Raw genomic sequence first — 72089 nt, 5'->3', positions numbered from 1 at the left:
AAGGATGGGTAGGAATTTCATGTGGAATCAGTTGTTCTTTGTGCAGACTTGACATATGCTCTTGACATGCCTTGCACTTCTTGACAATGACTTCAATGTCATTGTTCATATCCAGCCAAAAGGATGTCTCTCTTGTGAGTTTTCTTATTTGATCTATGCCCATGTGTGAATGATGAAGTTGTTGAAGAAAATAAGGTCACAAAGACTCTGATATGATGACCTGCCTGCCTTTGAAAATGACGCCCTGGGAGATGCCAAGTTCGTCTCAGTAAGGCCAGAATGGTCTCATGTGTTCATGGACATGTTGAATTGAATCAAGTCATTCATCAATGATGGTTTTCCACAGTTTCTACACAGTAGTGTAGAATCTTTTGCCATTTCTTCCTGTAGCTGCTGGCATTTGCGTTGCACAAAATATACCAGATCAATTGTCAGACTTGCATTCTCCTGCAAATGTAATGCTGCAGCTCCTCAGAAACTGCCAATTTTGTCGAAACATTCTGGTATTTCAATGCTAGGTCATGAACTGAGGTGATAGGAGTCATTTTTGAGGTTAATCTGTCGTGTGATGTCCGACTAATTCCATGGATTATTACTAGTGTGAGGTCACGGCATGCCGGTAGACCTACAATCGCTGGGCCTTTAGTTTCCATGATGTAGAATATTGTGACCCCAGGAGGATTGATTGATTGTACTTGCACTCCAGGACTATAGATCCTGCACATGGAATTAGTGAACCGTTGTACAATGAAAGTTGCGCATGAGTAAGTTTTGCCATGGCCTTCCATGTCTGTGCATACATGTCTTTTAGAATTCACAGAGGTAGTATCTTGGCACTCCCCCCTGTGTCAATCTTAGCCAATAATGAGTAATAACCAACTTTCATAGGGCAGATAATTCTAATCTTGACAAACACTTTGGACGGTGTGACGGCGTCTATGTTTTCCACAAGATTGACAGTGTGAATCATGTGTTCCCTGCTCTTCGTCTTGTCGTCCACATCATCATCATGTTTTGGTTTGTCAGTCTCCTCATGTATATGTTTCTGACGGGAAACCAGGTGGTCATTCTTATTGCTTGAAGGTACCCATTGTGTACGGCCTGTTTAGATTAGTACACGGCTCTTTGTAGCTGCATCAGCCTTTGCAATCCAGTGCAGCAAGAGGATGAATGATTCCATCTGTTCCGCCAGGGTAAGTCAACCACCTCATCACTCTCAACACACACTCACAAACCCATCACACATCCACAGGCATCTCACACCTCAAAGAACAACACTACTAACTCTCACACATACCCTCACATCGCCATCAGGCTCAAATCCTCTCGAGCTCGTGTCCTCATCCCGTTCATGACTCCACTCACCACACAATTCCATGCAATGCCATGTGACCTGCTCACACTCTCTCCATCTGTTTTCATGCAGAGAAGCTGGCTCAACAGCAGGGAGAGGTCCCAGACCGGGAGTGGAGTGGTCCACATAAGGCCCCTCACTCACTTTGAGGAGCGTGCCATTGGGCTGACTGGTGAGGATGTGGACTGTGCCCGCAGTGACAGTGAGGTCAGCAATGAACACTCAAATAAGGATCCTGCATCACATCATCCCTCTCTCAATGCAAATGTGAGTGCTCTCTCTCTCTCCTGCTTTTTGACTTTACTGCCATGCACTAATTATCTCTACTTCACAGGGAGCTCTGCTAAATGACCGATACCATTAGCCAGCCAGTCCCTCACCTCCATCCACGTCTTCACCTCCAGCCATGAGGACACGATGTGCCAAAGGGCCTGTTTCTGTATAACTCTGCTGTATAACTCTATGACTCTATGGCACTCCCTCCATTGAAGAGCTGGAATTAAGCAGCCTGAAAGACCCATCACACCCTGCACCAACTCAGAGACACACACCTCAGTGAAACCTAGATCTAGAGCAGGCTCAGGTTCACATTCTGGTGGTCAACGCACGGACATGTGTCCAAAGCAGGAGGAGACAGGTTCAGTTAAGCTCCCCGGCACTTGGAGGACTGCTTGGAAAGAGGCATCTGTGAGATCTGAGTCAGGTGACGAGCCTCTGGATTCGGCCTTCCAACTCATCGTGGAGAGTCAGCAGAAGGTGGGGAACATCACGCAGAGCTGTTGGAAGCGCTCAACAGAGTAGCATGTGAGTCAGAGGAGTGCATCCATCTGCTCTCTGATGAAGTGGTGCCCACATGTGCACACAGTAAGGTCTCCATGGGAAGAAAGGTAGACACCATAGAGACCCTGGTCCAGTAGAACGCAGAGATGCACGCAGACTTGCGCTTCATCATGGTAGCCATGGGTGAGTTCCTGCGGTGGCAACGTGAGAGGGAAGCGGGGCACCTCGATATCCCTCCAGACCTTGGATGTCCCAAGGATGCATGCTGAAGTCATCAGAGGCAACAGGGCCAACCATTGCACAGGCTATTCCCACCCCTGCTGTGGATGTCAGGGCAGCACCTAGAAAAAGTGGCAGACCTAGAAAAGTTAAGAAATTCTGATCACACGTGGTTGTACCGGTGAACACATTTTGTCACTTTATAATCTGAAAATATATTAACTTTCAGTGAATAATGTGTAATGTTGTCTTTCAGCTTCATTGACAGGCTTTGTGAGTCCTCCCACTGCATCCCCCCCAATAACAGTTCAGCTGCACTTAGCCAGAACATGAGTGATTCTGCAGTAAGAATGTGTGTGGGGCAGGGCCTTTCGGAGCCTCATGCAAGCATTCTCCCACACACATGGAGCCTTCATCCATCTATCTCACTAATCTCACTGTCCAGGACATTTTCACTGCTGCTTGCTGGGGTTCTCTTTCAGTTGTCCATCTGAAATGACCTGAATCTCCACCCACCCACTGATCGTACTCCCATGCAGCAGCTGTGCCTGTGCAACACGAGGCTCCGCCCACTTTTGATTTTGACAACCATGGTAGTAGTGAAGTGTACTGTTAGCCCCCCTGTCCTTTTTCTTCCCCCAGTCACCCATGTCCTTTCCCCCATCACTGTCTGCACCCTGGCTTCACCTTCCATCTCCGCCCCATCAGAACTCCCTCCTCCCCACCAGACACCTTCCCCTCACTGAACTTCCTCCCTTACACCCTCCTCCCCCTTACACCTACCTCCCCACTTGCTGCATTCTGCCTCATTACACCCTCCTCCCCCCCATACTCCCTCCTCTCCCCTCCCAATCTCACCCCCCTGACACTTTCGTTTTCCCCCACCCCCAACCTCACCCCACCCCACCGGTACGCCTTCCTCTCCCATTTACAGCTAGACCTCCTCTCCTCCTCCCCTCACTGATCATTTGTAGCAGCCCATGGCCAAGACCATGATATTCCAAAGCATAACCGAAGCATCATGGAGACGCCCCCACCATCCGAGAGCTGCTTCACAGTGGAGCCATTTCAATGAGAATCCACCCAGCTTGCAATACATATGTTCTTCCAGGGTCCGGTAGCTGTAGGGCTCCAACATCTAGTTCTCCTCGTATGTCCACAATCTGAGCAAGGTCCTAATGGTAAGTCGTGACTTCTGCATGTCACACTTGTCCAGACATATTCTGGGCTGAGATGTTTTCCTGCCGGCATAATGGAAATCAGGCATGGGGGTGCGATTCCAGTTGGTTCTTACTTTGCATCCCATTACTGGGATGCAAATTGGGTCCACGCTGGCCTTTATTGGGATTCATGATTCGCCATGGTGGACACCATCGGATGATCCTGCTGTGCTTCCATGCTGGCATGAATTCTGCTCCTCAAGCCGAATTGACACCCCCACTACCTGCCATGACACCCGATGCCAACAGGACCGGACAATTCCACAGTAAGTACATTTTCTCTGCATCTGCTGACAAAGTGGTCTATGGATTCTTTTAGCTGTTGTCTAAAGGACATGAACGTCAGTTGATGAATACGGAAGTTTAACCTGATTCTGAACTGATCTTCCAATGTTGTCCATGGGCTGAATTTAATGCCAGCAGGATTTAACATTCCCGCTGAAGTTAATGGAGTTTAGAATGGCTCACTGCATTTTACAGCCCAGTCCACATCGCGACGAGGCCGTAAAATTCCGGTCCATATCTTCTGGGGATCGCTTAGCTCTGTTAATCCTGATATGTTCCGCCTTTATAGACCTTCATTCCAAATTGCTAGGTGAATTTTTATGACTTGCTTGACCTGAATCAAGAAACTATAGCTCTGTACGCTGTTTAAACATTTTGAATTCAGACAGTAGGTCAGCTGCACCTGGTTCAAGCTGGGGAATTTTGACAATATTCCTTTGATATTCCTTCTCATTTGTACCTGGGATGAGTGTTGCTTTAGCTGCTTTCGTGTGCTTTTCCGAAGCTATGGCTATTATAATTGCAACATTCTCTGGCCTGATTTTTATGACGGTTTTATTTTTTTTACCCACACCCATTTTTTTTACCTCACCCACAATCGATCCAGCCCACATCCTGGTCACATGCTAACTGAGCTAACCTGGTGCTAGTCCTCTCAATGCACTGTTCCACTTACTAAACTGACAGCCTATGCATTTCAATCTCACCACAAAGAATCCATCTGCTTATCAGCTCTTTACTTGAGCACTATCTCTGCACTATATCTTCAAAGCTTTCCTGCACAGTCAGCCGCTGCATTCTCACTCTCTCTGACACTGTGCCTCCATTGAAGTCTGACCAAAATGTCAAGGGTTGCCTCATGCCATACAGCGTGATCTAAGGCTGTTCACCATGTCGTACCTGTACTTAATCGTGCTGCCATGCTGTTTGACCACAGCTGAGCACCAAGCCATGTTGTTATAATGACATAAAGGCACCAATAACTCATAAGGGATTGTGGGTTCATTTATTTAGACTAGGCACGTGGAAAAATTTATTCATAGGTAGAAAGCTTGAAGATATCAGTAGCAGAGCTGTGTGTGTGTGTGTATCTGCTCAAAAGCAAAAGTGAACTGAAGACTGGATTACATGACACATTTCCCTTCCAGTGATGTCATGCTGCTATCCTTTAAAGACATATTACAAAACCTTCAACATAAAAAAACATCCCAAAGCATTTCACAGAAACATTATGAAACAAAATATGGCATTGAGTCACATATTTCGTTAGATGAGCAAAAGCTTGGCCAAAGGGGCAGGTTTTAAGGAGTGTCTTAAAGGATAGAGAGGTAGAGAGGCAGAATAGTGCAGGAAGGGAATTCCAGTGTTTAGAGTCTAGGCAACTGAAGGCATGGCCACCAATAATGAAGCAATTAAAATCAGTGATGCACAGAATTTGATGAGTGTAGGTACATAAGATCATACAATCATAAGAAGTAGGAACATGAGTAGGCCATTTGGGCTATCAAGCTCACTCCACCATCCAATAAGATCATGACTGATCTGATTGTGGCCCAATCCCACTTTCCTGTTTGCCCCCCCATAACTCTTGACTCCCTAGTCAATTGAAGATCAGTCTAACTCAAATATGACTTGAATATATTCAATGCTCTCTGTGGAAGGGAATCCCAAAGATTAATGATTCTTCTAAGAGAAGTTCCTCCTCATCTCCACCTTAAATGGGAGACCCTCTATTTTGAAGCTGTGCTCCCTAGCTCTAGATTCCCCAATGAGTGGAAACATCCTCCCAGCATCTGCCCTGTCAAGCCCCCTCAGAATTTTATATCTCTAGAATATCAATTCTCTTCACAGCTGTGATTGTTTGTTTAACCAATATTTCAAACCTCCTCCTCTTTTATACCCCTCGCTAATCCCTTTGATAACCCTGTAACTAGGAATGTTAAGCTGTGATTCCTGCCCTTGGTTAAGCTATGTTTCAGTAATAGCTATAATATACTCCCACATGTCAATCTGTGCCCTCAGCTCATCTGCCTTATTCACTGGACAAAAACATCACTAATCACTGAGCAACCCCCCACTATCTATTTTCTTTGTCTCTTTCTTTCAGGTGCAAAGGAATGCAAGCTCCAATAACTCATTGATACCAACACCCATTCAGGACCCTCCACCCCTACCTGTCCCTCCGTCCCCATCCCGTCTTCCAGTCCCAGCCCCGGCCGTGTATTCACCATACCCCCTAATCTTCCCCTCTCAGATGCTGAACATTCAGTGCTCAGCAAAGGACTTAGTTTCACACGCTTGCGCCCTCATCTCAATGAATTTCGGGCTCGGCACAATGTTGAACTCTTCTTCCGCCGCCTTCGTCTCCGTGCTCACTTCTTTGGGCAGGAGTCCTCTCCCCGTTCAACGGACCCTTTTACCCGCCTCCAATATTCTCCCTCCACCTGGACCCCTCCCTTTGGATTCTTACCTTCTCTTGATCTTTTCATTGAGAACTGTCGGTGTAACATTAGTCGTCCCACTTTCTGTGCTCCTCTCACCCACTCTAACCTGTCTCTCTCTGAACTTGCTGCACTCCGTTCTCTCAGGTCCAATCCTGTCATTGTCATCAAACCTGCTGACAAGGGTGGTGCTGTTGTTGTCTGGTGCACTGACCTCTACCTCGCAGAGGCTGAGCGTCAACTTGCAGACACTTCCTCCTACCTCTCCCTGGACCATAACCCCACCACTGAACATCAAGCCATTGTTTCCAGGACTGTTACTGACCTCATCTCCTCTGGAGATCTTCCTCCCTCAGCTTCCAACCTCATAGTCTCCCAACCTCGGACGGCCCGCTTCTACCTCCTACCCAAAATCCACAAACAGGACTCTCCTGGCAGACTGATCGTGTCAGCCTGTTCCTGCCCAACGGAACTCATTTCTTGCTATCTTGACTCCATTCTCTCTCCCCTTGTCCAGTACCTTTCCCACCTACATCCGTGATTCCTCTGACACCCTACATCATATCAACAATTTCCAGTTCCCTGGCCCCAACCGCCTCCTCTTCACCATGGACGTCCAATCCCTCTACACCTCCATCCCCCACCAGGATGGTCTGAGGGCTCTCAGCTTCTTCCTCGAACAGAGCCCCCAACAATCCCCATCCACCACTACTCTCCTCCATCTGGCTGAACTTGTTCTCATACTGAACAATTTCTCCTTAAACTCCTCTCACTTCCTCCAAATAAAAGGTGTGGCTATGGGTACCCGCATGGGCCCCAGTTATGCCTGTCTCTTTATGGGGTATGTGGAACATTCCTTGTTCCAGTCCTACTCCGGCCCCCTCCCACAACTCTTTCTCCGGTACATTGATGATTGCTTCGGTGCTGCTTCATGCTCTCATCTGGACCTGGAAAAATTTATTAATTTTGCTTCCAATTTCCACCCCTCCATCATTTTCACATGGTCCATCTCTGACACTTCCCTTCCCTTCCTTGACCTCTCTGTCTCAATTTCTGGTGATAAACTGTCCACCAATATTCATTACAAGCCTACCGACTGCCACAGCTACCTCAACTACAGCTCCTCACACCCTATTTCCTGTAAGGACTCCATCCCATTCTCTCAGTTCCTTCACCTCCGTCGCATCTGTTCTGATGATGCCACTTTCAAAAACAGTTCCTCTGACATGTCTTCCTTCTTCCTTAACCGAGGTTTTCCACCCACGGTCGTTGACAAGACCTTCAACCGTGTCCGTCCCATCTCCTGTTTGTTGATGCCCTCAACAATACGGTATCTGATACAACTAACCCCAAAAGCGTGCATGAGCACCACAGATACGATTTTGGAGGTCTAAGTTCACTGACAGTACCAAAAAAAACAAGTGCAAGCAATCCCAATTTCACATCCCAGATATTTAAACCACTGAGTGTGCCTATGCTTATGCAGTGATAAGAGCCCCATATAAATGAAGAACAATATCCTACACACAAAAATGTAAGATCTATCTACAGAAAATATTGGGCCTCAATGTTATCCCTTTCACCATTTTGAACCTCTGAAACCTGATAAGTTAGAAGCTGCAGCTCTTTAAAATTCCCAAGCATGGTGGGCTCTAAAAGCTATTCCCTAACTGGTCAAAATCCATCAAACAGGGAGCAGCTTTTTCTAGCTCCCCCAGACCCAGGGACTGAAAGCTGAAAACAGCATTGTCCATGGAATTAATAGGAGCTTTTCAGGTCAGATCAAAGGAGCTTGTGGGCCAAGTTGACCCACAGGCCACATCTTGAACACTTTTGGCCGTTTGCGACTGTATCTAACATTGACAGACAACAGGAAAGGCTTTTCTGACAAACACAGAATAATGCCAAATGTGAATGTGATACTGATTTCCAGCTTTGTCAGCAGGAAGACCAAACTTTTCTTTTTAAATGGTTTGTATGGAGAGCAGAGCTGATTACCATAATATAGTGTTGTAATAGTTGTGTATAATTTAGGTTTGAGATTTAGCCAAGTGAGGGATGGTGGAGCATGTGAATGAATATCAGGCCTAAGTATAGTCTGGCTTTTGTTCCTCCTTGAACTGTCTTTCTCAGTAAAATTTTTTACTTTATCTCCTGCAAAGCTTCCTGTTAAACACAAAAAAATGTATGGATAAGAAGCGGTCCTTTAGCCCACTGAAGCTTATTGCTGTCACACACTAACATTGCTATCACAGAATCTAACTGCAATTTGAAGAAGCCCAGGATTTTTGACTCTGTTTTATTGCTAGTTAGATTATTCTCAGTCATTTATCATTCTTCCCATTAAGGTGTTTTTCTTAACCGCTCCTCTAAAACTCCTTTTCATTAGTTTTGATTTATGTTCTCTGCTTCTCTTGGCTCATTTGACATATTTGATGTAATCATTTTGACTTACCATAAGTATACAAAAATATATATTTCCTTTTTCATTCAAGTAAAGTTACAAACAACAATAAATCACTGTTTACAAAGTGAGGTAAATTGCCTCCTGTAAGACTAAATAGGTTGTAAATCTATCAATGAATAAACTGCAAAAACAACCAATGAAGAAGAAGCAGGCATGAAGAATTTACCTATTAACAACTTGCAATCATTAAGAAAATAGTTCAATTCCTTAAAACATTTCCCAAACTGGTTTCAGCAGCAATCCAATGAATCTAGAGTATTTTAGATTTTGGTCTTCACCCGTGGACAGCAAGCCCATGGAGTGGATCATCCAATCTATGGGTGGAATCTTGCTGAGGTGTCAGGGGTCTTGCCTGCTGGCTTGGAACTTGCAGAGAGTATGCTGTTACCTGGCAGGGGAGACACCATGATCCTGCCAAGGCAAGGTCGGGAAGCAAAGGCTATAACCAATCGAAATCCATACCATGGGTTATCTAACACCGTCCGAGTCACGGTGAAGGACAGTGAAGGAGGATCACCTATGGATCGGGTCTTCTTCGCCAGGAGGATCCTGTTGAAGGCGTGCAGCTTTGAAGCTCCGGAGATCTTATCCCTGCAGGACTTCCCCAAAGCTGGTTTTTTCGACGTAACGTTCAAGCGGGTGGCAGACTGCGTCCAGCTCCTGAGGGTGTTCGAGGAGAAGAGAGACCTGCCGGAGATGAAGATCCTGACGGCGGAGCCGCTCTTTTCTCTGCCGTTGCAACGGGAACGTGTGGTGATGTTGCATCTGTACAACCCCTTCGTCCCTGTCGCCGACGTGGTCACCTTCCTCACCAGGTACTTCGATAAGGTGGGGAGCGGCACCGAGATTCGTGACGAGTTGGGGATCTGGACAGGCAAACGCCAGTTTAAGGTCACGCTAAAGACCGACGGTAAGGGAGCCATTTTCCACCCTCCTTCCAGATTCGCTATCGGGGGAAACCGTGGCTACCTGGTCTACGCTGGGCAACCCAAGCATTGTCGCTCATGCGGCAAGGCTGGTCATGTGGCAGCCAACTGCAGCGCCTCCCTCTGCAAGATCTGCAAACAGGGAGGGCACCAGACAAAAGACTGCAAACAGGCCAAGTGCTGCAACCTGTGTGGCGAGGCAGGTCACCTCTACAGGACCTGCCCCAAACGCTGCCGTACTTACGCACAGGCAGCCAAAGCCAACGAGGGGGAAGCAGAAGAAATGCTTCGTGTCACTCCAACCACCAAGGCCCCCAGGGAGCTCAACGGGACAAAGGAGGACACAGAGAGAGACAAGGTGGAGGAAGAGATTGAGGCAACAGATAGCCAATCAGCAGCACTACCCACTGAACCTCCCAGTCCTCAGGACAGCGAATCAATGGAGGAGGAGGCAGCAATGGGAAAGCAGCAGGGGGAGTGGCGGACGGTGAAGAACGCCAAAAGGAAGAAGGAGCGAAGAAGAAGCAAAGCCACTTCCCAGACAAGCGGCAAGAGGCGTCTCCCATCCGACATGGATGACAAAGGCAGCAGCTCTTCTAATGAAGAAGTGCCAGGGCGGCACCGACAGAAGAGGCGGCAAAGCTCCAGGGCATTGGAGGACGAGACACCCGAGCTCCAGAACATTGGAGACAACAAGGAGACCAGCGCCCCCCAACTTTGCCTGCAACCTGAGGAGGCCAGTGCACCACAGCCCCTGGAATCTGGGAGCAGTGAGGTAATCATCGCACCCCAGCTCCAGGAAGCCGGGAACATCAACACCCCAGAGGGGGTGAGTTTTGGAGAAGCTTCTCCAGCAAAGGTCATCTCAAAACCCGCTCTCTACGTGAACCTACAGATGCCACCTGAGCAGAACACTGCCAAGGAGAACTACCTCAGCCCATCCAAAGTGAAGGAATTTGAGCTCACTACGGGTATGAAGGAGCAGACTAAAGGTCTGGGACTCTCAGAGACAATGGGTTTGGTAGGAGAATAAATGCTTTAAAATGGGTTTAAAGATTGTATCCATAAATGTGCGTAGCATTAAATCTACTACGCGATGCGTTGCGACCTTGGACTACCTTGCCAAGGTCAAAGCTGACCTGTTGTTTCTGCAGGAGTGTGCGATACCGCACCTCAGCTCCTACAGGCAATGGTCACAATGGTGGTCCCATGGGCCATCGATCTGGTCGGTCGGAAACGACTCTCGTTCCTCCGGCCTGGGTATTCTGCTGCGGGGAGGCAACTTCACCGTCTCCGAGGTTAAGGAGGTGGTGGGCGGGCGCCTCGTCGTAGCAGACGTAATGTACAAGAACGCTCCACTCCGGTTAATTAACGTGTATGGCCCGTCACAAGGGGCTGAGCGGCTGGAGGTTTTTCAGCAGCTCCCACTGCTGCTGGCGACCTCCAGGCCGGTCATTCTGGGCGGTGACTTCAACTGCATCATCGATGCAGCTGGACGATCCAGCAGGGCCGACAGCAGATTGGACGCTACGTCCAGATCCCTGATGGAAACAGTTAAGGATGCCAAGCTGCACGACGTCTTCAGCAACCCTGCAGACGGAGCGCAGCGTAGATACACCTGGTCGCGGCCAGACGGGTCCATTCGTTCCAGGATAGACTTCCTGTTTGTGTCCCGTGCATTCACAGTCAGATCCACCGAGGTCAAGCCGGTGTTCTTCTCTGACCACTGCCTCCTACTGGCGGACTGCCACTTGGAGAAGGACCTGAGGGTGGGCAGGGGGGCATGGAAGCTAAATGTGCAACTGCTGACCCCAGAGAACATTGAGGAGCTCAAGAGGGATTACAAAGGTTGGAGAACCGTGAAACCCCTCTTTGAGTCCCTGACACACTGGTGGGAAGCGATCAAGGGAAACATCAAGAGGTTTTTCATCCTCAAAGGCACCCAGAAAGCTAGAAAGGAACAGAGGGAAATGTCCCGACTCCAGAAAAACATGCAGATTCTGCTCCGGCTGCAGTCGATGGGGGTCGATGTCAAGGAGGAACTCCAAGAGGTGAAGAGCCAGCAAGCCTTGCACTTTGCCTCGGAGGCCTCCAAGATCATCTTCCGTTCCAGAGTCCGCTCCGTGGAGCAGGATGAGACGTGCTCACGTTTCTTCTTCCAAAAGGTACACAGAGAGAGCTCTGTGATCAGCAGCCTGAAGGAAGAAGACGGCTCAGTAAAGTCATCACGGTCCGACATTTTGAGGATCAGCAAATCCTTTTATGCCGGATTGTATGACGTGAAGCCCTCGGACAGCACAGCCTCCCAGTCCTTCCAGTCCTCTATCACGGAGGTCTTAGATGACAGTACGTGGGAGAGCCTGGACAAACCGCTAACTCCTGATGAACTGACTAAGGCCCTTGAGTCCTTCGAGAAGAGTAAAACTCCCGGAAGCGACGGCTTGCCGGCGGAGTTGTATTCGGCTCTGTGGGACTTGATCGGCCCAGACCTGCTAGAAGTGTACGAGAGTGTGCTCCTGGCCGGCAGCATGTCAGAATCCATGAGGAAAGGCATTATCACCCTCATCTACAAGCACAAGGGGGGAAGGGAGGAAATTAGAAATTGGCGACCCATTTCACTGTTGAATGTGGACTATAAGATTCTGTCCAAGGTCATCGCCAATCGGGTCAAATCCGTTCTGGAATTGGTGATTCACCCTGACCAGACCTGCACTGTGCCGAGCAGGAAGATCTCTGACAGCCTCGCGCTGCTCAGGGATACGATTGCCTATGTACAGGACAGGGGTGTGGATACCTGCCTCATCAGCTTGGATCAGGAGAAGGCCTTTGACAGAATATCGCACACCTACATGGTGGATGTGCTCTCCAAAATGGGGTTTGGGGAGGGAATTCGAAATTGGATCCAACTGCTCTATACTAACATCAGTAGCGCAGTCTCAATCAATGGGTGGGAAACAGATAGCTTTCCGATTAAATCTGGAGTCAGGCAGGGCTGTCCTCTCTCGCCTGTTCTTTTCGTGTGTTGCATAGAACCCTTTGCCGAGTCCATCAGGAAGGATCCGGGCATAAGAGGAGTGACGATCCCAGGCAGTGGAGGCACTCAGGTAAAAGCCTCCCTGTACATGGACGATGTCGCCGTCTTCTGCTCGGATCCGCTGTCAGTGCGCAGACTGATCCACATCTGCGACCAGTTCGAACTGGCCTCGGGAGCCAAGGTAAATCGTGGGAAGAGCAAGGCCATGTTCTTTGGGAACTGGGCTGACCGATCCTTTGTCCCCTTCACTGTCAGGGCTGACGGCCTGAAAGTGCTGGGGATATGGTTTGGAGGGACCAGGGCATGCGTTAGAAACTGGAAGGAGCGAGTGTCTATGATGAAAAGGAAACTGGGCATGTGGGAGCGACGCTCACTCTCCATTGCGGGTAAGAACCTGGTCATCAGGTGTGAGGCACTCTCGCTGTTGCTGTACGTGGCGCAGGTCTGGCCCATTCCACACTCCTGCGTGGTGGCGATCACTCGAGCCATCTTCCGCTTTATCTGGAGGTCAAAAATGGATCGTGTCCGCAGGGACGCGATGTACAAGCCTCTAGATAAAGGGGGAAAAAACGTGCCCAACATCGCCCTCATACTGATGGCCACCTTTGTGTGTGGCTGCATCAAGCGGTGCATAGACCCTCAGTACGCAAACACCAAGTGTCACTATGTGCTGAGGTTCTACCTGTCCCCGGTGTTGCGAAGGATGGGTCTGGCCACGCTGCCGCGGAACGCTCCAAGTAGTTGGACCGTGCCGTACCACCTGTCCCTCGTGGAAAGATTTATGCAGAAAAACACCTTTGACCACAAATCCATCAGGCAGTGGTCAGCACGTAACGTCCTAGAGGCCCTGAGGGAAAAGGAGAGGGTGGACCCTGTGGGATGGTTCCCCGAGCAGACTGTCAAAGTCATTTGGCAGAATGCCTCATCGCCAGAACTTTCCAACAAGCACCAAGACGTGGCTTGGCTGGTGGTGAGAAAGGCCCTCCCCATCAGATCCTTCCTACACGCCAGGAGTCTCACCCCCTCTGCACGTTGCCCTCGAGGTGGCTGTGGTGGGGAAGAGACCGTTGTTCACCTCCTTGTGGATTGTGCCTTTGCAAAGAAAGTCTGGAGAGAGATGCTGTGGTTGCTATCGAGGTTCATCCCGAGCAGTTCTGTGACACAGGACTCTGTGCTCTACGGGCTGTTCCCAGGGACACACACTGAGACAAAAATCAACTGCAGCTGGAGGATCATCAACTCGGTGAAAGACGCGCTTTGGTCTGCCCGAAACTTGTTGGTCTTCCAGCACAAAGAGTTGTCCCCGACCGAGTGTTGCGGACTGGCACAATCCAAAGTCCAGGACTACGTGCTGAGGGACGCACTAAAGCTTGGGGCAGCTGCCGCAAAGGCGCAATGGGGAAGGGTCGCTGTCTAAGACCTTTCTGCCACAGTGCACCGAGGGACTGGGAACTGTTTAAATCCCCTCGGGCTGTACAGCTCAAAATGAAAGGCTGTAAACGATTGTAATATTGTTTGTACTGATGCACCTGGTGATACATTTTGTAAAAGTTGAACCGGATTGTACCCTTGAAATGGTGTTTTTGGAATGGTTTGGAATGTGGTTGAAGATATTTTATGAATAAAGTATATTTTTGCAAAAAAAAAGCCTCTTTTTGAGAAGGCCCACCAAACCACATACCAATCAGGCGATAGCGAGGCCAGCAGCCAGTCTTCCCCTGGAATCAGGACCCTGGGGGCGGAAATCTCACCCATCAAAAGCTGTCGACCAATCAGAGGCTGGCAGCTCTTGTGCTCAGCATCGCCACTGGGGAGGCTGTGGCTGCTGCTGGAAGTACAGGCACCAGAATCCCAGGTCACAGGGTGAGGGAAGGGGTTTCGCAGAGTGCAAGTCGCAGAGAAATGGGTGCAGGGGTTTGGCAGAAAGGCCAGGGTGTGGCTCTTAGAGGGCTCCCCCCTTCCTGATCAGGCACTGAATGCCTTTGATCGAGGGATGCCCCACCAGGAGGTGCCAAGCTGGCAGCACGGATTTTAGTTGCTGTGCACGCCACATGGCAACAGGTGCTCCTGCCACTTGGCTAATACCAGTGACGGCAGGATAAGGTGGTCCTTAATTAACCACTTAAGGGCGTCAATAGTCAGTGGGGTGGGGTGGGAAGGTCGACCATGGGCCTTCCCGTCCAGAACTTGATTCTGGTGGAGGGGAAAGGCGAGAGGTTCCTGGTACACCACCATTCCACCTAAGGACCGCCTCCAAGCTCCGTACCATTGAAAGTAGGAGATTCCGCTTTCTTTAACTCCAACCCTCACAATTTTCACTTCCACTGAATTAACAAAAAGCAGCCCGGTCCTATAAAGCGAAGCCAATTTACTTCACCAGATAATCACTCAGATGCTGAAAATGAAAATCTAGTCTATACTGCTTCTTTATCAAACTCACATCTTCGATCTCACTTGCCTGGTTCTAATAACATATTCTCCAATTTCCACTCTAGTTTTAAAAACCTGACAACACAAAAACTCAGAAAAGATATGATTGATGCAGATGAATGTTTTGGAAGTGGCTGCCCTTTTATTTGCTATAGGAACAACAAAATTTATTCAAGCACTAATTATGATGTTAAGTATCCAAAAGGGGCTGAAGATCACTTTCTGCAGACACAGGCAGACAATACAAATCTGGGTGACAGCAAAAGGAATCATGGGCAACAGAGTGTGATATTAGCAAGAGAAAGATAATGTTAATTGACATAAGCAATGGGCATTGAAAGTTGTAATTCACAAGCTAGCCCTAGTCCCCAGCATTACCCCACTCCCAAACATCACTTCTCAACATCATTTACAGGTCCTAATATTTGAAATATTCCCAGCCTACACCTGTTTCTAAACCCCACTACTGTGTGCAAAATCTTCCAAGTGCAGCACTGCTCCTCAGATTTTTATCCTCAAGCTCTGGTCCTGACTACCATAAATCTAAAATACTCCTGGGTCCAGTCTTCACCTTCCCTGCCTAAATACACTATAAAATAATTTTACAATATTTCCATCCAGCCACACCTCCAGCTTAAAAAAAAACCTTTGAAAAGTATTCCTGACCCAGTCATGGCGCATCCATAATTAGTATTTGCTCATTTTATTTCATTTTTATATTTTGCACACCTATCATCAACTCAATTGTAGTCTCTCAGTCAGAAGATCAACTTCCAGTCCAGAGGTGTGAGCACATAACCTAGGCTGACACCTTAATGCAGTACTGAAGGAGTGCTGCACTGCTGGAGGTGCCATTTTGCAGATGAGAGATTATACTGAGTCTCCCCTCATAGGTGGCCTAAAAAATCAAAAGGATTTATTTGAAGAGCAGCAGGGCAGTTCTTCCAGTGGCCTGGTCAACATTTTTCCTCAACCAGAGTTACAAAAACAGGTGATCAAGTCACTCACTTCAATTCTGTTTGTGGGACCTCACTCTTGGTAAATTGGCTGCTCCCTACATTATAATTGGCGCTGTATGTCAAAAGTATTTCATTGGCTTTGAAGCACTTTTAAACATCCCGTGGTCGGGAAAGGCACAATATAAATGTAGGTTCCTTCTGTTGAGAGATATTTAAGAACTGTCTTACGTGACTCACCCTCTGAGTCTCTCTATACTTCAGTAGGGAAAATCCTATCCTTTGCTTCAAACTCTCACCCACTCTGGAAATTTTGTGAAGCCAGGAACTTACCATTTGAGCCAATAGGGCATGACATCCACATTTGTCCAGCTTGTGATGAAGGCTATTGGTACAACAAGGCCCCTAGCCAAGCTGTTCCAGTACAGCTACAACACTGGCTGCAACTACCCGGCTATGTGGAAAATAGCGCAGGTATGTTCTATCCACAAAAAGCAGGATAAGTCCAACCCAGCCAATTACCGCCCCACCAGTCCACTCTCGATCATCAGTAAAGTAATGGAAGGGGTCATCAACAGTGCTATCAAACGGCACTTGCTTAGCAATAACCTGCTCACTGATGGGTTCCGCCAGGGCCACTCAGCTCCTGACCTCGTTACAGCCTTTGTTCAAATATGGACAAAAGAGCTGAACTCCCAAGGTGAGGTGAGAGTGACTGCCCTTGACATCAAGGCAGCATTTGACCGAGTGTGGCATCAAGGAGCCCTATCAAAACTGGAGTCTATGGGAATCAGGGGGAAAACATTCCTGGCTTCACAAAATTTTCAGCGTGGGTGAGAGTTAGAAGCAAAGGATAGGATTGTCCCTACTGAAGTAAAGACAGACTCAGAGTGTGGCTCACGTAAGACAGTTCTTAAATATCTCTCAACAGAAGGAACTTACATTTATATTGTGCCTTTCCCGACCACGGGATGTTTAAAAGTACTTCAAAGCCAATGAGTCATACCTAGCACAAAGGAAGATGGTTGTGGTTGTTGAAGGTCAGTCATCTCAGCTCCAGGACATCACTGCAGGAGTTCCTCAGGGTAGTGTTCTAGGCCCAACCATCTTCAGCTGTTTCATCAATGACCTTCCTTCCATCATAAGATCAGAAATGGGGATGTTCGCTGATGATTGCACAGTGTTCAGCACCATTCGTGACTCCTCAGATATTGCAGCAGTCCATGTCCAAATACAGCAAGACCTGGACAATATCCAGGCTTGGGCTGACAAGTGGCAAGTAATATTCGCACCACACAAGTGTCAGGCAATGACCATCTCCAACAAGAGAGAATCCAACCATCGCCCTTTGATGTTCAATGGTATTGTCATCACTGAAACCCCCACTATCAACATCCTGGGGGTTACCATTGACCAGAAACTGAACTGGACTAGCAATATAAATACTGTGGCTACAAGAGCAGGTCAGAGGCTAGGAATTGTGCGACGAATAACTCGTCTCCTGACTCCCCAAAGCCTGTTCACCATCCACAAGTCAGGAGTGTTATGGAATACTCCCACTTGCCTGGATGAGTGCAGCTCCTACAACACTGAAGAAGCTGGACACCGTCCAAGACAAAGCATTCCCATTTGATTGGCACCACATCCACAAACGTTCACTGCCTCCACCATCGACGTACAGTAGGAGCAGTGTGTACCATGTACAAGATGCATTGCAGGACTTCACCAAGGCTCCTTAGACAGCACCTTCCAAACCCATGACCACTACACCTAGAAGGACAATGGCAGCAGATAGATGGGGACATCACCATCTTGAAGATCCCCTCCAAGTCACTCACCATCCTGACTTGGAAATATATCACCATTCCTTCACTGTCGCTGGGTCAAAATCCTGGAACTCCCTCCCTAACAGCACTGTGGGTGTACCTACACCACATGGAATGCAGCGGTTCAAGAAGGCAGCTCACCATCACCTTCTCAAAGGAAACTAGGGATGGGCAATAAATGCTGGGCCAGCCAGTGAAGCCCACATCCCGTGAATGAATAATAAAAAGCAAGGTTCCATACAACAAGATCATCCTTGATTTACTAGTTCTTTTTTACTCTTAGTAAAGAACTGTTGCTCTGGCACTCAAATTGGACCTCATTATTGACTGCCAAATTAAATAACTGAAGAGAGGAAGAGATTTTGTTTTACAACAAGGTTCTAAAATAATTGGACATTAACATTTTGACTTTTTTGGAATGATTATGTTCAAAGCTAAGTAAATAAGGAAAGCTGGGAAGCTGTTCCAGAAGCACTCATCCTCACAATAAGCAGTTCAAAGTTGATGCTCTTAATGGGTAAATTATTTAAACTAAAGCGATACCTCAAAAGTAAAGAAATAAAATTGTTGGATTTTATTCAAATTTGATTTTCATAAATTGACATGCAGCATATTGGCTTACTAAAGGGCTGTGCCAAAAAAATAGTTTGACACAAAGGGCAGTGCAACAAAGTAGTTTGACACAATGAAATATATCTGCCTGACAGATGGTATTCTTTGAGCAGGGAATTCCAATCTTGGCTGGACCTGCAGAGGGAGGAAGAGAAAAATGAAGGGTGAGTCAACCCATGGTTCTGTGCTTCATGTTCTAGTCACACAGCAGATTAGCAGAGTCTGGTGTGTGCCATGAGGAGAAACTAATGGAGGATGGGAAAAGGTTTCAATTGGGTAGAAAAGTAATAATATTCAAAAAAAGTGTCCCATAAAGCATACATTCTAAAATCAGTCATTGAAGCGATTGAAATAGCAGTTGCTATCACAGAAAGCTGGCCTTCTTAAGCTGGAAGGCCTGAGTTCAAATCGCAGTGTTGATTAGCGTTTACAATTAGACTTGCTAAAGAGAACAAGCTTGACTGGTCTCAGCATGACGTCTCCATATTAAGAGTAAACCAGTGAGGGAGAGTCCTGCACCACTCAAACATACCTCCCAGCTGGTTGACCTGACAGCAGTGCAAATCATTGCAGACAAAATCTTCTCCCTCTCTTGAGCATAATAACAGTACAATTTCATTTAACTAAGTACAAGTCCTTTCTTTATAAGTAAGCTAGAGTTAACCTGAAAAAAGTCCATGGGGAAATGAAGGGAGAAAATCATCAAAATCACTGTTAAGTCTCTTTGAAAATCTTAAATGTTTATTTATATATTTGAGAGCACAAAATTAACCAGTTACAGAAAAAGTTAGTTAATATAAAGCCAGCTCCTGATTTTGAAACTTTTAACCCTGAAGTATTGGCTGTTCTTTAGTGCTTCCAAGCTACACAAAATGCTGATGTACATTAGGAACTATGGTGATGGAGAAAATCCAGTCTCTGTCCTTTGCATTCTTCCTTTCTAAGTGGAACCATTTGCAACGCCGTTGTATTGTTATGGTAGTGCAGAAATTCTGCTGCAGTCCCCAAAGTCCCCAGACAGTGGCAGCTACCCAGAATCTGTGTAAAACCACTGCAATCTAACATAAAGGCTTGCAGTTCGAGTCACTTCAGTTAAAGGGTGCCCTGGCATCTCCAATATCTACCTCCAATAGATTTAATACTGTTAAAAGAATATTTTAGCAGTAAGTTCCTGTCACAGTTGCATCTTTTTTATTGTATTAAATTTAAAAGCCAAATATAGAATGGTATGAAAGACTGATGATGCTGGGGACCTAGTTTCACATCTAAGGTGGTATATACTTTCGTCAATGCAGTATTTTCTGTTGGAATTTATTTTTCTCTAATATTGATTACTGTTGATTTAATGGCATACTACTCAGAAATAGCATGTTTAAATATGTTTAATCTACTTTTTATTTGCAACCATTTTTTGACTTTGTGGAATAAGAATTCTAATATGTAGCTTAACTAAGGTAGAGCAGCACACAGGCCTTTTTTATATCAATGTTCAAGGAGCAAGATGGCATTAATTCTATGTTTTTTAACCTCGTATACATTTTCATACATGTCCCCATTTACTACAGTCTTTGTCACGCAATAAATCATGTGGTACAGTTTACTTTACACTAAATCAAAATTTTTGAAATGATAAGTTGAACGGTACATTGTGCACTTGGTCTAATAAGGGGTCCACATGAATTTTCAAAACTAAATTCAGGCTTTAAAGGAATATAAGTACTGAAACCTCCTCTTCAAATGTAAATTTTACCGGGCACCAATTGAGTCATTAAATGTATTTTTATCCCTGTCTAAATTATATGGATATGTTGTTTTTATGATTTCTGTAATAGTCCATGTTTCCTTCAAACCAGTTTGTTTCTTTACCTTCTCATCCTTGTGCTGTTCTCTTAATTACATCCCTAAAATTAACACATTTTAAAAATTAAATAAGAATTAGCAAAACTAATAGAGCATTCTGGAAATGCACAGCCGGGCTGTCAGTATTAATAGAGGGAAAGGACAGGTTAACAGTTTGAATCTAGGTCCCTCATCAGAATAGAAATAAAAGAGTCTCCACATGGACCATTAGCCTATTTTTCTTTTTTCAGATTCTGAGAAATTGCCATGTATTTGCAGAATATTTTATTCATATCACATTTCAAATGTCCAGCATTCACAATTTTTCCGTTGGAAATTCAAAGTTGACCGGATCTCTAAATGTTTACTTTTTACTTTTCCAAAGGCAGCCTTTAATCTTAGCTGACAAAGGCAGCGTAATGTCATGTTAATTTTCATCAGACAGCGTCTAGAAAAACTCCCAAAGAAAATAAAAATTCCAAGATTAAATTTGGTGGAAAGCAGCTGTACAGGAAACCAGGCAGTCCAAGGGTTAATGACTTCCCCCTTCAAACATGCAGGAAATCCGGCACTACGAGGGTTAATGACTTCCATCTCAAACTTGGCAGTATCCCAACCCTCACAAAGTGTTTGTTTGACTGTTTTGTTATAATAACCTCTGGTTTATCATAGAGGACAGACTGGTAGTTTTACAATTTTACAGCTCACAGTGTGGGTGGAGGGGAAGCTAGCCCCTCCTGTACGACCTACGGAGTGCTGAGGTATTAGACGTGAGCCACATGATCAGCTGAGCTCTTATCCATTTAAGACAGAGCTTCCCACAAAGACTCCCAGCTACTGAGAACTGAACAGCCATTCAGTGAGCACTGAGGCACACACACGCCTCCTCTCACAGCGACTGATCACTCTATAGCAACTGCAAGTTCACACTGAAGGCACAGCGCAAAGAATATGAACGTCAAGTTCCACACACTCGTCCTCTTGGTCCTCTTTGTCTCTCTGACTCTTGTGGCTGGAGGTAAGTCATTTATTGAATGTTTCAGTAATCTTTTCTGCAGAAAGCTGAAATAAAGTTAATCAGTGACATATTTTATCAATAAAGGGAATTAATGAAGAACACCTGTTAGTAATTATATGCACAGGATAAATATAAACATTTGATAAAGTTAATTGCAAATAGAAATTATTAGGTATAATTGGGACTCAGTAATTAATGCATAACATTTAAATCTAGATTGTTTTTGACGCATACAAACTCTACGCAAGTCCGAAGCTTACCATGCATGTCAAAATTATTTTGTGGATATGACAGTTATTGGACTACATGAAAACTTGAGAGATTTATACAAATATTGAGTATAGTTATTTTTATTATTATTTTATTATTGAATATAGTTATTTAAACTATGTTGTTTGATTTGGGTCACATTCAAATCATGGACTTCACTGAGCTGATTTTCTGCATCATGCTGTGGAACCTGTCCTGTGGGAGAATAGTGACTTCAATTTGATTTTAAAAATGTAGTCTGTTTTGTATAATTCATAACTGAGAAAATATGTTGTTTTAACTGGGTTCTTTACAAGTAGCACCTTATCTAATATTCAGCTTTGTCACTGGCAGTTTTGTTTTCTAAGATTAAGCCTGATTTTTTTTAAAAATCCAATGTTCAGCCTGCAATAGAAATCTAATGATTTTTGGTTTCACTTGGTAAATCCTGATATTCGCTGGCTGGGGATCTCAAATGGCTGTCAATCATGCGAATGTTGTTTTTGCAGGATGTGCCAATATTGCCCCAATGCTGTATTGGATCTGATAAAAACAAAATATACAAAAACAACTAATACACCAGAGTTGTATCAAGACAAAAGCAGACCAAGATCTTTATCTGAATGTTAATTATTCATTAGTGTATGAGCAGGGAAATAGAATAAAAGCAGATAGCTTCATCGTGGAGCTAATACCAGTACTGACACAATGGGACAAATACCTTCTTCTATGCTGAAGTTTGAATGGCTCAATGAAGCATGATAAAACACAGTAGCAGTGCTTGAGTGCTGGAGTATTATTCAGGGCAGAATCTTAACCCCTTTAAACATAATCAAGGAATGGGAGCACTTCTATTGTTGTCAGCATGCCCACCTGAGAGATCTTCCTGGAGGCAACCAATTAAGGAGCCGCCTGTGGGTTTGCAATCAAATTAAGGTTAGCCAGTGGGCTCCTGAGTCTGCAGGCCCAATCAAAGGGCCTGCAATGTTGGAAGGATGGCAGCATCACTTTAGGGGTGGACGCTATCTCTGCAGAATGGGAACTGAAAGGGCTTCTTTCTGAAGAGGTTTGAAATTTTTTAAAATAAACTCTGGCTACAGCTACCAGGCCACCCCTATGATGAGGAAACCCCTCCACAGGATGGCCAGTGGCCACAACTGGAGCCGACTGATCAATGCTGCTTCAGAGGCAGGTAAGAGCAGGAGGCATTGTGGGCTCACCTGGCCAACTACTGGCAAGTGCCCTTGAGGCATCTCAGTGCGTGTAGTGGGTGGGATGGTCATCTGCCACTGGGAAGATTATGATGGCATCCCCAATTAGCCCACAAATGTACAGTAAATTATTCATATTGCTACCTGCTGCTGCCAGGTGAGTAGTCTCTGTCAGTGGTGATCCATCTTTAGGGAAGAGTGCCCACTGGTCGGAAGCCAGGATATCTGAATATCCTCCTAGATCCACATTCAAGCTCAGCTCCACAGGACCAGAAGGATTCTGTTCTCAGAACATCAACTCCAAACCCAGCCTTGGCCAAGACTTATTGACTGGCCTCTGTGGTTGTTCTAGTTTTTCACAGCTGTGCTGCTAGATGAAACATTTTCATTGGCATAGAGGAGCAAAAGATACATTTCTTTCACACTAAAGTAGGTTTCTTGTTGTGATTAGTATTGGAAGGGGTTAGATGTTACCACTGAGTAGTGAGCATAAATTAATAGTACTTAATTTTTAGAGTGAATCACATTGGGGATAAATTTAACTTTGGATTCTGATTAATGATATTTATCAAGAACTTCAAGGAATGTCTGTAATTACATTTACCCATGAGGAGCAGAGAAGGAGTTTGAAGTCAATATTCATCAAAATTGAGCCAATTTTATTTTGCAAAATTATTTTTGGAAATAATTATATTAAGTTTTTTGTAAATTGAATTTCTTCTGAATACCCTTATTCATGAAGTGGACATTGGGTACAGCAATTACTGAGGAAAATGTCAAACCTGAAGTTCAGTGATGCTATGACGATCCTCCTCCTTATACATTACCCCAAGACAGGATTGGTAACTATGGACTTCCATTAGATTGGTCCATGATTATGCTTGGTAAAGTACTGCAGTGGTTTGCCATTGCCCTCTGCAGAATGACTGACTGGGAAACTCTCCTCCTCTTACTGCCTGTCATCAGGTCTATTGGAAGGATTTACAGGCTGATAATCAACCTGTTTGGCCATGTTATGAACACATTTTCCATGGTCATCAAGCCCCAGAATGGGACTTGAACCTAAAGCTGCTGGACCAGAGGTCGGGACACTATATCACTGTGTCATAAGATCCCCCCGGTTGCCATGAAGATATTATGTTCAAATGTAAATGTAAGGTTATGCCAGTACAAAATATGAGAAACCAAGAATTAACTGAATCAATCAAGTACTGCCTTTTTCATGAGATTGATTCACAAAATTTGGCACTTATGTGTCACATCATGAATCAATGTTTTACAAGTCTGGACGCTTCACTTGCTCTATGAAGCTCTTGGCATCACTATATCCTAGTGCCTGAACTTGCTTTGCATTCTAACATCAAGTAACGTTAACTTCTTTGGTTCTGTAAACTAATGTAAATTCTTGTAAAATAATCTGAAATTAAAATGCAATTAGATAAGGAGAGAGGAAGAACACTCGAGTTAGGAGCAAGGGATGCTAGTTCAATCACAGTGCAGTAGGACAATATGCACCATTTATGCAGAGTGCTATGGTGTGGTGAGGTTTAATTTAACCCATTAAGGCCTTGCTGCGGCCTGTTCAGTCACTCCCACATAGGCAATACTGAATGAACCCATTGGTTGCTCATAGTATCTGTGCAATATGTCTCAGGGTAACTCTTGAATGAATTGGGAACTCAGTGATGATTTTTTAATTTTTGCACATTTTTGATATAATGTTTCCTAAAAGTCTCCCTTTTTTTCCCGGCCTTTACTAATTCTTGCTAAGAGGTGGTACACACTGGAAATCTTCCTGGACCTCACCCAAATGACAATTTTTCATGCGCCAGCCCAGAGTGTCCCAGAGACCATTCAAACATTGAGGCATTACAGTAGAGTCTGATCTTGTTCACAACTAATATTCATACCTGCACACTTCCCAGGAGGAGTCAGGAATAGGAAGCCTGTGTAATGCGTTTCACTTATCTAGATCTGACATACCAAAGCCAATACAGCTCCAACTTCCAATTCATATGAGGTCAGCATAGTTTTGAAATAAAGTCTGCGACCTTAATTGTCTGTCTGGCTCAATACCACACTACATTGTGAATGCAATTACTGAACAATTGTGGGAATTGCATTTTTTACGTTCTGATATCATAATGGAGCAAAGTCCATCTTTGTTTCAATTAAAGATTCTGGTATTTATTTCTTCATCTATTCTTTAGTTTTCTAATACGGGCAAATAACTTTTGTCGACTGACCAGTGTTAAAATAAAAATTATGGCCAGAATTTTCCCGTTGGCGATTTGGGGGCGGGACCTGCTCGCCGATGGGAAAATGACGGAGGATGACATCGGGAGGAACCCCTGATGTCATCCCGGTCACTTTAAATTTTTAAGGCCATTGACAGGCTAATTAAGATAATTAAAGACCTGCCCGTCCAACCTTAAGGCTGGCGGGCAGGCCAGGAGCCCCAGCAGGCTTCTGATAATACATGAAACCTCATCCACTGGCGGGATGAGGTTTCATGTCCGTTTTTATAAACTTTAATAAAGGTTATGTCCTTTTTATTAACATTTCCCATCTCATGTGACATTGTCACATGAGGGGGACATGTTAATAATATTTTTATTTTTATATTTTTTAAGTTTTGTGCACTGTCACTAATCTACCTGAGACACCACTTAGTCTCAGGGAGCAGTGTGCTCTTTGACAGCTGGGGATTCCATCCCACCCCCCCACCGACCCCCGCACAGGAAGCCCATTGCGCTTTCTGTCGGGCAACCCACAGGGCGGGCCTTAATTGGCCCACCCACTCAAAATGGTGGCGGGCCCCGTTTCGCTGGTGGGGGTCAGCTGTCCGCCAAGGGCAAAATTCTGCCCTATGTATTTCTCAAGACCACCAGGTGAGAACAAATGCCTGTTGCTATGGGACTGCAGGCCAGATTATTTGGTCTGGTAGTTGATCAAATAAGAAGGTGCTACTATGAGAGGGGCAGACACACATGAGTTGAGAGTTAAACTGCTGGGCAGAAAACCAAGCAGAGGCACTGCTCCTCTTACCTAGGAATTCCTATATGAGGCCCAGTCGATTTTAATGGCCACCAGCCAGCGGCCTTGTCCAGAACAGCCGTAAAGAGCGCGCCAGTTTATATCTCAAGAGAGTAGGCGGCCCAGAGACTACCCACCAGTACTCAGCAAAATTGCAAGGTGGGGTTCAAGAAGGTTTTGCAGGTTAGAGGTTGGGGGAGTGAGATTGCGCATAGACAAACTTTCCATTTGACCAGCATTCCTGGACCAACTGATACCACAAAGGTAGATTTTGCACCTATCTTTAGGGCCTTCCACTTCTGCTCCAGTAGGTTTTAATGGTCAGGGTGGATACTCCCCAATTGGCTGTTAAAATCATCCCTCAATCTTACCTGAGGTCAGAACCCTGATTTGCATTTATTTATGGGGGGGAAGCTGGCAATTAAGACATTCGCAGGATGGTATCTGAGCAGCAAAATGTATCGCATGCTTTTAACGCCCATTCCACCCAGTTTCTGCCATTATTATACCCATCGTCTGTTTCTTCAGTTTTTGGTTGACACCTGGAAGTTCCCCTCCAAGCCACTCATCATCCTGACTTGGAAATATATCACCGTTCCTTCACTGTCACTGGGTCAAAATCCTGGAACTCACTTCCTGACTGCACTATGGGTGCACCTACACCACATGGACTGCAGCGATTCAAGATGGCAGCTCACCATCACGTTCTCAAGGGCAATTAGGGAGTGGCAATAAATTTTGGCCTAGCCAGTGACGCCCACATTCCATAAATGAATTTTAAAAAACGTTTGATAACTAGAAACTCCTTGAACCCACGAATAAATATGACAGCTTCTGACAACTGCTTAAGTTTGTGCAACTCAACTGTTGCAGCAGTGAACCCATATGCTTGGAGCCTGAAAATTGCTTACGTGATTAAAAGAACACTGATGAATGGAGGCTTAAAATCTCAAAATTATTAATTGAACTGGATGTTATGACCCTCCCACTCCCGGCTAGCCGTGTTTTCGATGGTGGGGGGGTTCATAAAATATTTTGGGTAGCTAGCCCAGTGCATTTCCTGCCCACCCCCCCGACCCGATCCCCATAATACACGGGGTGGGTAAGGCATCCACTAACACACCCACCCTTAAACCTATTGAAGCACTTATGTGGCCAATTATTGCTCACTTAAGGCCCTCAATCTACCTCTGCCACCATAATACACTAACCAGCAGAAGGAAGGCAGACTAGAGTGGGCAGACCGTTTTTTCACCATCTTTGGTGAAAGGGTGGGAAGGAAGGAGGTTACCTCCTATGAGGTGGGGGGGGGTGGTGCTTTGTGTGCAATGGGGAGGGTGGCACACCCCTACAATCTTACCCCCCATTTTGTACCTTAATGTCTGGCCTTCAAATTCCAACTGTCGCATCCATCCCTAGGCTCCCTGATCCCTCCCTGTCCAAAACCCCGGACTTACATGAGTCTGGAGGCCATGTCCTTTTCATCACAAGGCCTCCTTGGAGTCCCAGCAGCACCTACTACTAGGTTCCAGTGCTGCTGGGACTACAAGGGCAGTTCTTGAGGGTCAGAATTCCTCCCACTGAGGGGTGGATGTCCAACCCTCGCCTCATTCATGCCACCTGGAGTGCATTATGGCTGCAGGACAGCCTTCTTTAAAATCAGTTAATTGGGGATTGCCTTTTCTTCTAGGGGCGGGGGTCAAGCAGTGCACCCCCCTTAAAATTCAGCCCATTGTGTGTAAGATTCACAGGACAGATTCACATCTTTGGAAAAGTTAAACGAAGTGCTACTTATTTGGTCTGTTGATCTACTTGTGCTTCCGTATACTCTAATTGCTTAATAAACCCAATTAATAGTTTAATTTGAGTTATACAGATTGTCAGAATGGTATTTTCCTGTCCATTCCATAAAACTCAGAAGATTAGGAGATATTCTACAGAATACCTGATGCAATTATATAAGAGTGCAGCCCCTGGCCTCCTGTCCCAGATATTTGTTGATATGCTCATGTTTCAGTAAAGAGGAGACACAGGTTTACCTGCAGAAACTGACTTTTCAGGGAATGTGAGTAAAGAACATTGAGAAGTATCCTTAACTGTAACAATACATGCATACTGTAAATTTCAGTGTGTAAGTCAACCCAGCGTATAAAATTTTTCCTGCCCCAAAAATTATATTTTTGCATATACTCGGCAAATAAGTTGATCCCCTCCCATCCCCAACCTTTTCAGCCACGATATGCTATACTCCCATTGTGTAGTCAGCCTCAATTTTTATCGCCACAAGTGTATGTTTTACTTACCAGTACCTTACAACTGGACATAAGGGATCAAGCAGGTAATATGGGGTAACTTGTGAAATTGCGCAGGAGTTTAAGGTATGCCCACTCAGAGACAGATGGCATTTCAAAATAGCAACCATCCACACCCACACTTACACTTCATTTTTATGCTCGGTGTATAAGTCAACACCCATTTTTGGATGAATTTTTCAAGGCGTCAAAGGTCGACTTATATGTTGACATCTACGATAGTTATATTTTTATGTATATGTGTGTGCATATGTGTGTGTATGTATATATGTGTATATATATATATATATATATATATACTCTTTATACTGTTCAGTACAGGGTAATATATTCTATATTTAGATTTTGTGTTTCACCTTAAATCTGAGGCTACTTTGACCTGCAATTTCCTCAGAGGATGGTGCTAAGTGTGATTCATATCCCTTTACAACCTTTCACTAATTATAGGAAGCACTTCATTAGGTCTGAACATTGACACTGTGGTTTTGGTTTAGTACCACACATGCACAGTGAGGACCAGTCATTAATTTTTCACAGAATTAGTTTTAAACAAAGGATGCATGCAGTACATGATAAGAGATTTGTTACAAGGGCTATGATCCTTGCGGTTACATTTGCATTGAGTTTATCAACCTGATGCCAACCAAAGCAATCTGATTGGAATTTTTAAATGAGAATTTGAATGTCAGAAGCATTATTTATGGGAATTTGGAGAGCAGTTGACTCATTATTACACCAGATCAGTGGCTCCCCCAGAGGCTCAGCATTTTGATCAATGAATAACAGAACTGTATAGCTAGGGAGATCCTTATGTGGCCTTCTTGGTCTGAGCTGTTTTAATTGATATTAATCCAGCTGCAGACTAAATGGTGCTAGCACAGACTGGGGAGATTGTTGGGAGGATGGGATTGAGCTCAGCTGTTATGCCCTTTGCAGTCAAATAACAAAGAATGTTTAGGGTTAATTGGACTGAAATCTATCCAACCCCCTGGGAAGATATTCCTCAATTACAAATACTTACTACAGCCAGTGTTTTATTCCAGGTAACCAATTGCAAATGCACAGAAAGAATCCTAACAGAATTAACAATCCTTCTGTATCCCATCAGTATGCTGGTGGTGGTGAAATAGTTAGTGACAGTGAAATAGTGTAACACGTCACAGGAAGGGGTGAGCCAGGAGTCATAACTCAAGGCAGGAATTGGGTGGGTGGAGGTTGTATTGGGTACCAAATCCCCCTGAGCCTGGCAACATGATGCCTGGGCAATATTAAGTCCTAGCACTCATCGGCCTGTCCCCCGTCCGTGGCTCACTGGAAATGGGTAGGAAATGGGAGCTTAATGGGCAGGAAAGGATTTTCGGACAGCAGGAAGCAGCAACCCAGACCAAAAGAATGATCACCAACAGTCAGATAAGTCAAGGCGAGGAGGCTTCACAAGCATCTTGCATTTGAGAAAGAAGAGCCTGGAGCAGGGGTGGTCTACTTTCAATGTGAGCACAAAGCATTGATCACCAAACCACACAAGGAAAGTAAAATAAACTTAACAGGTCTTCTAGCTCTGGATCCTCTTCCCACCTTTAATGCTGGGAAAGTGAGAACACCTTCCCCAATCAGATGAGGTGTCAGCTGTGGCTCAGTTCATAGCACCCTCGCCTTTGAATCAGAGGGTTGTGGGTTCATTTCCCACTCCCGGAAACCAAGAACTGTGATTGTACTCGAAAGAGTTGCAATCTGTGACTGTTGATAACTCAAAAGAGTTTCCCTAATCAGATCACCAGTTAAAATAGCAGCCGGTGCCCAATGACATCATCAGACCCTGATCTTCATATTTAAAGAAGGACCTGCCCAGCTCCAAGTGGCCATCTTTGCTGCCTGCTTAGGAAAGCAGATTAAAATAGAAAACAGTGAAAATGGAGAGGGATGTGAAACAGTTAAGGCTCTGGAACAATTTTAATTGTCCACCTGGCCAGTTTCTGCCAGGCAGGTAAGATTGAAATTACTCCTAATGTATTTTGGATTTAGGTCCACTTAACTTTCAAGTTAGTAAGCCATTCAAACCAGAGAGCAGAATGTACAAGTCACAGAGAATGAAAGAGGGTCAAAAGTCAGTCACTGAGACTCAGCAGGGCTGACCCAGAGCTGTCACATGTTGTCCAAACCAGATGGAGTGAGGCATTCAAAATTAATGAGTGCACACTTGAACTGAGTTCATGATTGAATGCAAGGCAGGTTTGCTTAAATTGTTGCATACTGCTTTTCTTTAATGTGACAAACAAAAGGCAGATTTTCAATTTATGATTTTTGATTGTCAAAATGATCAGATGGTCATCTCCTGCTTTCAAACTTGGACCATCTGGTTCAAAGCTGGATAGGTGGCCATATTAAACTGCACAGTGACTTAGGGAAGGGACTTTACTCTTTTACAGCTCTTTCATGAGCACTATGCAGATCATAGTCCAGTATCAATCGATATTATTATGATATGATTCTACTATTTCACAATGTGAAGAGAACCATAGACTCTGTGTGTGTTCCTTTTGAAAGAAGGTGAGTGTTACAGCTCTTGAGTACTGAGTGTCATTTGCAGCTTTCAGATGAAATTTTTGCCGGGTTACAGTTAAACAGAGATCTTCTAAAATGTTTTATTGATGAATATTCTGAATTATAATTCGAGAAATGAACAGAACTGAAATGGCTATAAATAATTATTAATTTATAAGCTAACTCTTATGCATAAATATTCCTGCAGTCCTCCAAGGATTATGCAAATATTTGAAGCATTTTCTGTATCCAGCTAGTTATTTTTACAGATTGTTTAAAAATATTTGCAACTGGTGGACTAAGAGAATGCAACTTTGTCATTTTTGCAGAATAGGCATGGCTTGAATTTTTTTCATTCAAATACCTGTTAAACTTCAAAAGGAAGAATTCAGTAGTAATTGGGCTGAGTGGGTCTGTTGTTTTGTCAGACTGCCAAATCGACTGATCTTGATTTTTCTTAGTGTATCCTGAGGAAGTATGTTTGGTTTAAGTATCATAAAAGTCTCTGGAGCAGAGGAGCTTTTCTTGAGAAGGAATTGGTCAGAGTCCACGGCAGTGGAGTGATAAATTGGATTGTAAACTCAGAATGTAGCTGTCCAAGAGACCATACAGTTCAGGACAGAGGGATAGAGAAAAAGAAAGAACATCTGCAGGGCCACGAGGAGGAGATAGGACTCAGAGGTGTAGGGAACCTTTAATTACTGGAACCACCTAATTGATAGATAATGATGCTTAGTCACTCAAAGCATAGTGGTCCTGAATGACATTGTAGAAGTGTGGAACCTAGATTATCCAGGAAAGTGAGCAGCAAGTAGATTACAAGATAGGAGAGGCATGGTAGTGATGAGAGATTCAACAGTCATGGAAATGGCCTTTTTTGCAGTCAAGACTGGGAATCCCAAATAGTAGGATACTTTTCTAGTAGTAGAATGAAAGATATCAAGGAATGGATGAACAACCTCTGGGAAGAGGAGGTGAACAGTCAAAAGTCTTTTTGTTGAAATCAATGGCATCGATCAACCTATGTTTTTGGCCATGCAGGGGGATTTAAGAAGTTAGGCATTAGATTGAGAAGAAAACCTCAAGGGTGGTGATTTTCAAATTGTTTCCTGTGCCAGGCAATGAACAGTATAAGGAGAGGAAGGTTAGGAAGGCCAACATGTGGCTACAGAGCTGGTGCAAGGAGGAAGGGTTCACATTCTCAAGGCATTGGAGTGATTCTGGAAAATTTGCCAGAATGAGATTCTTAGAGCCCTGCATTTAAGATGAGAAGGGGAAAGAAGAAAATTAAAAGTGTTGGAGTTCAAGCAAAAATTTTAACTGAAATTGTGAGAAAATATTATCAGTAAAGAAAGAGAAATAAAATGATATAAACGAGAAAAGGACAAGAGACAATGTCTTAAAACAATTGGGGGTCAGAATTGAATGGTACAAATGTGAACACACAAAGGATTCTACACACAGTTCCGCACATTGGACCACAGAAGAAGATTCTCACAAAGGAAGATGGCTGTGGTTGCTGGAGGTCAGTCATCCCAGTCCTGGGATATCACTGCAGGAGTTCCTCAGGGTAGTGTCCTAGGCCCAACCACCTTCAGCTGCTTCATCAATGGCCTTCCCTCCATCATTTTTTTTATTTGTTCATGGGATGTGGGCATTGCTACCCCTAATTGCCCTTGTTCAGAGGGCATTTAAGAGTCAACCACATTGCTGTGGGCCTGGAGTAACATGTGGCCAGATCAGGTTAGGACAGCAGATTTCCTCCCCTAAAGGACATTAAGGTCAGAATTGGGGATGTTCACTGATGATTGCACAATTATCAGCACCATTTGTGACTCCTCAGATACTGAAGCAGTCCATGTCCATATGCAGCAAGACCTGGACAATTTCCAGGCTTGGAATGAGAAGTAGCAAGTAACATTCGCACCACACAAGTGCCAGGCAATGACCATCTTCAACAAGAGAGAACCTAACCATCACTCCTTGACATTCAATGGGATTACAATCACTGAATCCCCCTATGTCAACATCCTCGGGGTTACCATTGACCAGAAACTTAACTGGACCAGCTATATAAATACTGTGGCTACAAGAGCAAGTCAGAGGCTGGAAATTCTGCGTCAAGTAACTCACCTCCTGATTCCCCAAAGCCTGTCCACCATCTACAAGGCACAAGTTAGGAGTGTGATGGGGTACTCTCCGTACCTGGATGAGTGCAGCTCCAATAAAGCTCAAGAAGATTGACACCATCCAGGACAAAGTAGCTTGCCTTATTGGCACCTCATCCACCACCTTAAACATTGATTCCCTCTACCACCAATACACTTTGGCAGCAGTGTGTACCATCTACAAGAAGCACTGCAGCAACTCACTGAGGCTCCATTGACAGCACCTTCTAAACATGCGACCTCTACCATCTAGAAGGACAAGGGCAGCAGATACATGGGAACACCACCACCTGCAAGTTCCCCTCCAAGCCACACACCATCTGGACTTGGAACTATATCGCCGTTCCTTGACTGTCACTGGGGCCCTGGAACTCCCTTCCTAACAGCACTGTGGGTGTACCTACACCACATGGACTGCAGCATTTCAAGAAGCCAGCTCTCTGCCACCTTCTCAAGGGCAATTAGGGTGATGTCCACATCCTGTGAAAGAATAGCTAAAAAAAATCTTCCGATCAGTGGCAATGCCACTGATGACAAAGGTAATTATGGCTTTACCTTTATCTGTACTTGTAGCTGGTTCTTCTTCTTGCAGCAGCGATCCCTCAGTGCAGCTATCCACAGAGGGCAATAGCAAAGAGGAGCAGTGGATAGGCCATGCCCCCTTTTTAATGACACCAACTGCCACGTTCAGGTACATGTTATAATATCTTTAGGGTTATTATGGGGTTATTGGGTGAGTGGATCGGCGGGTGGGTGAGTCTGGGGGCAGGTGAGGGTGTGGATAGTTGAGTTAGGAGGGTGGGTACTTGGATTGGGGAGGTTGGGTAGTCGAGGGGGTGTGGGAGTTGGTGATGTGGGCTCAGCTGTTAATCATTCACTTACATCAGAAACTAACAGCAGGACAATACTAGGGTAAGTGTCCAGGTAAGTATTGCGCCACAGGCTCGAGTCTCAGGCACTAAGGTCAGTGTCAGAGCCATTCTTGGAGGGCCATGGGCAGTGCAAATCTGCCCATTGGAAGTTTAAACTTGCTGGGTAATTATTGCATATGTAGTCAGAACTTCCAAAGAGTTCCAATGTGCACAGTGCCGAATGTCTCAACACTCATCGCAATTGGCATCGAAGGATCTGGCCCTATATGATTTCATAGCTATAACAGAAACATGTCTCAGGATTGAATAGAATTGAAATTCTACAATATAATAATATCTCTAGTTACAACATTTCCAGGAGAGTTAGGGATAATAATAAAGGGGATAAGATGACAGTGTTCAATTACAGTTCAAGTGTGTCCTGGGGTTGTGTTAAGAAGTAAGAAGGGAAATAATGCATTTTTATGTGTGCATTACAGGCCAACTAATGATGGAGATGGGATAGTGGGGGAGATCTGCATGTAGTTCAGAGATATGCAAGAACAGCAGGGCAATAATATCTGATAACTCTAATTATTCCAATTTGGACAGAAACAAAGATAATGCATGTGATCAATGTCTGGAATCATTTTAGAAAGCAGGATTGCTTCCGAGAAAAATATGTCTCTACTCTATTAAGGAAAGCAGCAGTGCTTGATGTATTCTGGGAAATGAAGCAAGTAACTGTTGAGTGTAGGAGAATAATTGGAAAATAGGGTGGAATCAGCCCAGAATTGCACTAAGGATGATATCAGGCATGAAAAACGATGTATTACCCGCCGGCCGCAATGGCGGGTTTTCGCGCCTTATCGTCCACTTCCCGTCTCATTAATTATGCAGCCACAGGAAACACACTGTCTCGCTGGCGGGCGGCCTCTGAATTGCCCGCCACGCCATTACCTCACCAATTCCTCACTCTGGGTGCCATATCTAAACAGCAACCACGTACACAGTTCTCAATGCTTGCAGCCCAGGACTGCTCCAGTGAAGACATGGCCCTGAAAGCAAAGAAGAGTTTAGCGACCCATCACTGGAATTCCTTTTGGAGGCCCACCATGATGTCCTCCACCTTCTCTCTGGCCGCAAGAGGTCCAGCAATCTCACCACTCCAGCTTGAGAGGCGGTGGCATGGTGGTCAGTGCCAACGCTGCACAGAAGATGTTGGCCACCCAATGCAGAAAGAGGATGAATGATCTCATCCGTGCTGCCAGGGCAAGGCAACCACCTCATCATTCTAAACTCTCACGCTCACAAGGCCATCACACATTCACTGTCACCTCAAGGGACATCACCACTCACTCTCTCACACACTCACATCTCCATCTGGCATCATCTCCTCTGGAGACTGCCTCCTCAGCCTCCACCATCTTGAGGCCACTTGCGCAGATCAACATGTGCCCCCACACACACCCTGGGATACCCCCTTTCCCTAGTCCAGCTCCTGCCCAGCAGCCTCTTCTCTTGTCTGAAGCCACCTCTCCCCCCTCCCCAAGCAAGCCCTAGCTCTGCAGCCGTTGAAAAGCCACCTCCGCCTTACGGCTGGTCTAGTTGATAGAGACCTGCCTGTGAGCCCCCCTAAAAGTGGTGTGGGGCTGTCTGCGAAGCCTGGCGCTGATGACCACGAGTGCTGCCCGAAGCAAGGTAGGTAAACAAACCTAGAAGTCCCGAGTGAAGTGTGGCTTGCAGGTACATGTCGCTTATGTACAGTTGTGAGACATATTGGCGTGATGCCCGGAGATCCAGCATGGGGGGATGATTCTGGTGAGCGGGGCCAATAAAGTTTTGAAATTAGGTTCCCGACGGCAGGTAACACAGCCTGCCAGTGGCTGGTGGAGCGGACGATCGCAAACTTGTTTTACAATAACATGAAACTAATTTTTGCGATCTCTTGATATTTTCTGTCCCCGCCCTCTATGACACCTGCCTCAAATGGGAGCGGACAATTCCGCCCATAGTTAGGTTCAATGTCAGAATAAAGAATGATAATGAAGAGCCAAAGATAAGAGTGTGGACTGAAAAAAGGCAAAGTTCAGTTGAGATAAGGGATCTGACCCAAAGTAACTGGGCAGAAGACTTTGCAAACAGATCAATTGATCAGTATTGTGAAATCTTCAAATACAAAATAAATATTTCTGTAAGACAATAAGTGGGTGCATCAAGGAGTAGATTTCCACGGATAAGTACAAAGTTTAAAAAAAGACTGAAACTGAAAAAGGAAGCACATGATAACATTAGGGTTAATAACATTAACATTTCTAAACATATTAATAGTAAAAGAATTGATAAGTAGAGGGTAGAACTGCTGAGACAAGAAGAAAGAGGCAAAAATTGTGATGGTTGAAGGTATGGGAGAGATACTTAATGGGCAGAATTTTGCCATCGGCGAGTGGGGGGGCGGGGCCCACTCGCCGACGCGTGAAATGACATGGGATGACATTGCGCAGAACCCCCGACGTCATCCCGCCCCATTTAAATTTTCAGGAAGGCGGGGACGCAGCAAAATGAGCTATGGGCCCGTCGACCTGTTAATGGCCACTTGGCATTAATTGAGACCCTTAATTGGCCCGCCCACGTAAAATGGCGGTGCGGCCCCGATCGCTGGCGCCGATCGGCTCCATGCCCGCCCGCGATTGGGTCAGGCCCGCCTGCCCGACAAACGGAATGTTCTGCCCAGTATTTTTTATCAGTTCTTTCAAATGCTTGTGGAAATGAGAACATAGGTGTACTAGAGGAGAATATAGAATGATTAATGGAACTAATGGCAGAAAAAGAAATGGCTCTGAAAAAATAGCAGAATACAAGATGGTTAAGTCATCCAGTCCTGATGGCATGCACCACAGGCTTTTGAATGAATTTAGCATGTTTAAGGAGGATTAACAATCTACCTCTGTCATCTTGTCTCTGAACAAAGGCTTTTGCCAATTTTTTAATCTTACTTCAATTATTTCATGAGACTGAAGCCTATCCAACGTAAATACTATATTGAAGAAGAGAAAGGAATAAACTAGGTAACGAAAGACCAATTAGTCTGAAATGGGATCTTAGAATCCATAATTTGAAGTAAAATTTGTGAGCACTTAGAAATACACAAGTTAAGGATAGCAAGTACCGATTTGTTGAATGCAAGCTGTGGTTTGTGAATTTAATGGAGTTTTTGAAGTTTCTAATTAAATTGATCAAGGACTGCAGTTATAACTGGATTTTCAAATAAAGCACATTGACCCAATTAGGTAATAAGACCTTTTTTTTTCTCCACTGTCAATTCTTTCTGTAAGATGCAACTGTAAAGCGCTCAAAATTGTCAGCTTTATTCGATTGGATTTGAATCCACTTCAGGCAAATGTGTAAGAATCAGGATTTGATGCACTCGTAGCTCTTACTAGCCATTCATAGGCTGTACCATTGTGATGGGGCAGACAATAGCAATGTCAAGTTAACCTTGGCTAACCTGGTCCCTCACTTCTATGTAATATATTAATATAAGGTAGACTACCAACTATTAAGAGTTCCATGTAATGACAATACTGCTCATTTTTGCAAATTCTATAAAGTATTGTCAAGGCACATGTGGATCTTAAATCAATATGGTGCTCAGATTGGTATTGATATCTTAGTGTTTTATTGAATGCAGGTGACGAATATATTACTCTCGCACTGAATCATGAGAGACCATTGTACAATTAATTTTATCCGTCTTAATATGATTGTTCTACTGTAAATTCCTAAGTGCATTTATTCTGATTCTACTTGGCCAAAAATTTGCAGACAATGGATTAGCATTGTCCTTGGATGGAGTAAATGTACTTGGGCATCTGTCTGTTGAGAGAGAGTGATACACATTAAAAGTATAATCAAGTTTTCTGTTTTCTGACTGTATGGTTGGCAAACAGGACATTCATTAAGGTGTTGTCCCAAATATGGGCCATATAAGATATGTTTGAAATTGTGATTTTACACACAGTTGGTTCCTAATTTTGACCAGGCTATGGGAGAAAGGATTCTAATAAGTAAAGACCACATTCTTCCCACAGAAAACTATTGGGGATATATTCTGAGCTATTTGTCATGACACAGAAACCAGTGGGAGACCTTGAATCAAATTTTATAAAATGACATTTATATTTTACTCACTGTTGATTCATTCTGCGAGATGTGCATGTAAAAGTACTCAAATTAACAGGTTAACCCTGCTAAATTTGTATCCTCATCAGACAAAGCTGAAGACATCAGAACAATCTGGCTGACGAGCCATTCATGGACTTTGTTGTTGTGATGAGTTGCTCAAATACGTTCCTAACCTTGTTAAGCTGATCCCTTATCTCTGGATGGTATATTTAAAAACAATGTGTATACTATATTACTTTCCAGATAGTGACTAAAGTTGCATAGCTCTGCTTTGTTCCATAAGCCATAAAATATATGTGCAGCAGCTTGTTAATATGGGAATTTATAACAAAATAAGTTAGCAACAACTGTGCAGAGATTTAAGGGGGTTGATTTTAGAAGCCCGACGGAGGTGAGGTTGAAGGCATTTGGGTCCAGAAATTCCTGGCACCAGTTGGCCGGCCGGTTTGCCAGTATCGTCCTGTCCCTGGGCCATTTTTAAGGAGGAAGCTTAGGCAGAGTGACAGCTACTCACCTGGAAGCATTGGTTATCTCATTAACATAATTCATAATGATAAGACCTATTAAGGCCAACGATCAGAAACTGACTTAAATATTTCAGTTAGCCTGTGGGGTCTTGTGGCCTCCTGCTGGCTGACCGGGGCAGTGTGGGGTGGGGGGGTTGGAGGGGGTGTTAGTGGGGGGTGGGGGAAGGGGTTGGGGTGTGGAGGCGGCCAGCACTCCAGGATCGATTTGAAACCCCACCCACAGCCACAGTACTTACATGGCTACAGCTGTGGCTCCAGCCTGCCCTGTACAGTGGTTCTCCCCTTCAAAATGCTAGTCTGGCAACTGGCCATTTCTTTTTTTAAAGTTTGTAAAAAGTGCAGAGACAGCTCTTCCACCTTGGGACAACCTCTCTCTCCATTACCTGCATTGACAGGCTGTCATTCTCTGTGCTGGAGGACTTCCTATTGACCCCCAGCATCAGGGAGCCACCCGCCATCCTTAATTGGGCAGCAACCTAATTGGCTAACCCTTTGAAAATCTTATCGGGTGACTATTCCCCTCAAGGTGTGGGGTCGGTACCCAGATTTGATCCCAACATTGGAGTCTCAACCCCAAAGAAAATTCAGTCCAAGATGTTTATAAGGAGAACTTCAACATTCTTGCATACATTTTTTTGAACGCTAAATCAACATTGAGCGATAGAAACTCATCTCAGGCAATGGCGCAAAGTGGGTGATATTAGACCAGCCGCCCATTTCGACTGCAATGCAACCAAATATCGGGAGCTGTAGACAGGGTGACTGATTTGTTCTGATATCACCTGAGATCTATTTCTATCCCTACAAACTGCATTTCATGTCAAGACCTCTTGATGCAGATTTCCCTTAGAGTGCACCAACTGCCAGATTGGATGTCAGTGACTTCTAGGTTTTCAGGGCACCCAGCAGAAACACATTAGTCAGGGTCAGCAAATGGGTGGAATTTGGGAAGTCGGGGAACCATAAGCCAACCACTAGAGGTCATGCAAAAAAGGTGAGTAAACTTTTTAATAGTTTTATTTTTGTGGAACCAGGACAAGCTGGAGCAGAGCTGAGCTATGTGCCAGTTTGGTGTCGGAGCCAGCTGGGATTAGTTAGATTCCAACCTACAAGCTGTGTCAGAAGGTCTAACTGGTGTCTGCAATTGACTGGTTTTATGTAGGTGAGGCCTGAGTCCAATTACAATTAGGCCGCAGGTTGATGTCTTCATTGTCAGGGCTGGAGTGACAAATTTACCCAGCAAAACCCATATAAATCTGATATTGGAATTTATAGCTGACACAAAAACATTACAAGAAGACGTCCAGTGATACAGACAGGAATTTGGCACAGATATAACATTTTTAATATTCTACACATTAAAAGCAAAATACACACATGGCACCCAGGTGTACTAAATATGAAAAGTAGTCAGGACATAAAATTGTAATTGTGAAATAGACAGGAGATGCTGCCTATACGCAAAACATTTAACATTGCTGAACGAGCAAGGTGTACATTTTTAGATTTTAGCAAAAAGATTAGTAGGCAAGGAGCAACATTTTTATATCTTAGCATGAATATTAATACATATAATGGACAAGAAGCACTAGACAGCTGTTGCGAAGAACATTACTCAGTGGGGAATGAATATTTAATGTTAACAGGGAGATGATCATCTAATAAGAGAAGCATTGTTTTTGTATGTTGTTAGGAACCAGATATTGTTTGAGAGTATACTTTGTGTCTTCTTTTAAAATATTCAACAAGAGACATTTTATAGACAGATTTTGATCTCCCACCTCCCCAATCAAGCCCTAGCGCTGTAGCCATTGAAAAGCCACCTCCGCCTTATGGCTGGTCTGTTAGGTGGAGACCTGCCTGTGAGCCCCCCTAAAAGTGGTGTGGCGCTGCCTGCGAAGCCTGGCGCTGATGATCGTGAATGCTGCCCAAAGCAAGGTAGGTAAACAAACCTTGAAGTCCCGAGTGAAGTGTGGCTTGCAGGTGCATGTCGCTTATGTTCAGCTGTGAGACAGATCGGCGTGATGCCCGGAGATCCAGCATGGGGGGATGATTCTGGTGAGCGGGGCCAATAAAGTTTTGAAATTAGGTTCCCGACGGCAGGTAACACAGCCTGCCAGTGGCTGGTGGAGCGGACGATCGCAAACTTGTTTTACAATAACATGAAACTACTTTTTGCAATCTCTTGATATTTTCTGTCCCCGCCCTCTATGACGCCTGCCTCAAATGGGAGCGGACAATTCCGCCCATAGTTAGGTTCAATGTCAGAATAAAGAATGATAATGAAGAGCCAAAGATAAGAGTGTGGACTGAAAAAAGGCAAAGTTCAGTTGAGATAAGGGATCTGACCCAAAGTAACTGGGCAGAAGACTTTGCAAACAGATCAATTGATCAGTATTGTGAAATCTTCAAATACAAAATAAATATTTCTGTAAGACAATAAGTGGGTGCATCAAAGAGTAGATTTCCACAGATAAGTACAAAGTTAAAAAAAGACTGAAACTGAAAAAGGAAGCACATGATAACATTAGGGTTAATAACATTAACATTTCTAAACATATTAATAGTAAAAGAATTGATAAGTAGAGGGTAGAACTGCTGAGACAAGAAGAAAGAGGCAAAAATTGTGATGGTTGAAGGTATGGGAGAGATACTTAATGGGCAGAATTTTGCCATCGGCGAGTGGGGGGGCGGGGCCCACTCGCCGACGCGTGAAATGACATGGGATGACATTGCGCAGAACCCCCGACGTCATCCCGCCCCATTTAAATTTTCAGGAAGGCGGGGACGCAGCAAAATGAGCTATGGGCCCGTCGACCTGTTAATGGCCACTTGGCATTAATTGAGACCCTTAATTGGCCCGCCCACATAAAATGGCGATGCGGCCCCGATCGCTGGCGCTGATCTGCTCCATGCCCGCCCGCGACTGGGTCAGGCCCGCCTGCCCGACAAACGGAATGTTCTGCCCAGTATTTTTTATCAGTTCTTTCAAATGCTTGTGGAAATGAGAACATAGGTGTACTAGAGGAGAATATATAGAATGATTAATGGAACTAATGGCAGAAAAAGAAATGGCTCTGAAAAAATAGCAGAATACAAGATGGTTAAGTCATCCAGTCCTGATGGCATGCACCACAGGCTTTTGAAAGAATTTAGCATGTTTAAGGAGGATTAACAATCTACCTCTGTCATCTTGTCTCTGAACAAAGGCTTTTGCCAATTTTTTAATCTTACTTCAATTATTTCATGAGACTGAAGCCTATCCAACGTAAATACTATATTGAAGAAGAGAAAGGAATAAACTAGGTAACGAAAGACCAATTAGTCTGAAATGGATTCTTAGAATCCATAATTTGAAATAAAATTTGTGAGCACTTAGAAATACACAAGTTAAGGACAGCAAGTACAGATTTGTTGAATGCAAGCTGTGGTTTGTGAATTTAATGGAGTTTTTGAAGTTTCTAATTAAATTGATCAAGGACTGCAGTTGTAACTGGATTTTCAAATAAAGCACATTGACCCAATTAGGTAATAAGACCTTTTTTTTTCTCCACTGTCAATTCTTTCTGTAAGATGCAACTGTAAAGCGCTCAAAATTGTCAGCTTTACTCGATTGGATTTGAATCCACTTCAGGCAAATGTGTAAGAATCAGGATTTGATGCACTCGTAGCTCTTACTAGCCATTCATAGGCTGTACCATTGTGATGGGGCAGACAATAGCAATGTCAAGTTAACCTTGGCTAACCTGGTCCCTCACTTCTATGTAATATATTAATATAAGGTAGACTACCAACTATTAAGAGTTCCATGTAATGACAATACTGCTCATTTTTGCAAATTCTATAAAGTATTGTCAAGGCACATGTGGATCTTAAATCAATATGGTGTTCAGATTAGTATTGATATCATAGTGTATTATTGAATGCAGGTGTCGAATATATTACTCTTGCACTGAATCATGAGAGACCATTGTACAATTAATTTTACCATCTTAATATGATTGTTTCTCTCATCGATAACTGTATTCTACTGTAAATTCCTAAATGCATTTATTCTGATTCTACTTGGCCAAAAATTTGCAGACAATGGATTAGCATTGTCCTTGGATGGAGTAAATGTACTTGGGCATCTGTCTGTTGAGAGAGAGTGATACACATTAAAAGTATAATCAAGTTTTCTGTTTTCTGATTGTATGGTTGGCAAACAGGACATTCATTAAGGTGCTGTCCCAAATATGGGCATAGCTCTGCTTTGTTCCATAAGCTATAAAATATATGTGCAGCACCTTGTTAATATGGGAATATATAACAAAATAAGTTAGCAACAACTGTGCAGAGATATATGGGGGTTGATTTTAGAAGCCTGAAGGAGGTGAGGATGGAGGCATTTGGGCCCAGAAATTCCTGGCACCAGTTGGCCGGCCGGTTTGCCAGTATCGTCCTGCCACTGGGCCATTTTTAAGGAGGAGGTTTAGGCAGAGTGACAGCTACTCACCTGGAAGCAGTGGTTATCTCATTAACATAATTCATAATGATAAGACCTATTAAGGCCAACGATCAGAAACTGACTTAAATATTTCAGTTAGCCTGTGGGGTCTTGTGGCCTCCTGCTGGCTGACCGGGGCAGTGTGGGGTGGGGGGGTTGGAGGGGGTGTTAGTGGGGGGTGGGGGAAGGGGTTGGGGTGTGGAGGCGGCCAGCACTCCAGGATCGATTTGAAACCCCACTCACAGCCACAGTACCTACATGGCTACAGCTGTGGCTCTAGCCTGCCCTGTACAGTGGTTTCCCCCTTCAAAATGCTAGTCTGGCAACTGGCCATTTCTTTTTTTAAAGTTTGTAAAAAGTGCAGAGACAGCTCTTCCACCTTGGGACAACCTCTCTCTCCATTACCTGCATTGACAGGCTGTCATTCTCTGTGCTGGAGGACTTCCTATTGACCCCCAGCATCAGGGAACCACCCGCCATCCTTAATTGGGCAGCAACCTAATTGGCTAACCCTTTGAAAATCTTATCGGGTGACTATTCCCCTCAAGGTGTGGGGTCGGTACCCAGATTTGATCCCAACATTGGAGTCTCAACCCCAAAGAAAATTCAGTCCAAGATGTTTATAAGGAGAACTTCAACATTCTTGCATACATTTTTTTGAACGCTAAATCAACATTGAGCGATAGAAACTCATCTCAGGCAATGGCGCAAAGTGGGTGATATTAGACCAGCCGCCCATTTCGACTGCAATGCAACCAAATATCGGGAGCTGTAGACAGGGTGACTGATTTGTTCTGATATCACCTGAGATCTATTTCTATCCCTACAAACTGCATTTCATGTCAAGACCTCTTGATGCAGATTTCCCTTGGAGTGCACCAACTGCCAGATTGGATGTCAGTGACTTCTAGGTTTTCAGGGCACCCAGCAGAAACACATTAGTCAGGGTCAGCAAATGGGTGGAATTTGGGAAGTCGGGGAACCATAAGCCAACCACTAGAGGTCATGCAAAAAAGGTGAGTAAACATTTTAATAGTTTTATTTTTGTGGAACCAGGACAAGCTGGAGCAGAGCTGAGCTATGTGCCAGTTTGGTGTCGGAGCCAGCTGGGATTAGTTAGATTCCAACCTACAAGCTGTGTCAGAAGGTCTAACTGGTGTCTGCAATTGACTGGTTTTATGTAGGTGAGGCCTGAGTCCAATTACAATTAGGCCGCAGGTTGATGTCTTCATTGTCAGGGCTGGAGTGACAAATTTACCCAGCAAAACCCATATAAATCTGATATTGGAATTTATAGCTGACACAAAAACATTACAAGAAGACGTCCAGTGATACAGACAGGAATTTGGCACAGATATAACATTTTTAATATTCTACACATTAAAAGCAAAATACACACATGGCACCCAGGTGTACTAAATATGAAAAGTAGTCAGGACATAAAATTGTAATTGTGAAATAGACAGGAGATGCTGCCTATACGCAAAACATTTAACATTGCTGAACGAGCAAGGTGTACATTTTTAGATTTTAGCAAAAAGATTAGTAGGCAAGGAGCAACATTTTTATATCTTAGCATGAATATTAATACATATAATGGACAAGAAGCACTAGACAGCTGTTGCGAAGAACATTACTCAGTGGGGAATGAATATTTAATGTTAACAGGGAGTTGATCATCTAATAAGAGAAGCATTGTTTTTGTATGTTCTTAGGAACCAGATATTGTTTGAGAGTATACTTTGTGTCTTTTAAAATATTCAAAAATTTTATAGACAGATTTTGATTGTGAAGAGTACTAATTTGAACTAAAAATGTACATGTACTGTGATAACTTATTATAAATGAACATTCATCTTATTCCAAGCAATAATGAGAAACAGATCTTTCAAAGTGACATGTAGATGATTTACCTGGAGGCAGCAGACATCAGAGGAAATGCTGATTTCCAGTTGCTGCTCAACACTACATTTTGTGGATAACTTTTAGTTCATGAATGTAGCATTAACCTGTTCCATGCCATTAGGAATTTGTGCTTTCAAGCTGAACGTTTCTGCTCTACAAAGTACCATTTGTGTGGCTAAAAATGGTTTAAAAATCAGTTTGAGTTTATTGAGAAGAATTTTTGCAAACATGCTCTGGCTGTTACAGTTTGCAGCAATTAACTCCATGCACGCTCCCAATTTGCTGCATCTTCACTCTGCTCCATTATTAACCCTGCTTATCATTTTCCCAGGGCCGGTTGCTGTCCTGTCGGAGGGGTCAGCATTGGATGAGAGTGGCATCAGAACTTATGTACAAAAAGTAGGCAGACGTCCCAGTCAAAGACAAGTACCAATGAAGAAATACAGGAGGCTGAGACCCCGACTCTCACACAAAGGACCCATGCCCTTCTGAGTCAGGTAAATGAAAAGATAGCTTAACATTTGGTGCCCTGAGCTTTGTGTATTGATAGAAACATATGAGGATTACCAACTGCTCATGTTATTTCAATCTTTTGCCACACATCCTCTGTATCTATAGTTATTTTATGTAATGATTACAAGGATCACAAGGTTTATGTCTGTAGTTACAGTGCAACAGATGAATACATGTATTGCAGTATGGGTGGTCCAAGAAGTGTTTGCACAGTGCCCCCTCTTATCTGTCCAGACAGAATGGAGTGTAGCCTAAAATGCAGTTTAACAAATGCAGTCATTAAAGCTTTTCAATCACACACAATAGGAAAGAACTAAATTGATACAAATACCCTGCACACTAATTGGAACACATTGTTTGGGGGCCAACCATTATCCCTGTTACTGCAAGATGAATCCCACAGCAACTATCCATAATGGCACATAAAATGTACAATGAAAATGTCAAAAGCTACCCTCCTATTGAATACTCTGAATAGCACAGAACGATTAGGGAGGCCTTTTTAAAAAAAATGAAATTAATTGCCTGAACCCCATTATAGGCTATAATTTCACTTGCAACTAGGGATATTACTTTGAAATGGTTGTCACAATGTCTAAAATTGTTATAATTGATCTAATGTTTGAATGATAAGTACAAGAGCAGCAATGTCCTTGATTGAGTTAATCCAATCTCCAACATTAAATGTTTTTCCACTAGCTAAGAATTAAGCATGTCCTGCCATTCATTAGCATACTATAGATTAAGCCACAATGCCTTGCATTCCTTACATTGATAATCTCGAAAGATTGATGCCATTCTAAATCTTTTGCCTTGACTAAGGAACTTTCTTTTCGGAAAGAAATCTAATCAGTAGAATGTTTCTGGTAAGAGGGCTCAATGTGTTTCCTTTTGTTAAATGAAATCCTTGCAGAGCACCCATATTTTAATAGCCTATTAATAATGGCATAGGGACTGAGTCTGGGAGGAAATCACGCTTTGTGTACAGAACCCTAGTCAGACGCCGCCTGGTGTATTATGTTAAATTTTGGGAACCATATCTCACAAAAAATATGTTAGCTTTCGAGAGGGCACAGTGCAGATTCACTTGAGTTATACCAGAGCTTAAAACCAGAAACGATGAAGACAGGTTGGCTTGTGTTCCATTGAAGTTAAATGGTTGATGGTGACCTAATTGAGGTGTTTAAAATGATCAAAGGATTCAACAGAGTAGCTGCAGAGAAACGATTTCCTCGAGTGGGGGAATCCGGGGGAAGAATTTTCCCCCTCGTTGGGGGGGAAGTGCAGGAGCGGATGCGGAGGGCGGGCCTCCGATCCGATTGGGGGCATGCCGCCATTTTACGCCAATTAAGGCCCGCCCAGCGTGACGTGCACCAGGAAGCGCTATGCACTCCCTGTGCGGGCAGGGGGGGATTCCTTCCACCGGGAGTGCGCTCTTTCGTGCATGCACACGAAAAAGCTCACTGGTCTCCCTGAGACTAAGTGCTGCCTCAGGGAGATTGGCTCCAAATTTAAAAATGGTAAAGGTACAAAAACAAAATTTCCCTGACATGTCCCCTCATGTGACACTGTCACATGAGTTGGGACATGTCCATCACTTTAAATCAAACATTTATTAAATTTTTAAAAACCCTCATGAAACCTCATCCCGCCCATGGATGAGGTTTCATGCTTTTTCTGAAGCCCGCCAGGTCTCCCAGCCTGCCTGCCAACCCTAAGGTTGGACGGGTAACCCCATTAATGAGGTTAATGACTTTGTCAATGGCCTCAATAGGCCGTTGACAGGTCGGTGGGCCCACAGCTGATTCGGCTGCGCCCCTGCCAATCTGAAAATCGAAATGACGCGGAGTGACGTCGGGAGTTCCACCCTACATCACCCTGCATCATTTTATGTGTCAGCGAGTGGGCCCCGCCCCCTGCTCGTCGACCTAAAGATCCTGCCCCAGGAGAAGAAGACATACTTTTAAAATTATAGCTAAGCCATTGAGGAGCGCAATCAGGATGCACATTCTCACACAAAGGGTAGTGGGAAATTGGAATTCTTTCCCAGCAAAAATGTTAGGTTAATTGAAATGTTCAGGACTCAGGTCGACAGGTTTTTATTAGGTAAGACTATGGAAGGATATGATCAAAGGCAGCTAAATGGAGTTGAGATATAAATCAGCCATGACCTGATTGATTGGCAAAACAGGCCCAAGGGGCTGAATGGTCTATTCCTATTCCTATGTCTTGTCTAATTCAACCTGAGTACTGCTGGCTTCTGAAATCTCCAATTTTTTCCCCCTCTTTGCTCTAGACATTAATTCCTCCTGGGATATGACAGTTTTTGAGTCAGTATCACTTCTATACCTTGTCTAACTAGCCATTCTTCATTAGTGAGCATGGGGGGTACAGGGTTGCCGGTTTATTCAATATGTAGACATGCAAGCTTTCCAGTAGCAATCAGTAAATAGCAATCGGATGTAGGGATGCTAATTGATTATCCTCCATCTCCAAACCAGGCATTCTGAGGACTATTGTAGCATCCCAGCTCCTGTCCTGGCTGAGCTTAGCTAATTCAGCAGATTGAATCCTGAATTTAGAGCAGTTGCTGTGTGCTGTTCTAAACAGTGCATTTACTCACAAGGCCATCAAGGGAGCTGCTTAGAGGACTTTGATCTCTTAGATTCACTTGCACGGCTCCACAGGTTGGATGGCATAGTGATGCAATGTCTTCATATTGATATCACCTATGTCTGATCTGTGCCAGTTCCCTCCTGTTACAAACCCGAGTCTTTCAAGATTCAACATTAAAGGGGTAGGAAATCAAACATTTTGATACACACAAGAATATGACTCACTCATGCAAATTCTTTACATTTTAAAGACAAGGGAAAAATGTGAGTTACTCAAATAAATAATTCTTTAAATGTCAAACCCAATCCATTGCTCTTGTGCAAAGGTTGCAAGATTAAATCCTTTATTACAGCTGTTATCAGACTCTGTTGCTAATGTGAGCAGGCTGACACACAGAGGTAGTCACTGCCTCTAAGACATCATTAAAAAATAAAAATAAGTCCTTTGGTTTTCAGAGTGTGAAACATGTGGTGCCTAATCACCCTGAACTTGCATGCATTTTTTGCCAAGTGTATGCTGCGTGTTGGCTGATACTGAGCTTGAAGATCATCTAATCCAAAGAAGATGGACATGATGAACTACTAAATCTGCAGTGGTAATCAGATTTATCACCTCCTAATCCCCACAGCAGAGTTTTCAGAATTAATCAAGAAACATAGGGATCTCTTTTTGAAACGTAATTCAAATTTAATTTTAAAATATTAAAAATTTAAAGCCACATCAAATAATTCAAATTCCCTTCACGCTCAGTGACCACCAAGAATAAAGAGAGTGCAAAGCTCTATTATTTGTGTTAGATATAAATTTGATATATAATAACACTCATGACTCCATACAGAATTTGCTCTGGTAACTGAACTTCTAGTTCCTTTTCTTACAATTTTTTTGTTTAACTATTTTTCTTTTACAAGTGGCACGCTGTGGGGGAGCCCCAGTAACACAAGTGATTGAGGTCCTGACTCCCAGCCAGGAATGAATGAACCCTTCACTCAAACTCTCTTACTTCAGTAGATTGAGGTTTGATAGTTGTTTGCCAGACTGCAGGATATTGAGCTCCAGGCAGAAACAACATGTCCCTTCATCAGGAAAGGTGGTGATTGCAAAACTGTTCCTTTCAAAAGACAAATATGTAGCATTTCATTTGGAGGAGAAGAAAATTATTGCACAAAACAGAAAAATATATAAAATGAGGATAAGAAAGTCATATTATCCTGGAAAAAAACATCCAGTGTAGATCAAGCAAGGCATTGTAATCCTGAATATATAATAATTCTGATTGGATACAAAGGGTATTACATCCGTAACACAAATATTTTAGCATTTTCTGAGCACCTTTGAGCACTAACAGATTCATGAAAGGATTAAGCTTTACAGCAGCAATTTACACTATCTTAAATGTGGCTACCAGTTTTATCCATAAAGACTGTCAGAACTATATGGCTGTCTGAATGAATTATATCTTCCTCTTTGTTTTTTGCTACTTTGAAAAATATAGTTTTTCTGTTTTTACTCACTAAATTAGATGAGCAAACCAACTAAGCATATGTAACACACCCTTCTTACTGTCCCCATTTCAACATTGAACTGTTTGCTGAACTATTCCAGAGTTTTTGTCTTTACTCCCTTCTTACCACTTAACCACTTAATTTCTTTACCACTTAAGGACCTCAATTGACCCACAGCTGAGCAAGCTGTCTGCACCTTCCCAGCTGTATTGAAAATTGCATTGGGAAGGCAGGCAGGTAGGCGATGGGAACAATGCCCATGGCATTTCACCCAATTTTATGCCCCTTGCCTGCCTGCAAACCCGCCCCTAGGGAGCATAAAATTCAACCCTGTAGGTGGGACATATGTAGGCTTCAGGCATATCATTTCATGTTGAGTTACCCTAAAAGTTTTTTCTGTTACTAATAATATCATATACAAGTGAGGAGCCAGTTTGGAAGCTAAACCAGACAGAATTTACAGTCAACTGTTACTTCACACTGCCCCTCCTCTCCATCATAGTATCTAATTGTTCCTCAAAGAGTTTCTTGCCTCCACCGCTCTACCTGAAAGTATGTGTTGCACAGGAGGTTTTGTGTGAAGAACTCCCTGCCATTTGAAAATGTTTGTAAAAGCATGAGATTTTCCCAGGGTTTTCTGATAGACTCTCATGTGGGTCTGCTCCATAGTAGGGTTTGTAGATAACCTTGCTGGTGGTAAATATTACTGTGAAGGAGAATTCTGAATCTGTTCTGGAGTTCCAATTTTTGGATTTATAAAATTTGCGTTTTTATATTTTTGTGTAGATTTTTTATCCCCGGTTTACAGGTTTTAGCTTTTAGATTTTAGCTGCAAAATCTTTGCTCTAAATCTGAGGTGATGCTGATCTGTTCTTTATGAGGCAATTTTTAACTTTGCAAATTTATACCATCGGGTAATTTCAGATAAATGATTAATCCAATTCAAACCAATCCTTTGGTGCGAAATATAATTTTTTTGGGAATCATTTCTGAACAATGTTACACCGAAGCTGTTGCAGACACTAATATGCAATGTCAATTTGTGCAAATAATAGACAACATTAATAGACACTAATATACAATGCCAATCTGTTCAGAAGTACTATACAATGTTAATCTGTACAGATACTAACATGCAATGTCAATCTGTGCAGATAATAATATACAATGTCAATCTGCACAGATAATAATATACAACCTCAATTTGTGCAGATAATATACAATGTCACTCTTTGCAGATACTATTATATAATGTCAATCTGTGCAGATAGTAATATACAAAGTCAAATAGCTGAATGAAAATTGAGTGAGTAGGCCAAAAAAGGTCACACTTTTTATTTTGCATTAACCACCAATATATTTTGCTGATGCCATAAATCTTCTATGGAATGTTAGAACTTTTGACTTGTTTCGCTTTTTGTCCTTACTCCTACATGACACGTCACTGCACACTCTATTAGTAGTGCATTCTGTGAAGTGCTTAGAAATATTTTTGTGATACAAGGTGCATGGATTTCTTTCATCATTCTACTTATTTACAAAGAAGCAGAATGGTACATTCAAAGGCAAATTCAATCTGTTTGTGACTGCCCAACAAACTTAGCGGGTCAAGCGGGAACATTACTTCTGTAAAAATTACACGTCATTGTTCAAGTATATTTTTCCCATTAGGATCAGGAATTCTTTTTTTAATCCATTCCCAGATCTTCAAAAATCTAACTCTGTCAGCAATCTAAGGCTGTTAAAATGTAAGTTTCACACCATTTATTCACTACTGCTTCATTTCCCTCCTTCTTATTTCACATTCGTTACAACCTTGGTGCTGCCCTGCACTATTGGCTTGGCCATTCAGCAAACCTCCCAATATAACAATTGGAAGCCAGCCAGAAAGGAAATTACACATGCTGAGAATACCACCTATAATGGAAATATGTTTCAGCCAAAGTTTAATTTAGTTCAGTATTGTCTAACTGTTTAGGTATTTTGAATGTTTAATGGATTCATACAGTTCCATTACAGATTCCAACGTCGTTTGTATTTAGTAATTTTGCTTCCCATCGAACAGTGCCTTTGGAGCAAAAGATGCCTTGTTTCACAGCCAACATCCATAAGCTCTGATTCCTAACTGTAATTAATCACCTTCTTCAGCTTAGATAGAATCTAATGTAATGTTTCAGGGAACACATTCTTTGTGGACCATTTGGATTCAGTTTTAGGGATGAAAGGTTTGGTTGACACTCTGCTTTCGTGGTAATTGACTCACACCACAAAAAATCATCGGCCTTAATATTAAGCCCCATGATGGGTGAGGGAAGGTTGAAGAGGGTGGTTAAACCATCAATTGTGTGATATGTGTTCCTAAGCTGCCACGCATGCTTCCGTTGCCATATTCGCAGTTGTGGGTTTCGAGGCGACCGCGTATCCCACTGTGGACAGTCAGGGTACTTCATTTACATATTTAAATCAGGATCCACAGTGCAATTGGAAGACTGATTTAAAATTCATTGCTGTACTAGTTTCCCGGGGCAAGAAAGCCAGGCAGTGAAAGGGAGGCAGAAGCTGCCAGCTCCACAAAATGCCTTTTCCAGCGCTTCTTGTGGGCCAAAGGAGCAGGAATAATCCCTCAGCCACTCAATGGATGCCTTCATAAGATCTTAAGAAATAAGAAGTAGGGCTAGGGGCAGCATTTCCCTGTTGGTGAGCGGGGGGAGGGGCCTGCTCACCGACACGTAAAATGATGCACAGTGACATCGGGCAGGCGTCCCGACATCATTGCACGTCATTTAGATTTTCAGTTTGGCGGGTGCTATTTTAAGTGGGCGGGCCAATTAAGGCCCGCAAAATGGAATCCTTGAGGGGAAGCGCTATGCGCTTCCTGTGCGAGGTGGGGGGGGAGGGAATCCCCAGCTGTCAAAGTGCGCTCTTTTGCGCATGCACGCAAAAGAGCGCACTTCTCCCTGAGGCAAAGTCCTGTCTCAGGGAGAATACTGACAGTGGTAAAAACATTAAAAATAGAAACATTAAAAAATTATTAACATGTCCCCCTCGTGTGACAGTGTCACACGAAATGGGACATGTTAATAAAGGACACATACGCTTTATTAATTTTTTACAATACGGACATGAAACTTCATCCTGCCAGTGGATGAAGTTTCATCAATAATCTGGAGCCCACTGGGGCTCCTGGCCTGCTCGCCAGCCTTAAGGTTGAACGGGCAGGTCTTTAAGTACTTTAAATAGCCTGTCAATGGCCTCAATTGGCCATTAACAAGTCGGTGGACGGACAGCTGATTTCACTGTCCACACGCCTTCCTAAAAATTTAAGTGGGCCCGGATGACATCGGGGATTCCTCCCAACGTCATCCTGTGTCATTTTCCCCTCGGCGACCGGGCCCCGCCCCCAAATCGCCGAGGGGAAAATCCTGGCGATAATATAAAATAAAGGATGCAACTCTAAAAGGGGTACAGGAGCAGAGGGTCTTGGGCGTATATGTGCATAAGTCATTGAAGGTGGCAGGACAGATTGAGAGGGCAGTTAATAAAACATACATTATCCTGGGCTTTATTAATAGGGCATAGAGTACAAGAGCAAGGAGATTACTTTTGAACTTGTGTAAGTCACTAGTTCAGCCTCAGCTGGAGTATTGCATCCATTTATGGGTGGCACACTTTAGGAAAGATGTGAAGGCATTGGAGAGATTGCAGAAAAGATTTACGAGAATGGTTCCAAGGATGAGGAACTTCAGTTGTGAAAATAGATTGGAGAATTTGGGTCTGTTTTCCTTGGGGAAAAGAAGGCTGAGAGGAAATTTTATAGAGATATTCAAAATCATGAGGGGTCTGGACAGAGTAGATAGGGAGAAACTGTTCCTGCTCATGAAAGAATCGAGAATGAGTGGGCATAGATTTAAAGTAATTGGCAAAAGAAGCAATAGCAATATGAGGAAAAATAGTGTTTGGGGTCTGGAATGCACTGCCTGAGAATATGGTGGAGGCAGGTTCAATTGTGGCATTCAAAAGGGAATTAGATTGTTATCTGTACAGGAAGAATGTGCAGGGTTAAGGGAGAAGGCAGGGAATGGCATAAAGTGAATTGTTCATGCAAAGAACCATTGCAGAAACAAAAGGCCAAATGGCTTCCTTCTGAGATGTAACAATTCTGTGATTCTGTGCTTCCAACACAAGTATATCCCTCTTTACGTAAGGAGACCAAAGCTCTACACTGAACTTGAGGTGCAATCTCATCAGTACCCTGTACAGCTGTAGCAATATCTCCCTACTTTTATACTCCATCCCCCTTGTATTAAAGGCCTACATTTCATTTATCTTCCTAATTACCTGCTGTAGCTGCAGGCTAACTTTTTGTGAATCATGTACAAGGACGCCCAGATCCTTCTGTACCACAGCATTCTGCAGTCCTTCTCCATTTGAATCATATTCTGCTTTTCTATTCTTCCTATTGAACAACCTTAATTTCCTCCCATTATACTGCATTTGTAAATTAGTGCCCACTCACTTAATCTGTGTGTCCAACAGGTGGATGTGATGTGTCTAGTTTGTGGGTGAAGAGAGTTAGCATGCTTTCTGCTGTTGTGTACTTGTTTGTTTCTCACTTTCAGCCTGCACTGCTTTCTAGGAGCAGTGCAAAAAAGAGCTCTGAACCAAATGTTTCAGTCTCTCCCTGTCAGTACATTGCTCCTCCAACGGCAAGTCATCAGCTGTGCCTCCTCAAGGCGACCCACGGAAAATGGGTCCCTAGCGGGCCCAGGCTAAAGCTTCAGAGGAACGTGGGTGAGGTTTGGCCCCCAGACCTGCAGTGTGTACACCCTGGTCCTCATGAACCAAACTCCCGGCTATAGGGGAATATCTCCACTACCTTTTGGATACTCCGGGAGAATTGAAAGCTAAGGTCTGACAAAAAATCTGGAGTAGAGCCCAAAGGTGGACTGATGTCTAAATATATCATCTTTCCAGCAGCTTCTGCAACCAAGCCAGTGCCAAAACTACTGCTTTGCATTCCTTTGGACTCAACCTGCAAGGTTAAGAGGGGGACCCAGAAGTTGCTATAAATTTGACTCAGGCCTGGACCCTGGAGAGGACACTCCAGTTTTGCTGCAAAGCATTAACACAACATGGGGTCAGCAGTTACGAGTGATAAGTCCAACTTGATTGGCGACGCGAACAGGTGCTATGGGCTGCCTCCGACAATATGAGGAATTATCATGTCCCACTGGTCAGCCAACATCCATCTCAAGTCGAGCAGCCCCCAACTAGTAAGATGCTGGCCCATCATGGTCCACCTGTTTCAACGGGTGTTTGGAGTTAAGAGTCACTGCTCAACAAGTGGATGGAATCCATCACACCAGGCAAACAAGCAAAACAAACAGAAAGAAGGAAGATGCCAACTCTTTGGCAAACTGGAACATCAGGACTATGTGTACAAGATTGATAGACAACTTGCAGCTGGTCATGCACAGAAAGTTGTGATTGACATGGGACTTCATAGACTGAATTTCAACATAGCTTCCCTACAAGAAATAGCAGAAAACCATTACATGTTCATTTGGCAGGGGAAGAATACAGAGGAGCTGTGTGATCAAGTTTTTGGCTTTTCTGCAAATTAACTCGTTAATCTCAATGATAGAACCCACCACAAATGGTTCAGCACGTGTTCCTTCCATCTGCCTCATGAGTATCTATCCTCCAAATCTATGCTCTACTACAGAGGCAAAAGACCAGTTCTATGAGGATCTTGAGTCTGCTATTAGCTGAATCCCTAAATCTGAACATCTTTGTCTACTGGGGCATTTCAAAGCAAGAGTGAGCACAGACCATGGGCCTCAGGCATCATGGCCTGGGAAAGAGAAGTGAGAATGGACAGAGAATACTTGAGCTTTGTTGCTACCACAAGCTTTGTGTAACTAGCACCTTCTTTCAGAACAAACCATGCCACAAGGTGTCCTGGAGAAATCCAAGATCAGGGCATTGGCACCAGCTGGGTATGATCATCACTAGAATCTTTGAACAGCAGCTATCACAGCACTGACTGTGATACAGATCACTCCCTGGTATGCACAAGGATGAGGATACAACCCTTGAAGTGTTTTTCATTCAAAGCTGAAATGCCATCCTCATATCAACTGTCTACCCAGATAAAAACCTATAGTTCCTCAACTTGGTTGAACAGGCGATCTCTGGAATTCCCACACAGAGTGTAGAAGTGAAGTGGAACATATTTTGAGCACCATCTACAATGCAGCGCTCTCCATATATGGGAAGCAAGAATGGAAAAATTGCTGATTTTTTTCAAGGCTAACATCGCTGTGATGGAACCTGTCATTAATGAGAGTAACCGCTTGGCTCCAATTACAAGAGGGATCTGAGTGAGATGACTCTGAATGCACTAAGAGTCGTCCGAAGCAAAGTCCAATAGACTGCTAGGCAATGTGCCAGTGACTACTGGCTGCAGCTTTTCCAGAATATCAGGTGTCCTTCGACACAGGAATGCTAGGGGCATGTATGAAGGGATCAAAAAGGCAACAGGCTCATCAGCAAAGAAAATGGCTCAGTTGAAAACAAAGGCAGGGGAGGTCATCACTGACTGTAGGAACGGTTAAACACATGGGTGGAACACTACCTTGAGTTGTACTCTAGGGAGAACACAGTCACCAAGGAAGATCTAGACACTATAGAAAGCCTGCCTGTCTTGGAAGAGCTGGATATTGAACCCACAGTGGTTTGATTCAAAGTAATTGGCCCCAAGGCCTAGCTTCAGCTAACATGTCAAAGCAGCTGTCATATGTTCCATCAAGGTTCAGAAGTAATGGAGAAGAAAGGTTTATATAATGCACTGGAGAGAACTAGGATCGTGTTTAATAAAAGGAAAAACACACAAAAAAACAAAATGACCTTTTAAATACACAAAAAAATGAACTTCTGTAGCACTTGAATTGAAACCTCTCAAAGCGCTTCACACACTGAATTATTTTGAAGTGCAATGGTTGCTGTAGGCAAAACACACAAGCTGCTGTAGGATGAATGACTGTTTAATCTATTTTTTTTGTTGCATGTGAAATATTGGCTGCCAGATCAGGTGAATCTTGCATTTTCTTTGGAATTGTGCAATATGAGATCGATCACATTCATTTGAACAAGCGTCTCTCTCTTTAATCATTTTAATAACATGAAAACACTCAGGGCAAAGTTAAAATCCTTGCAAGATGCTGGAGTTAAATCTCCTGAAAGAAATGAAGTTTCAAAATTCCAATGTTTTTCAAATACCTTTTGATAATAATAATTAAAAACCTAGAACAAAAATAACCAGCATCTGTTTAATGCTTCTGTTCCGTACCATTGCTGCCCAGTCCTACTTTGCTTTATTAATTAACCTCGAATTCCATTCTTACAGAAGATGTAGACTGGGCAAATATTAAAAGGGCATTTTGTGAATTCACAAAAGATATTAAAATATAGGGCAGAATCTTCGGGTCGGTGAGCGGGGGTGCAGCCTGCTCACCGACGTGTAAAATGACACGCGGTGACGCGGGCGTGCATCCCGACATCACCACACGTCCATCAGATATTCAGTTCGGTGGGCGCGCACCAGAGTTGGCTGCACACCCGCCGAACTGTCAAAGACCTATTAAGGCAATTTGACTATCAATTAACGCACTTAACTGAGCTGCCCATCCAACCTTAAGGTTGGCGGGCAGGCGAAGAGCTCAGGCGGCCTTCACATTTTTCATGAAACCTAATTCATGGGCGGGATGAGGTTTCATGAAGGTTTTTAAAGTTTAATAAAATTTTTAAATAAGATTCATTGACATGTCCCAGCTCATGTGACACTGTCACATGAGGGGACATGTCTTAAAAAAATTTTTTGCCTTTATTAAAATTTTTAAACATCAAATTGATCTCCCTGAGGTAGCTCTTTGCTCTAGGGAGATTTCTGCACTCTTTCATGCGCATGCATGAAGGAGCGCAGGCCCTGACTCAGCCTACTGCCCCCGCCCGCACAGGGAGCGCTCAGCGCTTCCAGGTGCGCATCACACTGGGTGGGCGTTAATTGGCCTGACCGCATAAAATAGCGGCACGCAGCCGATTGTGGGCGGAGATCGGCTGCGCGCCCGCCCGCCCCCACCCAGCACCCCCCGACGGGAAGAAAATTCTCCCCATAAACAACAATTAGAGAGTGCATTGGAGATATAAACCCCTTTATGTGAACAAAGGCTTCGTAAGTTCACTAGCACAATGTATATCTGTGCAAGAATATGTGGACAGTAGCTCTTTCACACAGATGAAATTCAGTAAATGACAGCCAACTACAAAAAAAATACAACCTGAATGTCAGAACTTGGACGTTGGGAACAATCCAAGTAAATCCATTTGTTTTTGGAATACAGTCATTTGGGCACATACATATAACAGTTCTTTGACATGTCTAAACCCATTACAAATTCATGCATAGGGAGCTCTTCTAACACTAGCTGTGTGTCAGGTAATTGCCTATTATTAGATCAACGGCTTACTTGCGGGCCTAACTGCAGTCTGGCTCTTATCCAGCTTGGTTAGCTGCTATGAAAAACTATTCCCAACTAATCTACCGCATAGGCCAAAATTTGTTTTTTTATTATATGCTTGCCTATAAAAAATAAAGAAAATTTAACTAAAGTGACTTTTCACTTATCTGCCAGGGGTCTGTACATCTTCAGGGGATAACGTGCATCAAACACAAATCAAAATGACATACATTCCATTTTATGGAAAATAAATGTTTCCAGATCTATGGCTAGCAGGGATATGTTTCAAACAACACGTCTCCGACACTGGCAACTTGTTAACATTCACAAACAGCTGTGCTGTCCATCACTCTTTCTTTTCTATAAGGGCATTCTGAAAAGCCCAGCATGTCCTGTATAACAGAACCCTGTGAAAGCAAAAATATTAAGTATTTTAATCTTGTGTTATTCTTGGACATGCACATACAAATCTACTGGAGTCCCAAAGGGTTCAAATCATTAATATGGCTTGATAGAATGAATTTGTGTCTTCATAACATCCCATTTTATTTAATACTTCAGGTTGCCCTGACAGTCTATCCCAATAGATCTTACGTAGTGCTGACTTAGCCATTCCCAGCTGAGGCAACAAATGGGTCACTACAATTAGCTTCAGCACCTCTAGGCTAAGGAAGGAGGGAAAGAAAATAGCCAAATTTCTCATTTCTAATTGTAATGCAGGGACTTCTGCTGGAAAGAGAACTGAATTGGGCTTGGCTGCAGCTGAATCAATTTGTCAAAGGAATGGGTGACACTCACTATCTATACTCATATGTAAATAATGGGTACTTCAGTGAAGTATGGAGGGCTACCAGCACATTTGGAGCTATTTCCCACTGAGAGTCAGAGCTTTCAGGAAAGAAGGAAGAACATTAAGAAAGGTTACCAAGCAATATTTGTCAGGGAAATATGCCCAAAATGTAACACAAGTCTCAGAAAACCAAATTACAAGGGGGAAAAGCTAAGAGTTTTACTGAAGGAAACAGTTCTTGTGACTTCCTGTTTTTTGGTGAAATTTTAATGATAATCCTTAATCTTCCTGAATTTTTAGTACTTTCTTTTAATAACAATATCATGTCATTTAATGTACATTGATACTTTCATTTAAATTAGTTGATCCATTTAGTTGACCTGAAATCCATGCTTTATGTTCATCATGCTTTATGTTCATCAAACAATCACCAGTACTGTCAATCACTGTTAGATCAACTATATGGCACTTTGTGACTGAGAAACTAGGGGTCCAGCATTGCCTAATTGGTAGCGGGCTGTTGTTTTTAAATGAGCACTCGCAGGAAAACATCAACCTCCATTCACAAAAAATCCAATTTCTAAAATAACAAAGTTATTTATAGGATGTTTAAATTTAATGGTGGTGCGTTGAAACCTGATCATTATCATAATTTCAAAACACCAGAGCATTTTTTATTAATTCCTTTGAAATGTACGCACTGCACTAATAGCATAGTTTAATGTCATAAATAGATCCCAACATGCTACCACTAACCTGCAAACAAATTCACCTGAACCTTTTATCACTTAGTCTATTGGTGAGTAGCTTCAACACTTGCATTGAAAATGTGTTAGCATGTGTATAGCTCTGATCAGGCATTTTTATTCATTCCTGCAGCCTTCTGTTCTTTATTTGATGTCTGCATAGTGTTAAGTTCCCCCTTTTTCAATTATTATACTTTAAATTTAATTTTGTTTCTCTTCCTTAGCTGGTAGGTCGGATACATCCTATTAATATTGGCCCTGCTTCTCTCTTCATGCTTCCTTGTTATACCTGGAGTCCATTTGATTAGCAGACTGGAGTATGAACTTAATTGCTTACTGTTGTTTAATAGCTAGAACTGTTTCTAGCACTGCTGGTTTCACTCTCCATGCACAAGTAATATCTTCCCACATGCCTTGGAAGGCGACCAAACTACAGGGTAACAATGCCAACTATCACAACATGTCTAGGACTAAACAAACTGGCCTAATCAAAGCTCAACAGCTGCCAGCTGCTAATTTGGCACTAATATCAAATGAGCTGGCCCTTAAAAAAATTAAAATCTCGCCATATTCCTTAGAGAAATTTAACTGTTTTGAACTGTTTTATAATTGGCAATATGAGAACTTGCATAAAGCCAATAAATGTTAGGTCGAATGGCCCAGTGTGATTAATGCTACATTTTTAGCTCTAAAAATTGGTACCGACCCAAACATGGGAAACTAGAAAGCCAGAGGCAAACTAATATAACACTGCCTTTTTACCTGAAGAGCTGGGTTCAAATTCAATTGAAACAGAAATGATGAAATCCTCTTCTCTGATGCAGAAATGGGAACCATAATGTGTTAGATCATTGTTCTATCACTTCATAAGTCCAATCCAGGAGGAGAAGATAATAATATTTTCCTTATGACAACCTCCTAATGGATTATAGTGTCACATTGAATTGTGGGACAATGGAATGAGGCTGCAGGGCAAGGTCTTTCACACAGTGACCTCCCAATGTTTACCACAGTAACACGGCAAGAACAACCTCAGAAGATATTTTCCTTTTATTTAATCACCAAATTCAAAGCATAAACCAACTTTAATTTCTTATTATTTAAAACATTTGTAGAAGAAAGTGAGAAGAATGAATGTATTTGAATTTATAAATAAATTAGACTGGAAACTTGGTTTCACATTATTAAAATATATAGTAATATATGCCTGGCATTCACAGGAGACTATATCACAGTAGGCAGCCTTAGACTATTCTAATGAGAAGTCAATGTTTTAAGGATTAATTTGCATTCCTATTTTGTTACCCTACAGTAAGGCCAAATATCATTCACTCTCTTTTACCCCTTTGTTCTGTATTTTCCCTCCATTTTTCTCTTGGCAGGGTCCTTACTCTCAGCTGGGAGAATAACATGGTTCCCATGACCAAACTAAATGCTGTCCTTTGATTAACAGGCAAGAAACCTGATACAGGCAGTGTGTGCCAGGCAATTTTGATTCTCTCTCACTTTTATCCTATGAGCATCTTGCTAACCTAAAGTGCTTTACCTCGCAAGCAGGTTGGGAATGGTGAACTTACCTGGGTGAAGTTGTCAAGCTTAACACAAGCAGCCCTAAGTCTTTGACTCAGGACCGTTTGGATTAGAGTCAAGCACCTGACTGCTTGAGATGTCAGAGCAAAAATTGATTTTAGTTTGTGGAGGAGCTGGTGACATACTTTATGAGTCAGTCCTGTGTTTGCTGTTCTGTTCCTTTCATGTTAACCCTTAGGTTTCAGAGAGTGCTCTACAGCTTTCAAAATATCTGAACTGTCAACATCTTGAGGTTTTTGTAGAGTCTATAATGAGGTATCCATTACATAAAAGTAGGTCAATCTGAGAGACAACGGGGTGGCTTCTCTGATTTTAGATCTGACTTTTGAGTGCAATGTTTGAAAATATCTACAAAAATAATCATGCCACAAAAATCTACTTTTCTAACATTGGTGTTCATTCCTTTCACTTATGTCTGTGCCTTTTGTGGCATTCAATTCATGGTAGATTTTCATCTTCACTGCTTGGACAGTAATCTGACAGAATTCACTCGTCCTTAATAAAACCCATCTATTGAAATGAAGACAAAATCAGGCAGGTTCTTTAAAGGGGAGAAAATCCGCTGCTCATGCAATTAAGACAAAAATCTACCCCAATAGTTATTAAGATTTCAACTATTTATATTATCTAAAGAACAAATATCATAATTCAAGCCTTGATACCTCCTGTCTTGCCCTTGTTTCGATTTGGATCTTTTAAAATGTATCAACCTTATGTTAATGGAGATAAGGGTCAATAAACTTTTTATCCTCTTTAGCAAAAAGAGTTTTGCAGTTTTATTTAACTGAGATAATGGAAAATGTTGTATTATTATTATTGCTTATAGACAGATCTATGGCTCCAAACATTGATGTTTGAATGGATAGTGCCATACAGTGGTTGGCTTCAGGCTACCTGATATAGTTCAGTAGCTAATCCATTCTCTTTCTCAGTTGGGGGAGGCTACAAACAAAGTTGAGGTGCTTGCATGCAAGAAGATGAGGAAACCAGCCTGGCAAATATGCTAGGCAAAAAAAGAGAGCAGCAGATTTCAAGGGCAGGAGGACGTGGGAGGGGAGGAACAGCTTGGACGCTTGGCACTGCCATGCTTTCGGCAGACTGTGTGAAAGCTCATGTTCCCTGTCTTCTTAAAGTTGTAATGGAGAAATTTCTTTCCCCAGAGAATAGTTAGAATGTGGAAGTCCCAATCACATGGAGTAGCTGAGGGGAATCGCATAGGTATATTTAAAGGAAAACTAGGTAAATACAAGAGGGGGAAAGGAATAGAAGGATATGATGACAGGGTTAGATGAAGAAGGGTGGCAGAAGGCTCTTGTAGAGCATAAACACTGGCATTGACTTGTTGAATCGAATGGCCTGTTTCTGTGTTATAAAATTCTATGTAATTCCAGGTATACTTAGAGAAAAATGGGGAAATTGAAGGGTGAAGCTAGTACAGAGGCTGGTACAGAGGAGCATTGTTGGAGGCATGGGAACAGCTGATTTCATTTTTTTGCATCCGCTGCCAAGGCCAGCATTTGTTGCCAAACCCTAATTGCCTTTGAGTAGGTTTTTGCGAGCCAACTCCTTGAACCAATGCAGTCCATGTGGTGTAGGTACACCTACAATGCTGTTAGGAAGGGAGTTCCAGGATTTGGACCCAGCCTCAGTGTAGGAGCAGTGATATCATTTCAAGTCAGGATGTTGTGTGGCTTGGAGAGAAACTTGCAGGTGGTGCTGTCCCCATGCATCCTTGTCCTTATGGGTGATAAGGGTTGCGGGTTTGGAAGTTGCTGGCAAAGGAGGCTCTGGCCATCCTGCCAGGCTGGAAGTGCAATGAGGCACAGGGAAACCAGACATAAAGACGGTAATTTAAAAAATCATCAAATGCCATATCCTCCAATTTGTTAACGCTATTTTTTGTCTTGTGATTCTTGTTTTTCCAGGAATCCCTGAAATTCTCCTTCCTTTCAAGCTCATCTACCTTTGAAACCTCAAGGTCACCTAGTTCACCCCCAGAAACGGAGCACCCAAGCCTCACTATAGCAATGTCTCCATTTACAAGCATCTTTGTGTCTACAATGAAGACAAATGTCTCCCAGAAGTGAAAAGGAACAGGACATTGTTTGCTTAGCTGACCTGCATCCTTGTCAGACACTCCCTGCACTGTGCAACATGTGATTCGAGGGCCTGTCCACATTTATTTTATCTTAACACAACACAGCTGTCTCCTTTGGGAGAGCACATCTATCTCAGGGTGTTTAATAAAACAACATGCAAAAAAGTTGTGCTGATACCTATGTATTAAATTTGGAAAACATATTATTGTTCTGTAGGGCCAAGGAAGATTTTAATTCTTCAGAAGATATTCTGTAAATACTTTAATTTTTGTTACTAAATTATAAATTTATGCTTAGCTCTTTGGAGCATTACATTACTTCTGTAGCTTGTGGCATAAGCTGTTTTGTCTATTCTTATAAAGATTGTGTTGTGCTAATTAATCCTAATTATTGTAAAAAAAAAGGCTTAGAAATAATTATTAAAATAAAATGCTTCACTTTATTATATTAAGGAGTTGTGCTGCTAATATATTGTCATTGAAGGGGAGGCTCCCAAGTCCTGTGAAAATAAAACAAGAATATAATTATTTAAGAAAATGAAAGAAAGCCTCGGTGCCTGATTGCATGTACCTGAATTTTTTTTTTCAACTTTCTTTCAACAGTTTGATGTTCTCACACTTCATATTCTAGGGGCTTTTCACTTAGCAGCCATTCTTCTCCATGCTGACTGAGTATGGGCAACAGTTCAGGGATTTAAAGTGATGAATGTGTGTGGAGCAGTGAATCAAATAAACCGCATGCAGATCAGGTTGGCAATTTCCATTAGCTTATGTCTGTCAACCACTGTCAGAGGTCAGATAGAGGGAAATCTTCATTCCCTTCTGTTTGAGCTAGAGCAGATCACAATTCACAGAGGCAAAAAAAGTGTTTTATAACAAGGATACAGCTTAGTCCCCAAAAATAAGTATGACAGAAAGACAAGGGAACTTCTATTGCTAGGTTGAATGCAATTCCAGGTTACAAAAGACAGTGTTCCATCAACTTTTCCCACTTTGTACGTAATCAAAGAGAGAGAAAGGGAATCTTTTACCTAACTCAAGGCTGGATTTGATTCCAGGTTACACAACTAAAGGGCGATGTTTTAACATAGTGGTCTGGATTTTCATCCTCATGGGGCTTGGGGGAGTCAGGGACATTCCTGGCTCGACTCACCCGCCTCAAGATCAAGCGCCCACTAAGGCGGGATCTTCATTGCTGGGGGATGGGGGTGGTGGCGGGGTCAGGGCGCGGGGGTGTTGGGGGGGTGCGTCGGGGGAATGGGGGTTCTGAGCTGGAATCGGGCCAAATGACCAGGGAAGAAGTGCGGAGGCAGCCACAGGAGTTGCCAGGAGCCGAGGCGGGCTGTTTTAAAGGCTCGCCTCAATGCTGTGGAGCTTTGTCCCAGTGAGAAAAAATACAAAGACCCTTCAGCCCTCACCCCCCACACCTTCCCCTCCAGGCACTCCCCCTGCCTCATCCATGCCACCTAATGCCCCACCAATCCCCTCAGGCCCCTCATGCTCCCTATGCATGGCTCTGCCCTTCCACACATCCACTCATGCTCCTCATGCCAAGCTCTGCCCTTCCACCCACCCCATGTCACCTCATGCTGCCTGTGCCAGGTTCTGCCCTTCCACCCACCCCTATGTCCCCTCATGACCCTGTGCCAAGCTCTGGCACTTCCATACCCTTCCATCTTTCTAGAACCAATGAACACCACAGTGTAAAGTTGTGTGTAAAAAAAAAAGTTTTGAAAAAATGTAATCCTTTGATCAATTTCCCCTATGCTTGGAAAAGAAAGTCTAGACAAGCTAATAAAAGTGTCACTCATCTAGGCCCTTTGAAGTCTCAAAACCCACAAACTACAAACACATGAAACCTGTGAGTTATGTAAACAAACATTGTGAAATTTACCACAGAGGCCAGAGTGTCCGAGGTGTCAATCAGAAAACCTTTCCTCTTTTATTCTAATAGATATCTGGGCTGTCAGCCAAGCCTCATTATGTACGCAGAGCAGTTAAAATGGAGCATGAGCTTTACCCACTATCTTCAAAGCTCCATAGTGAAATCTCTAAATGTAAAATCTTTCCTGGCTTCCTGCAGTACCAGCTTACAAGCCTGCTATAATTGTAGCCCTCCATTGTACCACTGTCACTTTGATCTCAAATACAAAGTGACAATTGCAAAAGAAGCAAATGTGACATGAGAGAAAGCTTTTCCACACAATGAGCGGTTCCAGACAGTGAAATGCACTGTCTGGAAGTGTGGTGGAGGCAGGTTCAATTAAGGCATTCAAAAGGGCATTGGATGATTATTTGAATAGAAACAATGTGCAGGGGAATGGGGAAAAGGAAGGGCAATGGCACTAGGTCATAATGCTCAATTGGAGAGCTGGTACAGACACAATGGACTGAATGGCTTCCTTCTGTGCCATTGAAATTCTGTGATTGTGAATTATAAAAATAATGATTACAGGAATCTAGTCTGTTATGATTGATGGGGTTAGCAGGTCATGTAATTTAGGTCAAAACACTGGTCTCCAATATTTAAGAAACCATGCAATGCTGTAATAGAAATATGGTAAAATTGTTATTCTGAAAAATTGCTGAAAAGTGCGGTATTTACCAAAGCTTTTTGTCTTGCATTCAGGACAAACACAAGAATGCCAAATTTCAAATGAGCACAATAACTTATACTACAAGAGAAAAGGGTGATGATTATTAAGTCAATTTGAATTGGCTGAGGCATTGCCATGGAGAAAGCAATGGGGAGCTCCCTTTGCAATGGCAAGTGTACCTTGCAAGCTTGACGCACAGTTAAAGCACATCAAAGCTATCCTGTGGGACAACGGCTATCCCGGTCAGATCATTTGCTCAATGTGTATCATGCAAACTCGCAAATAGGCTAAAGGCTACTATGTCCAGACATGAAATGTGCCCAGTCTACCTCAAATTTCTTGGAAAGGCGAAGTATCTCAAAAATTTGAAGAACAGGTTAAACAAGCCGTTTCACGCTGCTACTATGCAGTGTCTATGTGAGTGGTATTTTCCATGAACAGGATGCTGTCATCAGTCTGAAACAACATTCTGCCTATCAGACAATTGAGTAATGTAGTGTATGAATTTCCGTGCCACTGTGTGTAGGTGTTCATCCCAATGATTGGCTGATTGAATCAAACAGTGTGTTCCTTTGGCTTTTTGTAATAGGTAGAGTACAGACTGTGCTCGACCTGCACTTACAAAACCCAAAACAAAACATCCACTGCTAGATGTGATTCCGTGATTGGACGGCACTTGCTGAGCAATCCTGAGTGCACACATAGCTACACTAACAACTAATTTAAGATAATCATTTGAATTTGTAACCTTGCTCATTTACATTTCTAGAAGGAGCATACATTCATAAGCAGGGATTTGTTCTCTGCAAACAAAAGGAATATGTTCAAGCCTTGCATCTTTTTTGAATTACACAGTAGCGTAGAGAGTCTATAGTTCTCCATTGATTTTTCCATGGTGACACCTTGGTCAATCAGAGTCAACTTGCCAACTAATCAGCACACTTTTCTCCTGTAAAACTTGTTGTGACCTTTTGAAATTTGGCATTCTTGCATTTGTCCTGATGACTGCAAGACAAAAAGCTTTGGCAGTATGTCTCTCTTTTCAGCAATCCTCAAGATCTGTACTACCAAATGACTATTCTGGAAGAATTAGATCAAAAGTGCCATAGACCTTATTCAAAGTTAATTTGTGATCTGGTGAATAATATCCCTTTCCATCTCTTGTATGATTTCTCACTCTTATACTTCATCTGCATTTTCTGTTTGTCCCCATCCTTCTCTTCTCAGTGGTCTGATTCTTCTAGTATCTGTTTTCTCTTCCTCTTGCTCTCACATAAGAGACAGGAAATATCAGAAGGAAGTGTGCTATGCCAGCCCCTCTTCCACCCTTAGTGAGAATAGAAGAGTTTTACATCGGAGGGCAATTGACTCAGACTAATTGCTTCACCAAATGTGAAGAATTAACATAAAACTACGTTTTAACCTGAGACCCTTCTTGATCTGTGCACCCGGGTAGCATACCATGTGACACATTTAACCAGGAGTATAAAGTAAGCTTCTTTACTATTTTATTACAAGGTTGCTTTTTATAAAACCATGAATGGAATGAAACCTTTGGGGTGATGGAAGAGTCAAATAGCATAGAGAGATCAGGGCCATGAAACTGGATTTGCAGCAAAAACAGAGAACAAGCCAACCAAATGCTCATTTTGTGTCTTCCTGAGGCCTGATTAAAATTTGAAATCAGGCCTCATTTGAATTAAACTGGTAAGTTCCAGGTATCAAGTGGAGATCCTAATGCAGCTCACTGGTCACGACTTGGTGAATTCTGGCCATCTCTAATGTTGAGCCAAACCACGTGTCTGAACTGGGAAATAGATAAAGCAGATAAAGTGGAGGAGTATGAGGCCAGCCTCGCAATGGACTATTTTTATGGTGCAAGGAGGAGCAGGTTAATAAATATTGCCCAAGATTGAGTCTAATTGGGCACATGTGTTGGTCCCATGGTAAGGGAAAAAAGCAGGAACAACGGCCAGGGAAGAATTCAAGCAGCCATGCAGGTAAGGAAGAAAATTGAGTCTCAAGTCCCCTTAGCCATAAATGAGTCTCTAGAAATGACAATATTATAAAAATGTGGAATTGAGGTAGATATATGGGAAAAATTCATGCTTTTAGGGGAATTATACTTTTTTTATGTTTGTTATTTGTTATTTTTACAATTATACGTTCAGCTGGGTCAGATATATAATTGCTGGCTGGAACCACTTTGAAAAAATAACATCAATGCCATGATTGAAACTACAGCTTTTCTAGTGGCTGCTTTCCTGTCGGTTCTGTGAAATCTTTGCTGATCTATATTTCTTCAAGAAGTATGGTTATGTTGTTTATTTAAGTTGATGTGAAAAGTGAGACATTGAGCAGGATTTGCATCCCCATAGTAGGCATGTAATTTTACAATTATGAGGTTCATAAGGTTGTTATGTTTTGGGACTGTGTCTTTAATTTAAGGTAAAATGAAGGGGGTCATGTGACCTGTTCTGAGGTCTGCCTGACAGTAGGTCTGGGTGGTTTGATTGTTAGAGATCAAAGGCGGCTCAGGTTGCTTTACTGGGAAGAAGGTGCAAGGTTTTTACACTTGGGGACAATGGCAGCAGCCTGTGTGTTAACAGTGGAGACCATGGCCAGAATTTAACGTCGCCTGTGTGGGCACCCAGCACTCCCAATAGAGGGTTCCCAATGTCATCACGCCACATCACGTTGCGTACCCGAGGCAGGCTTGTGTGAATGTCAGACATCAATTAAAAGGCCTATTAAGGCAATTAAAGGGCGAAATCAATAGCAATTTTGAGCAGCCCATTCACTTTAACTGTCGGCGCACGGGCAAAATGGGCAGACGAGGATCTCACATTTCACACTTCCTACATCCAGGGCAGGATATAAGACTCAGAAGGAATGGGGAAGTGAGGAGGTAGGAGTTCAAAAGTGAGTTAAAAGTCTGGGCATTACTGATTAATTAGTGAAGCATCATGTTCACTTCCTATGTAGGCTAGGAGGCTTAAATCGTTTCAGTGGCTTTCACAGACAGGCCTCATCATAATAAAGGTTAAACCTCTGCAAAGTGGAAAGTTAGAAATGGACATTGTTTATTCAGTTGGAGGCAGCTCCTCAGGTGAGGAAGGAAGGGCAAGAAGGGAAAGGAGGCCAACTAGCCACAGACAGGATCATAGAACCTGCCCCCAAGGCCAAGAAGCACAACCTGAAGGGATTGAAGACCAGCAAGGCTTGCAAGGGAGAAGGGGCAAGAGAAGGCGCCAATACACTGCTGGATGAGTCTATAGGCTGAGATTCAGCTACCTTGGGATAACCAAGGTCCAGTGCCGAAGAAGGATCCGCCTCTCAAGGGAGATAGTAATCTCAATCTGTGATATGTCATGAAAACATGGTAATTTTCATAATATTATTGTGATTTATTGTAAAGGTAGGTTTATAGTGGGGTTTTGATTAGCTTCTCTGTGTGGATGTGTGTGGGGGTGGGGTTTGATTGAATTGGAGGCAGCTGGACTAGAACTTTTGAGTTATCAAAAGGGAAACTAGGTTTGAAATGCTAAATGCATAAACATGGCTGAAGTTTTAGAATATGGGGTGTGAGGAAAATTTGCACTTTTTGACAAATTAGAGTAGTTTGAATTTCAAAGAGATGGTAGGAAGTTACACCTAACTAAAAGAAGCTAAGTCAAACTGTGTGTTTATTTTTCCCAAAGTCTACTGATTTTTATTATGAGAAAAGTAAAGTTGCAAAGACATATTGGAACAATGGAAATTACATTAAAAATGGAGAAACATGTATAAAGGAGATGAAGTTATGTGTAAGGGAGAAGGCATTCTAAGGCCTAACACAAGTGTGAAAAGCCTCCAGCCTGTGTGCATCAAGTTGCTGTCAACAGGAACTGAAGCTAAGAAAACTCACTTTGAATATCAATGTCCAGAGTATTTTGTGCTTTGCCTGGGTGGGTCTGTTAAACTTATATTTGTTTTCCTTGGAGGTGTAACTTGAAGCCAGATTAATTAGGGGATTTAGGGGTTATTATAGTAGTAATTTGTAGGCCTATGTATGTGCTTAAAATATTTTCTTTTATTAATAAATGTTTAATTTAGTTTTGTAAAAAGCCTCTAAGTCTCAGTGGACTTATTACTTGAATTCAAGGCACTCATCTCGAAATACAATACAAATTGCAAAACAGTTGTGGCAGCTGTTTCAAGTTTCCCCCTGGGATTTGAGCAGCTCGGCATTTACCATCCACTGTGCCATAACAGACATGATAGGCCCCAAGAATTCTTCCAATTGTGTAGGTGGGCACCCAATGGCAGTGTGCTAAAAGTAACTGTTGCCCTTAATTTGTATGCCTCAGGTTCATTCCTGGAGTCTGTTGGGGATCTGTGCAAAGTGTCACAATCTGCAGCACACAACTTCATAAAGCTTGTAACAGATGTACTGTTCAGAAGGGTCAGCACCTTTATACATTACAAGACCAGCAAGGACAGCCAGGCAGAATGCTCCAGAGGATTCACATCTATTGCAGGTTTCCCAAGGATTCAAGGAGCCATTGATTGCACCCATGTGCCCATTAAGGCACCTGCTGGAAAGCCGAGGGCCAACCCCTTGTAAATCGTCAGGGGGTTCCACTCTCTGAACATTCAGCTGTGTGCTATCACCAACAGCAGATCCTGCAGGTTTATGCCAGATATCCTGGGAGTTGCCATGATTCATATATTCTATGTTACTCCCAGTGCCTAGGCTGTTCTTAGTCCTTGAATGCTTGTGGGACAAAAGATATCCTCTCAAAAGGTGGCTAATGACACCCATCAGACATCCAAGGACGCCCGTGGAGGAGAGGTACAACAAAAGCCATGCCTCCATGAGGGCCATTATTGAGAGGCCCATAGGCCTCCAGAAAATGAGGTTTCATTGTCTGGACCGCTCAGACGATAAAAGCAAAATACTGCAGATGCTGAAAATCTGAAATAAAAACAAAAAATGCCAGAAAAACTCAGCATGTCTGGCAGCATCTATGGAGAGCGAAACAGAGCTAACGTTTTGTTCTGTGGGGATGTGCTGTTGCTAAGAACAGTCTGCTCCAGAGGATCTCTGCAATATCCTCCAGAATGCGTGTCCCTCATCATGGTTGCGTACTGTATCCTGCACTATCTGGCTCTCTCACTGGGAGATCAGATGGAGGGTGAAGAAAGTGATGTGCTTCCAGAATCCACTGAGGAAAATTCTAGAGCTGACTCTAAGGCAGAGCCTGCTCAGCCACAGGGTCATGGTGATGACCCAGCACTGAGGCAGCTTATGGAGCCAGGGAGACCAGGGAGGGTTTGATTCAAAGCCTCCTCCAGGAGGCTTCCAAAGTCAAGACTCCAAATCATTGCAAAGAACCAGTCAGTTTATTGCTTAGTGCTCATGAAACCCTCCTGGCACCCTCTTCTCCTGTGCCTCCTCCTGAAATACACTATCCTGCCCAGCCGATGTCTTGCTCTGTGTTGCAGGCCTCCTATCTTACCAGCACATAAAACACAATAAGAGCATTTGACATAAGGTTACACTTTAATAGTAATGTGTGACTGCAATATACAACATGAAACAAGTGACAATGAGAAAGATTTCACCCGTGATAGCACTTTTGTTTTATTAATTTAATGATCTGCTTACGAGTGATTTGTCCATATACTCTCCCTTGCTGGCAGCTGCATTGGAGGCAGGCTGTTGACTGTTATGCCCTGTCAGCCTTGATGACTTTGGCAGCCATTCTCTGGTCGCCGGGGCCTATGTGGATCCCAAATGGATGGGAGAGTCCTGCACGATTGCTGGACACTCCTCAGTCATCGTGGTCTCCTCAGATGCGACAGTCACTGGCAGAGGAATGGAGGAGCTGCTGTCATCATCAGGAGTGCCCAGAGAGGAGCCCCCAGATGCATGGAACTGCAGGTCATCTGCCAACATGAGATTTGCTTGAACCTCCCTGCTCACCATAGATGGACAAGCAGCTAGCAGAGTCACTAAGCCTCATCCACTTCTCACATTGGCAGTGACCTGCTGAGGTCACTGCCAGAGTGTGGGCTTGCAGGTCTGAACACAACCCCAGAAACCCCTGATTGAGCTCCTGGAGCTGCTGCTCCATGAGAGTCACCACTCTCTCTATGGAAGATGCTGTGTGTTCAGAGCTGAGGGTCAACAAAGTGCTCATACTCCACATGAACTCTTCCATTACACGGGCCATGGCACGCAAACCCTCAGGA

The 72089-nt window shown here is 43.3% G+C and overlaps 1 long non-coding RNA gene across 1 annotated transcript; it reads left to right on the top strand.

The window, feature by feature from the left end:
* The first annotated feature begins 21220 nt into the window (after window positions 1-21220).
* On the top strand, window positions 21221-63802 carry LOC144683727 (uncharacterized). The gene is made up of 3 exons (XR_013577325.1): window positions 21221-21407; window positions 45210-45375; window positions 63083-63802. It is a non-coding gene; the product is annotated as an uncharacterized LOC144683727 (long non-coding RNA).
* The last annotated feature ends 8287 nt before the right edge of the window (window positions 63803-72089 follow it).

This window comes from Cetorhinus maximus, chromosome 8 (assembly GCF_964194155.1).
Source record: "Cetorhinus maximus chromosome 8, sCetMax3.hap1.1, whole genome shotgun sequence".
Classification (NCBI taxonomy): domain Eukaryota; kingdom Metazoa; phylum Chordata; class Chondrichthyes; order Lamniformes; family Cetorhinidae; genus Cetorhinus; species Cetorhinus maximus.
This window is presented reverse-complemented; position numbering and strand designations above follow the sequence as displayed.